The 72,089-nt window shown below is 38.2% G+C and overlaps 3 protein-coding genes across 5 annotated transcripts; 1 reads left to right on the forward strand and 2 right to left on the reverse strand.

Annotated features, from left to right (window-relative positions):
• The first annotated feature begins 18,397 nt into the window (after positions 1-18,397).
• Positions 18,398-24,517, forward strand: LOC121897911 (immunoglobulin superfamily containing leucine-rich repeat protein 2-like). The gene is made up of 2 exons (XM_042412713.1): positions 18,398-18,771; positions 20,239-24,517. Exon 2 carries the CDS (start codon positions 20,248-20,250, stop codon positions 22,399-22,401), a length of 2,154 nt encoding a protein of 717 aa, XP_042268647.1. The 5' UTR covers positions 18,398-18,771; positions 20,239-20,247; the 3' UTR covers positions 22,402-24,517.
• Positions 24,518-25,178: 661 nt separating this feature from the next.
• Positions 25,179-42,000, reverse strand: LOC121896506 (receptor for retinol uptake stra6-like). 2 transcript variants are annotated; one of them, XM_042410443.1, is made up of 18 exons: positions 41,752-42,000; positions 41,374-41,634; positions 40,757-40,823; positions 37,629-37,714; positions 37,398-37,537; positions 36,043-36,209; positions 34,471-34,578; positions 33,665-33,732; positions 32,326-32,405; positions 32,067-32,128; positions 31,771-31,933; positions 31,604-31,679; positions 30,843-30,976; positions 29,764-29,881; positions 29,558-29,659; positions 28,986-29,149; positions 28,577-28,714; positions 25,179-26,909 (listed from the first exon to the last, which is right to left on the reverse strand). In XM_042410443.1, exons 2-18 carry the CDS (start codon positions 41,469-41,471, stop codon positions 26,641-26,643), a joined length of 2,040 nt encoding a protein of 679 aa, XP_042266377.1. In that variant the 5' UTR covers positions 41,472-41,634; positions 41,752-42,000; the 3' UTR covers positions 25,179-26,640. The 2 variants fall into 2 exon arrangements, with proteins under 2 accessions (XP_042266377.1, XP_042266386.1); XM_042410452.1 differs by having other exon boundaries at positions 25,179-26,888; positions 41,374-42,000.
• A 5,458-nt stretch (positions 42,001-47,458) lies between these two features.
• LOC121896518 (photoreceptor-specific nuclear receptor-like) lies at positions 47,459-55,974 on the reverse strand. 2 transcript variants are annotated; one of them, XM_042410463.1, is made up of 8 exons: positions 55,188-55,974; positions 54,341-54,491; positions 52,968-53,071; positions 52,527-52,829; positions 51,276-51,454; positions 50,181-50,421; positions 49,023-49,128; positions 47,459-48,020 (listed from the first exon to the last, which is right to left on the reverse strand). In XM_042410463.1, exons 1-8 carry the CDS (start codon positions 55,276-55,278, stop codon positions 47,888-47,890), a joined length of 1,308 nt encoding a protein of 435 aa, XP_042266397.1. In that variant the 5' UTR covers positions 55,279-55,974; the 3' UTR covers positions 47,459-47,887. The 2 variants fall into 2 exon arrangements, with proteins under 2 accessions (XP_042266397.1, XP_042266406.1); XM_042410472.1 differs by lacking the exons at positions 54,341-54,491; positions 55,188-55,974 and adding an exon at positions 55,062-55,102.
• Between the last annotated feature and the right edge of the window lie 16,115 nt (positions 55,975-72,089).

The following is a 72,089-nucleotide window of genomic DNA, read 5'->3' on the forward strand; positions in this document are numbered from 1 at the left end:
GTGCTTCTCTGTGTCTCTCTCTCCCCTCTCCCCTCTCCCTTTTCTCTCTAAACTCAACCAGTCAAGGCAGATGGCCGCCAAACCTAGACCCCAGTTCTGCTTTGGGTTTCTTGCTGTTAAAGGGCAAGTTTTTTCTTGCCGCTGTTGCCAAGTGCTTGCTCATGGGGTAATATTGGGTCTCTAAAATAAAAAGTACAGTCTAGACCTGCTCTATGGGGTTAGGGTGCCCTGAGATAACTTCTGTTGTGATTTGGCACTATATAAATAAAAATGAATTGAAATGAACTGAAATTGAAATTATGTTGATCGATGCAAACTTACCAAGAGCTGTAACGTTACACAAGCCTGAATGCTGCCAGAGCTGCTGGTGGACAGTCAAAAGCCTCTGAGTCTGCTGTCTCCATCTCAGCTTCTTTTTGGGAAACAATCGTGGATGAAGGGATGAAAAACTGCAACCAAATACTGTTTCTTTTACTGTTTAGGATGATCAAAGCTGGATGCAGCTGCATAAGTTGCAGGTAACACACAGTCATTGTTGTTCTGTATTCAGAGTTAAAGTCTGATATAATATTCTGTCAGGTTCACCAAAGCACCGCAAAGTTTGTTGCAGCACAGAGTTTTCTGTTCTCTCTGCACCAGTTGATGGTGCAGCTGCCTGTCCAGCTGCAGGTGCTTCTCTTCTGGCTGCCGCTGTACCGTAACTCCGGTCCGGTGGTCACTTCCTCTGACTGTCTGATTGCACCCACAGTGTGATATTCGGCCTCATATCATGAAACTAGTTTTCTTCCAAATATACTGACATATTTAAAGTATGTAGTAGTATGATATTTTAGTGTCTGTTTTTCTCTATCACTAGCGTAACACGGTAGGTGGATTGTTTTGGGAGACCCACATTTGACCGTCCTTAAAGGCACCACTACTGATGCAGGCTGTTGTTCCTCTTTGCCCCCAACTATGTCACTGTACACGTCAAATGATGGCGCTGGTGCCGGAAGAACAACAGATTTTGCAGCGGCGCCCCAGAGACACAGAGAACATTAAAAACACTCTTCCCACTATATGCCTATTATGGATAGATAGAGATAAGAAAATCTGCAAAGTGGTCCTTTAAGTATTCATGCCTGAAAAGAGCTTTAGTTTGGTTCAGTGTTAATTTCCATTGCACGTAGCACCATGTGACCTGCCTCCTCTACCAGCCGTTGGCATTGTCTTCCTCCATGATAAACAGAGTTTCTGAGAGCGTCTGATGAGCGCGCGGACAATGTAGCGTTAATGGGTTTGTGAGTGCTGTTTTAATTTCCCATGTGGAGGCCGGGGGAGCCCGTCCTCCTGACCCTGGCGTGTGTCGGACAGCCCTTCCAGAGCTCAGCGGAGAAAAACGGCCTTATTAGCCCAGTTCATTAAAATCATTAATAGTCATGAAATGAGAGGCACCAGAGTCCAAAAGGCTTAATGCTCCATCCATATTAATTAGACGCCCACAAATCTGAAGTGAGGGAAACCTGGGCCGCTGCAGCTCCCGCCACACATACACACACATAAACATGCACACACATACACACATTTAAGCAACCTGCCTACTGTGGCGTAACCTCCACGCACCTCTCACCCTCCCCTCCCCCAACTGTCACTGCCGCTACCCTCCTGTTACCACTCCCGATTAAATTCCGTTTTAATTAAAACTGATCACATTAAGAAACTGATGTGGTTAATTAACTGGACTCTGGTGGAAGTGCCTTCCTCTACATCTGACGGCTGCATTGTAAAACACTTTCCGTCGAGGGAAGGAACGCATGGTGGGGGCGCCTGCTTGTAATCCCACCACCACCACCACCACCACCACCACCCCCCCTCGCTGCCTTCCACCCTCGCTACCCTCCTCTGCTTCACACAATCCTCATTTCTCTTTAAATTCACTGCAAAACTCATCTATCTTAACAAGTAATTTATCTAATTTTCAGGCTTCAAGTCTCCTTAATTCAAGAAAAAAAAAATCTGCCAACGTGGTGCTTCCATTTGTTCCCACTGAAACGTAGGCTCTGCAGTAACATCTAGTGTCATCTGTAGGAAACTACAGTTGTAAAAGGCGTGTTCCCTTCCACAAACCTTATTTTTTTGTATCAAATTTAAGAAATGTATGACTTTAGAGGGTTAATATAATCCCAATTCTGCATTGTGAGAAACTAAACCAAGTACAAAGTGCAGTCCTGTGTTGTTGGCTGTTAAGAGAGCACATGACAACTTTTCCAGTCACAGCAGACAGCTGTTTTTAGCAAAAAAAACAACCTTTAAGTCAACACTACCTGCTCAGCATCAAACACAAAGACACAGTTAACGACTAGCTGGTGAACATAGCGGAGCATTTAGCAGTGAAAAGAGCCAGATATTTCCCTCGGGAGTCGGTGGAGACTAAAAACAGAGCTAAAAGAGAGTGAATATTGGACTTACATTGACCAGATGGACAGAAACACGACTCCAAATGAATGATAGTGTTGCTCTGTAACTGCTGGATGAGGAAATAAGCAACATCTTAACTTAAAATATGATATATCAATGTGTTGACAACTTGTTTCTACTGCCCCCAGGTGGCCATAAAATCAGTTATTGTCTGTTTAAGATTACTGTGAAGTGATCACCAACACTTGGGGAAATTGCCATTGATATACTATTGTTACATGAGCAAAGAGACAGTAAAATAATGCTGATTGCACCTTTAAAAGAGACTGAATGAGGCTGCACAATATCAAGAAAATGATAGTAGATTCTTTTAAGGGCTCAGTGATAAAGTAACTAGCCAGCTAAAATTGATTTTTTAAGCCTTCCCTCACTCTTTTCTTCTTTTTGCATGCTCTATCCTTTTTATTTCTGACACACCCTTTTCTTTCTCCCTCCCTCTCTCTCTCTTTGCTTTCCTCTTCGTTCCTCTTCTCCCCTTGTCACATGCCTCACCTGTCTTCCTCGCCGGCCTCTGACCACACGGCACTCTTGCTAGCAGTTAGAAGTTATGGTTTGTGGCTGGTGAGCTGACAGCGCTACAGCAGAGGGCGAGATAAGGCTGTGACCTCTCTGGCCGGAGAGGATGAGATGAATACATTTACTCCCTGTGTGATGGTAGGCTGGGGCTGGGGAGCGGAAGGAGAGAAGGGGAAGGGAGGGAAGGAGGGGGGGGGGTCAGTGAGTGCTGTCCCTGGGCGCCTGCCCCCCCTCCCCAACTAAATCTGCTGTATCTGTAACAAGGGCTTCAGACAGCATGGACGGGGAGAGGGAGGAGGAGGGATGAGGAAGGAGGAGGGAGGGAGGGAGGGAGGGGTTGGATAGGTGGGGTGTAGATATATATATATATATATGTGAGTGTGTTTCGTCTCTTCTTTTTCCCCAAGGCCTGATATTGGATGATGTCCCAAAATCAAGGCCTCCTGCCACAAGGCCATGATTCATCACCCTGAATAGATGTATGTGTGGTTCTGTGTGTGTGTGAGAATGAAAGAGAGAGTGGGAGTATCTGTGTGTGCAGTACAGTACATGTGTGGGTGTGTGTCAGTTTCTTTTAGTCTGTCTACATCTAGTTTGCATTTCTTTCTTTTTTTCAGTGCATACATACATACATAATTAGGTATTAAACATTTACAGGGTTTTGTCATTGTTTAGACATATACTTCACTGGAATTTAACTCCTGTAATGCAAACAAAGGCTAAATTTAAAGCATGTGATAAAGGATGATTGTGAAATCTTATTTTCAGCTATAAAACATTCAACTCATTTGAATCAACATTTGAGAAGCTTGTTTTGTTCTGTGGAATTTTTTAGAAACAATGAAATCGTGAAAAGCAGAAACGGCGTTCTGCTGAGGAGGAAAAAAAGGAGTTGAGAATCTGAACAGTCGGCACTGAGGGAAAAAGAGTCACTGGTATTGCACAGTTACAGCATCAGTTGCCCCTTAACTTCACATTGCATGTAATTTTAATGTTTACTGACCACTTTCAAAGGCGTAGCAGATGCACAAACCGCAAGTATCACTTCATTTCAGTACGAGAGATTTTAAACCTGCTTGTTTCAGACAGATAATCATCACATCCACAGAGTACACCGACCTCTGAAAAATGTTCCTCTGTTGTCAGAGCATTGAAAGTCAGCTGCAATGCATTGATGAACTATATTTGCTGAAAAATGTAACCAAGAAGACAAACACAAAGTAAAACAACTGACACTGTGAAAACTATAGTATGAATGTGTTTTGCTCACTATGCATGTTTTACTTTGAGCATTCAGTTCAGACTCATGCCATGTTGAAAGTGATACAGATATGTTACTACATTTGATCATAGACTGTATATAAAGATGGATGTAGCAAAGTGTAACGTCACCCGCTTGAAGCCAAGAGTTGCTGCTTATGGTCGGCGCCATCTCACCCACTTGGAGCCAGGACCTTCCAAAAAAGGAGTGCAATGTGTTGCCTTTCATGCCCTGGAAACACGCCCAGCTACCTCGGACCAAAGCGAATGCTAGCTTACTGGGCTAATGTTAGCTACTTTGGCTAAATTGTGCTAACAGGGCAGGTATCATTATCAAGTAACATTAAACTTAGTCTGACTCAGTGAGTACTGGTGCAGGGGAGAGAAGCAGGTGAGCCAACTGTCAATCAAAGCTACTATAAGTCTTCTGATCTTATTAACAGAGCGATAATTTCCAAAATGACCATCAGCTCACTTATTAGAGGGCCTGAATTTAGCGATTGAGGCCAGAATGACTGCTTGACTTAGTGTTTCTGGAGAGAAGTTGAGGCTCTTTGAATGGAAGTCGACTCTAGCAGCCATCGGTGGAATTGCACTTTAAGGTTCTTTCACACTGGCTTCAGCCTCAAGTCGTGATAGTTGCCGGTTGGGTTTGAGCTTGTAAGATTGCTATTGTGACTGTTTTATTAAAGTGACTAATTCAGACATGAGACCGACAGATTAAATTGCCATCAGATTAATGTAAAGGGGAGCATCCCTGAAAATGGTTTAAGAAAGGTTGCTGTTAATCTCAAACGATCTCAAATGTTGGAGCTTCCTTGAATGTACCAACATGGAAAGTTTTCCAGATAATCCCAGTTAACAACTTCATTACAATGCACAAAGAAGTTAACTTTGATTTTATTTTTGCTGTTATGGATTATCTATTTCATTCAAGGTACGGTAAAACTTTGTAAATTGATTGTCATGGACGGTGTTCTCCAATCAACTGAAACCAATAGCTGCCTTTTTTGATATTATTCAGCATCAATATTAAATATTGTATGCATGACTTATATTTGATGGGCTAAAACAAGTAAATTTGACAGTATGTTGCTTAACATGAACATTTCAGTTACACTGACACACCCTTGGTGTTTTCTTTACCCATAAAAGGTGTGTAAAATTTTATCCCTTAACTACAAATCCTATACATTTGCAATCAAATGCATCATCCTTCATTTTTGCTGAACATTATTGAATGCAGGTTGTGAAGTTTTAAATGTTCTGATCGTTCCCTCAAAGTTCCAGTCAGTCTTTGGTTTCCATTCATTTCTGAACTATGTGAAAATCAATTAGCGGACTCTTGAAACTTTCTTGAGTTGTGTAAATCATCACAGTGGACATTTCTTCCCCCTTAATTTCTGTCAAAGTTGAGTTATTGTGGTTACATTGGTAATGCAGCTCAAGTGTAGATTGATTTGAAAAGTCTGCAAATCATTACCTTGTAGAAATCATGTAACACTGACAAAAAACAGACTTGATGTTCACTGTGATGAATTACAAGCACGTTTCAAGAGCTTTAAGTTTTTTTTATACCCTGTGGAAATGAATGAAAATCAATGGCTGCCTGAAACGGTTGACAAAACGCAATAAAATTTCTAAAACACAGCAGCTAAATGTTTAATTGTGGTGAGAAATACAATAAATTTGTTGTAAATCGGCCAAAAAACCTGTAAAACCCCTGAACATTTTAAACGTTTGTCTTTGTATGAGTGCGTATGTGTAAGCGTGTGTGTGTAAGTGTGTGTGTTTGTGTTTCTTTTTTGAGTGTGTGTGTGTCCACCAAGGGCATCATTTATCCACCAGCCCAGAGGCAAAAACAACCTGCTGCCAGTATTGATGGTTCCTCTTGCAGTACCTGTGTGGATTGGGTTCAGAGGTCACCAGTCACAGGCAATCAGGAGTAAATGGAGCCTGTGTAACACTAGACAAACGGCTAAGAGCTTTAGAACAAAGCCAAGGCCGCCGTTCTGTGTGTGTTGCTGTATATATATATGTGTGTGTGTGTGTGTGTTTTTTGTGTATTACTGCAATACTCCGTTATTTCACTCAACCTTAGCCACTGTAACAGGATTAATTCTTGTTTATTTCCAAGCGTCTGACCTTCCTGACGATCCCTTTATCCTTATTTCTTCTCAAAATTGCAAACCTCACCCAAAAGGAGTCACATCCTTTTTTTTTTTTTTTCTTCCATTTTTAACGAAATTAAATGATTGCTGGGTGAGCCACTCAACAGGCAAACACATTTCCAATCCTTTTATCCCCTTAGTAAGGTTTAACACTCTCAGCTCCTCCGGGCGGCCTCGTCCCCTGCTCATCTGCAGGCTAATCCAGTGCTGTTTTATTGTCTTATTGACTCTGCCAGCCTGAACGCCAAGAATCATAACAGCTTGTGGGAAGCGTCACGAAGGCGAGCTGACGAATTCGGCGTCTCGGAGCGGGGACGAGCTGAGGCAGGGGCTCTAGAAGAGGACACATATCAAAGAGGTATTAAATGCACTGATCCGCCGTGCCTTAACTCTCTCTTACATCATCATAAAACATCATCCAATTTACCAGCACTGTCAGAGAGGAACCATAATACATTTGCATAATGCAGCGTCTTCACTATGTTAATTCTCTCTCAACTCAGCCATGTACAAGGACTCTTTTTTTTTTTTTTTGTGTTTAGACTTCTTCTATCTCTCTCGCTCGGTATATTGTGTGTGCATGAGTGCATTACACCATGCTAGCATGTCAATGACTGTGAAAGATTATGGAGGTAAATGAGGCTCTCCAAAGCCCTCCAAGCTCTCCATACAGCGGTGTGATAGTGATACCGCAGGGCATCGCAGGAGGAGCAATAGAAACACATTACTGCCGAAATCACATTGCTCTCCTCCACTGAGGGGTGTAAGTTACCGGGGAAATGGATGGAGCACACGGGGAGAGAGAGAGGAGGTGGGGGATGAGGTTGAGCCTCTCTACAAATTTGCATTGACACATGTGATCTCTTTTTAATTTTCTGGCTGTGTGAAATATGGGAGATGACTTGATTAAATTGTCTTGGCTGGATTCTGATGCAAAGCGGCGCACGCTGACTGTGTGCACCCACCTCTGGTGTCTTTGTACTGTAAGTTCAAGTGTGTTAAAGGTAGAAAACGCTCCTTCAGACCTTCTGACAGTGTCTTGCATCATCGATCTGTGCAGTGCAGTGCAGTGCAGAATTTACTGTCTGATGGGATGTTGTGATTGAACCCTGAGCCAGGGTCAAGTCTAGTTGGAGGCCGGCTTTTATCAAATCTAATGTCTCGGTCAGTGCTCTTTTCTGTTTGGCTTGCAGGCAATTTTCTGTATTTTTCTTATCGTCATCGGGTCTCATGTGCAGAGCCAAAGCAACAATGAATTGATCTACTTACAAGTATTGTATCCAAAGCCTGATATATCTTATTTCTCTGTGCCGTAGACGTCCGTTGTTGTCCAGAAACCATTAAAAACACATCAGTGAGCCACACCGCTGCACTGGGTGACATTTTCCTTCATCACAAAGAGTTTGGGCATGTTAGTTTGTTTAGAAACATCTCCAAAGACTAATGACTGTCAAGTTTTCAGTCTCTGGAGAGTAGTTCTGTAGGCTATAAGGCAGATGCCACTGCTGTCACAGCTTCGCTAGCTTCTTGTGCGACATATTGCAACGTCTTGACTTCATACCAAAGTTCTTTGAGAAATTTACAATGTACAATGTTGGTAGTTTTTTTTGTATGTGTGTATCCAAAGCCTGATAAACTGTATCTTATCCCTCTGAGCTGTAGACCTCTGTTATTGTCCTTGTTGTTGTGTAAAAGCCAGCTCATGGGCGTAACCATGCATTGGAAGGGGGGGGGTTGTCTCCCAGTACAGAAAAAATACCAATCTGTGCCCCCTAATATATAGTAGAAAATATATCAAATATGTCCTCCTGTTATAAACCCTGTCAACAGATCTGTCTCTTCTTATTTCCTATTTATATTAACCTCAGAATCAGATCTCTACTCCACATCATGTTGTTCTGTGTCGACAGGTTCTTTTGGTCAGTCAGTGGAGGTCAACAAATGGAGAAAGTAATGTTATCTAAAAAGCGGAGAAAGCAGGATTGGCAGCCGGAAAAGGTTTTTTTTATGGGTACGGGAAGTCAGACATCTCTGGCCCATTAATTGGGATCAGCATTCAGGCTGCAAGATCTTCCCCCTGCAGCCTGTTGCAGATGTCTGTCTTGACCTGCAAATACATCAACTGCTAAGCTTTAAACATGATGGCTGATATCTTAAAAATACCGATAGCTTAAAACAGGAAATACCATTATGTGAGAGGTATTTCTTACCCTATTCATGGTGGAGAAGTCCCTTTCGTAGTTTACACTCCTGATTGGGGCTGCCAGGCCAATGGCAGCCAGCTGGCTTATGGTTGGGTACATGATCCCAAACTCCTCATATTTCGAGGACAGCTCTGACAATACGGCCAGCTGAGTCTTGTTCTGAAAAGGTTCATATTATGATTAACACTGCTCATGATCATTTTATGTGAAAATATCACATTTTAAAGTTACCTTGAGTGGACCAGAGACCACTTGATCCCTGAAGGAGGCCCATTCTTCAAGGACTATGCCAAAATCAAGCGGAAAAAAAACTTCCCCAACAGTGTCCTCAGGTGTGCATGTGCAATTTCGTTCGTATCTGCCTGTGGACCCAGTATCCCAAAAGCAGCAACTCTCGAGATGGGCAGTCAGGCCATCCAGATACGGATCCATCACCTGATCAAACAAACAGTGAGAAAAAATGTCAGTGAACTATTAGTCTAAATAAAACTAAATTGAAGTTACATCAATTAAATTAACCAAAATCTACATACCAAATTGACTTAGATGAGAAAGATCGATTGCGGTTCCTTATGTTTGTGCAAAATAAACATGAAGTTAAAATATTGCAGCTGAACTGATTTGGGTTATTAAAGTTACCTGCTCTTTGATTGCCAGGAACATGACATCCTCCTTCTGGAAGAGCTTAAGACAGGCGTGCCAGGTGAGGGAGCACATCTGCTTGCAGGCAATGAAACGATATGTAGCGAGGAATGAGTACAATCCCTTTGCACCAGGACGATCGCAGGTCTCTACTTCCTCTGCCAAGGCTCCCAGTACAGCAGTGATGTTTTACTGAAGGTTTTTTTACAGCTTCATGTTGAGAGAGCCATCGTGTGTTCTTTACTTGCTAATCAATGACAGTTAAGACAGCTGTATTTATTAGGAGTGACTGTACTATGCAAGTAAATGGCCGTGAATATTCAAATATTTCAATTTATTTGGAATTTAACTTATTCACCTTCACTTTCAGCTCACACAACCCAAGTAGCAGAGTGGTTTGCACTACTCCTAAAGTACAGGTGAAGCTACTCTAGATGGTCTCTGAACATGGCTATGTGTATAACCAGCCTACACACATCACAATGACCACTGAGGAGCCATGGCCATTCATCCGTCAGTTGTTTCACGAACCCATTTTGTTTTCCTATTGAATACGTTTCATTTAAACACTCAATTAAGAGAAATAAAATATTCCAAATCCAGTTTAATTCCATACAAAGAAGAAAAACAAGTTAACCTACCTGCCATAACTGCAGCGCCGTCAGTTCCTAGTCCTAAGGTTAAGTGTGTGAGGATGTCCTTCATGCGAACAACGTTCTTCGCTGCCGCCACGACTGCATCTGCTTTCCCGACAGTCAGGTTATATGAGATCCAGGAATTGGCAGAAGAGATTCCCCTTTTTGTTTCCCCCAATATATATTGAACTATTATTAGTCAATGACTATGTTTACATGCACACTTATATTCCACTAATATCCCGAATATGACAATATTCTGAATTTGATGTAAACAGCATTTTCCATTTGGATATCCCGAATTAGGCCTTATTCCAAATGTAGCATTTTCCAATTAAGATGTGGGATATGCCGATGTTATTTGGGTTTTAGGAGCATTCTTTGGACACGTATACAGTGCATTCAGAATATGCATCTCAGTTGGGGTTTTTACTGCGGTTTACAACACAAAGACTCTTGCTTGTTTACTGTAAACTCTGTGCGTTGCAAACAAAACCAACTATCCACCAGTTTGCAAGGCTGGGATAGAGATGCATGACGGGCTGGTTGTGTAACGCACCCCTTCTCAGGCAAAATGACATATGATGGAGCTGGATGGCAGACAGAGGAGAGGAATGAGAGGAGAGGAGAGGCGTTGTGTGCCTTCACCACGACGGGGAACGGGGGAGGATTGGTTATTATCCTGACTGACGGTGACGACTCGGTGTGATGCACCAAAAAAACACTCAACAGTGTAGTAAACATCATACTACTACTGGATGTGCCTGTAGCTATAAATTTATAATAGCAGTCATTTCAATATCACTTATAAATATAAGGCAGCAGCTCACTAATGTTTTTCACCTCGCCGGTTTACTTCACTGCCTGCAGAGATCTTGTGATTCCCGTTCCCACCGGAGCAGAGGGAAACCTTGAAAACCCTCTGCATGTAAACAGTAATATTAGTGGAATATTCATTTTCATTAGCCATGTAAACAGCTTAGTAGGGATATTGTCTTTTTCTGAATAAGGGCAAAAAAAAAGGTCTATTTTGTGCATGTAAACACACACTTGCACACTTGAAGTGCCCCCATCTCCCACTTTACACGTAAAAAAGTGAGATTTACTATAGATATAAAGACCATAGATGGACATAAACGACATGCTAAATATCATTATTTCCATCATAAATGAGGACTACAGTCAAAACCATTACAGAGTGTGTCTAAAAAGAATCATCTAACCCATATACCAAATGAGGCAAACCCAATAACGACTGTTGCAAGCAATTCAACAGCTGAATGATCACAGAGCGCCAGGTGAGGTGATGTGAAGGTATAAAGGAATAGCACATTGCAACGCTTAAGCTATTAGAAATTATGGCTCTTTTGTTGTTATGTTGTTTTTCAGAAGGGAAAAAAAAGGGAATGAAAACAGAATATTGATTTGATTTTCATTTCAAAATCCACAAACAAAAAGGCCTTTTTTTTTTGGTTTTCCTGGTCAGAAACGGCACATGCAACATTTATAAAGGACTTGATTTTCCTTCACGCCTTTACAAAACAGAAAATAAAATAGTTAACTAATGCATGAGCCGTAGCACTCAGGAATATGAAGGTGTACTTATTCCACACAGGAGGGCGGATTAGTAAAACGGTCTTTGAACACATTTTCTACCAGCAATGAAGTGCAGTTACTACTATTATTACTGAAATAAACAGCGTCTCTCTCTCTCCTCGCCATTCTCAACGCCTCCGTGGTGCTGAAAGACACAGAGCAGCGGCTACTTTTCAACTGTTTTCTTATGCTTATTATCCATATTCTTATTAATAAGAATACAGTACTTTATAAGGGTTGTATCTGCCATTTCTGACCATGAAAACTGTTTATGTTTTTCATTTTTTTCACGTCGGTGCCCCCCAGCACGGCAAATTGGTCGGCGCCCCCGGGCACTCGCCTGATGTGATGTATGGATAATCTGGCCCAGGGCCTACCTCACATGACTCACAGGCTGTAAACGTAACTGCGTTCTCGTGCATGCACCACAGCGGCGGCGTCTGCCTCACACAGAACTACTCTCCGGAGACTGTACGGAGACATGATTATCGTTATTAGTCTTTGGAGTCTTTTCTAAACAAACTGTTGTGTCCGTAATCTGCGTGGTGAAGGAACATGTCGCCCAGTGCAGCTGTGCGGCTCAGTGTTGTGTTTTTAATCGTTTTTGGACAACAACAGAGGTCTACGGCACAGAGGAACAAGCTATATCAGGCTTTAATATACACACAGCACTTGTAATTAGTTCATTGTTGGTGTGACTCTGTACATGAGACTTATTGACAATAGGAAAAATATTGAAATTCACCAGCCTTAAATTTTAAAATAGTATTACAGGACATCTCAAACAATGTTAGTTTTATGTCAATCCAGCCGTGACTTCAGTTTGTTTATTTTGTCATTACTGCATGAAAGTTGAAAAGTCAAGAAGCCGACTGGTTGATTAAAGCTGCTGGTTGTTTCAGTCACAGTCAGAGAAGCCAGACGAGCTACCGGAGAGCTTACATGAGATGATGATGTGAAGACAAGTTTGCTCATATATGAAGCAGAAATTGTGCTTTAATGTAAGAATAAAGCCTGTTGTCTAAATGAGCTCAGAGTAGAGACAGAGGTGGTGCTTCTGATCTGAAACCTTCTTCATCAAAGGGTTGTAGTGCCATCTGCTGCAGAATCAGACTTGTTACACAAATGGCAGATGTGGAAGATGTTTCTCACACTTTGAAGCACCATAAAATTGATATTTCATGTTTTACCCTACAAATCTTGTTTGCATCACTGGCAATCATTTTCCAAAGCATGCTTCTGTTGGTTTACATGTTAAGATTGTGTTTTTGCTTTGGCTTTCCATTCATTTCAGCCGGATAACTTGCAGAGACTTGATCAGAGTGAACATCACGCCAGCTTTTATTTGTAATAATATGTAATATTGTTATGTTGCGGTGAAGTTTAGTCTTTTTAAATCTCTCTCTATATATATATGCTTGTATTACCATGCAATGAAAATATAACTAATAAAAAATAAATGCTGATATGATATTCACTGAAGATATTTCTATACGTCCCACCAGACAACTAAAAGATGAAGCTAAATTTACCTTAAAAAAACACACTTACTCTTTATGCACAAGGCCAGATTAACCTTCTATGGGGCCAAAGGGCAAAAGTTTATTGTTGGGCCTCTATTGACCCACTAAAATACTCTAGAGCTGCAAGGATCGGTTGATTAGTTGATTGGTGGATGGACACACAAACACAAAAATGCCAAAGATTCTCTGGTACCAGCTTCTCTGTTACACCCCCCCCCCCCCCCCCCCCCCCCACCCCCCCCCCCCGCCCCGCTGGATGGGATATGTATAACCTGTGATACTCTATTGACCCTGTGTTGTGCTCTGCTTTCTCCCAGGTGGCCCTGGTCTAGTGATTGAGGGAGGACCTATAAAGAGGGATTCTCCATTTTCCAGCCTTGGCAGCAGCTGTTTTGTGTGTAGTCTTCTTTTCGCGGCTTTATTTCTGTTAGGTTTGGTTCTTATGTGGGGTTAGGTTAGAGGGGAGAGCCCAGATCCTATGGCCCTTCGTGGGTTGGTCTGGGTGTCTCCTCTTCTTTTTGTTCTTTTTGGCCGCCTCACCAGCTTCTGTTAGTATTTATTGTTGTTTGTGTTAATAAATTGATTTAACTGTGGTGAAATCTCCTGACTTTTAATTATGTTTGAGAGGGTTTTTAGAAGGTCGTAACATTCTCAAATGTGAATATTTTTCCATGATAGTAAAACAACTGATCGGTTATTTCTGCGTGCAAAGTGATAAAACATAACTGTACAACAAATGAGCACAATATAAACAATAATGTCTTAAAACCAGATTTTGACACAGTCCATCCTCAAGACCAGGACCAGAAGATGGAGGATCGAGGACCTGTTAGGAGTGAATATTAGTACTTCCAGATTATGTAGATTCAAATGATATGGAGTCAACATGGGGCTTCTGTGGCCCCTGAGCAGTTGCCCATTTTACCCAGTAAAAGTCTCTAGTCCAGACTTGTTTATGCAATGATGGATGTGATGGGTTTTTTTTTTTGGATTTGTACAAACTGGATTGATACAGTGAATGTGGATGTGGGAAAACATTAAATTAGTTAATGAAATGCTCTTAAAAGACAGACAGAACATCACAGACTGATGAAATCAAACAATAAAAGTGAATGAAAGGTTTGTTATTTTAACCTTCACTCATAGTATTCTTTATGTTTTACAAAATTTCAGCTGCTTTATCAAACAACAACATGGTAAATTGTTCATAATGTGAAGCAAATATGCCTTACAAGCACCTGCTGTTACTTTTATATGTTTTTCTTACAGATGAAAACAAAATATTGGCCCTGCAATAAAATTATTTTGAGCAGATTATAGAGCAGTTATTTGCAGGCAGCTGCTGCTACTTACTTGCATCGGGTCCCAGATCCACATAAAGAAACTACAAGTGAATCTTTTAGAGGTCCACAGTTTAAATCTGTTCATGACTTTGAATGTTGTCCTTTTCGGTTATGACACTATTGTGTTTCACTTCACTGCAGTATGTTGATGCAGAGACGTTCCAGGTTTTTCTGGTAATTTGCTGCCACCTACAGGACACAGAGCTGCTGTGTTTGGTGCTAACAGGAAGTGAGAGATAACAGTAAATACTGTTGTGCTCTTCTCTGTAGACAGATCTGAAAAATTGAGTGTAAAATATTCAGTTTGTATAAGAATATAATAACGTAAAGTATACATAAAGTAGGAAAAATAACGCAATATCCCTACATGAGACTATTATACCCTTGTGATATATGTATATTAGTTTATTTGTTATTTTTCACTATTTAATTTACTTTCCTTGCTGATCATGACCTGCTACACTGAAGTTGTCACGAGTGTGTGTGTACGAGGCGAACAGGAGGATCCAAACGCAGGCATCCAATGAACAGGTCTACAGCTGGCAATAAGAAGGAAATCTAAACAGTCCAAACAGTCTAAATAAGTAAACAAATCCAGCAGGGCGAGGCAGGCAGGCAGGTCAAAAACACAGGTAGTAACTGCAGATATCAGACAGGCAGAGTAACAGGGTGGCTGGAATGCAAAGGAATTAAACATCATTGCTGAACTGGCAGGGCTTGAATTAATCTGGGCCAGTATATATACCACTGCGGCTGATGGGATGATGAGAGGAAGGTGATGACTGGAGAAATGGAAAGTTCATTAACAATGCAAAGATCTGGGGAAGTAAGAAGGTGGCTGCAGGCAGGGACGGAGGCAGAATGGGCTAAATGAACAGGACTGAGGCTGTAGTCGTGACAGAAGTATTGTCTTTGTACGGACTTGCTGCTCGATTTTTTCATGTCTTCATGAATTGGCAAAGACAATAAAAAGGGGAAGCAAGCAGTCTGGAATATGTCAATGATTATTTTTTGTGCAGCGTCAGGTTTAAAAAAATCACACTTGTTACCTCAGAGGACAAAATGTCCCCTTCCTAAAACTGCTATAAAAATACTATATATTAATATTATCCACTTTCACTGAGTTAAATTTTTTGACCAACATCAGTCCTGATCATAACAGGAATTTTAACCCTTTAAATGCCAGTTATTGACATGGTGCCACTATGTTTTTAAATGAAAAACACACAAAAAGTGAATTATTTTCCATACAGGTCTAATAAATGATAGTGGACATTCTTTTTTTTGGATTATCACAGTCTGGGATATGTCAGTGATTGGCAACAATATTGATTTTGATGCATTATTATTATTTTTATGCAGCGTCGGATTTAAAAATAAAAATCACATTGTGGAAAAACATGTTACCTTCCTTTAAATGTCAGAGAGTTGGCAGGGGAATTATGACCACACACATACCACTCTCCTACATCCATATCAACACACACACACCATTTTTGTTGCATACATTTGCTACATGTGCTCCATAATGCAGCAGTAATGCCCCTAGTGGAAACCAGGACAACAGCATGTATTTTCCCCAGAGGGCAAACACGAAAAAATGTCTCAGTCTGGTGGAAAATAGTCAAAACTATAATTTTGAAGCCAGGGATCTAGATTGATGCATGATGTTATGTTTTAATAGCTGTGGGATTAAAAATGACAGTTTTAATGGGTTTCAAGGGGGACATTTTTGTCGTTAAGGAGCTGAGTGTCATTATTTTGATTACATAGTTTATTATAGACTTATTATAAGGAAATGAGGTTGAACTTCCACAATTGGACAAAAAAAAAAATCTTACAACCTTATCAAATTTTATGCCGTATGCATTAACACAGCCAGAATTATCACAAATTAAAAAGCCAAACATGTCCCCAGTGAGGCATAAAGGTTAAGCAATTAGAGGAGGATGTCAGAAACCCAGTTGTTTTAATGATACTGAGAGGTTTCAGGCAGGATGACGAACGGTGAGATTAGATTACAACTAAATGAATCAAGATGTCTTCAGGAAATTCACCCGGCCATTTGCTTTCTGCTCCTGGTGCTCCAATATCTATTGTCCGTGTATTCATTTCAACATTGACAGATAACATCTGCAAGTACTACATACATGCTTAATTTAACCAGATATGTGCATATTTACCTGCTACAGTACTTTACATGATGGATTCACAGCACCATGCTAATCTCCAGGTCGTCTGCAAGAAAACAGAGAGACAGTCCATCTGAAAATCTCTCCTAGGAGTTGTGCTGAAAGTTAATTTAGCTAAAAATACTTAGACCTCAGAGTCAGACTTATTTATGAAGCATCCAACTCTTACTTTCAGTAATGAGGACTACTCCTAGGAGAGAGTGTGACTTTGCTGTTTTACAACCATGAAGTATGACGTGTTCTCCTACACAGACATCACTTAGCCTTCATAGAGTGTAAACAAAGCTGATAACAAATAAATGTAGCCTTCTAAGTAAATTAAAATAATAGGTAGACCTAATGTGACTCGGCTGTGGGGAATCGGCCCCATTCAACCACATTATTTTACAATTCCCATAATATTGCAGCATCTTGCATATAACACAAGCACAATGTTGCACCACTGCATGTCTAATTCCCATTTAACCACACCTTCTGTTAATTTATGTTTGTCACGTGAGGGGGGAAATTATTAGTTTTGTAATCTCACACTGTTTGACATTACAGAACTAATAATTTCTAATAGCTGGCACATTGCAATAAATCATCTCAATGTGCTGTTCATTATACCTTCACATCACCTCACCTGGCGCTCTGTGATCATTCAGCTGTTGTTTGCAACAGTCGTTATTGGGTTTCCCTTATTTGTTATATGTGTGTAATGATTTTTTTTAAACATACTCTGTAATGGTTTTGCATGTAGTCCTCATACAGGCCATTTATAATGGACATAATGATATTTAGCATGACGTATTGCATTGGGATGTGAGTTGCACTCAGACTGGAACATCAGTATAAGGGCTGATATGGTATTTGTGGGCCAGTGTTTATCTATAGTGGTTTTTTGGTTGTGTCTTACATTTTTTGTAGTATGTGTGTTGAGTCTATACTTCAGCAGTAAGCTTTTATAAATCTATGGTCTTCACGCTTTAGTAAATTTCACTTTTTTACATGTAAATTGGAAGGACTGGGGCACTTCAAGTGTGGTCACCCTGGGGCACCACATCGTGTTAATCCAGGCCTGGTCACACAGCTTTAGCAAATGCACTCTAGCCTGATTAAATAATAAGATTTAAGACCAGAGAAAAAAATATTTTAGCTGTTGTAATAAAGTTGAGATTTATTGGTCTATCCAGCCAGACAGACATGACATATACATTTAAGTCTGCCCTCAATATGTGTACAAGCCCTATCAAACTTTGATTGCTGTTGCAAAGCTGCATGTCCCCCATTACAACATTTTTGGGGGTAAAAACGATCAATACATTTATTCTCTTATCTGTCTGAACACCTTCTCCTGGAAACCCCGAATGTGTCAGACCTCATCTGGAGCTCAAATATCGGCAGAGATAGGAGTGATTTCCCATGTTAAGAAAGTAGATAAGATGCTTCTACTCCTCGTCCTAAAAGTAGGGCCAAAAATGCATCACTCTGACGATATTTGCCCAGTTAGAAGAGATTAATTACTCTGAGTGGCTTGATCAATACTGGATGCACCTGGCGGAGTAACGTCATTTTACCCAACACTGTCGCCCTGTGACCAAAAGTAGTAACAGCACCGGAAACTCTGAATGTACTACATTAGTTTTAACAACAAAAAAGTGTAACACTTATAAATAAACAACAATGAACATATGTAGTGACATTTAAACAACTTTGAGAGCTCAGTTACGCCCAAGGAGAAAAGTATAGGCCTATTTTAATAAATTTACCATACGGCTACATTATAATTATACATTATACATTATAATTATTACTATTATTATTATTCATTTTGACTATAAAGCGACAATCAGCCCCCATATCAGACTTCATCTCTTCCTAAACCCCCTTAACAGTGATGGTCATGTTGAAGGTCGCTTCCCCTTTAAAACATTTTTTTTTGGAAACGTCGATACTGTAGTGCTGTCCATGCAGAGCTGAGAGGAGGGGTGAGACTAGGGTGAGGAGTGGGGAAGAGATAACTCAGACTGACAAGCATCCACAGGGATGAGAAACCCCGGAGAGGACACACGTGTTTTCACCATGTAGAAGCCGAAAAGACGTACGTGCGGACTCTGAATTTCTCCACAAACTTCCAGACAGCATGTAGCCTGAGCTGCTGCGACTGCAAAAAAAAAAACAAAAACCCAGCGACTGACGCATGCGGATTCCTCCCTAGAGATTAAAAACGAAAAGGAAAAAAAAACGCAGGTAAGCTTGTCACCCAGCTTCTCTACGCAGATGCAGAGGTGAGGAGAGGGATCTTCTTTCCTCCCCGGATCAATTTTTCATGTGCGACCCTCGAGGCTTTTTTTTAACAGGGATGAACTTTGGTCCTGTTGTGTCAGATTACAGTGACAGTCATGGAGGTGTGTTTCTTATCTAGGGATGAATTCCAGCGGTTTGCATGCAGCAGACCTGACCGCTGTAAACAAACAGCGCGGCTGCCTTTCAGCACCAAGGACAGAGCTCCGGAGGCTGCTGCGCAGTTTGAAACCAAAAGCGTCTCCCGATGACACAACATGCAGAAATACTGTGTCCCTATTTGAATAAAACATGGATCAGCTTATCAATGAAGCGCACAGTCAGAGATTTAAACCAAAAAAATCTGATGTCTGAGCTGTGAAATTGCGTTTGCACCATTTTTTTTTTCTGTTTTCCCAGACACCACAGGGCCTTCTGTATTCTCCTTTCAGGCAGAAATTCATCTGACAGGATATAAAGCTGTCTTAATGCTAGTCAGAGAATAAGAATGGCTGGATAAAAAAATGGACACCTTTATTAACAGAGTGACTGGGTGTGACGCTGAGCTATGAAAGGTGAAAGTTGAGCTACTGTGTGAAAATGCTCTAAATTTGACTCCTCATTAGGCTTCTGAATGTTTTGGATTGACAAAATTAGCTCCTCCAAACTTCCAGTAATTAGGACAGTCTTGTTAAAAGTGGGTTCAGACAAAAAAAAGAAAGACATACAGTATTTTCTCACTTATCATGTCAGATAAGATACCTGACATAGATACATATCTAACCATGCTGATGGTTTTAGTTTTATGTGTCCTGTTTTTGAATTTATGTTGCACAATTCATGAATTGAATGCACCTCAGAGTCGACTGTTTTTATAGGAAATATTTGCAGTGAAAGCAGAAATGACGAGGACAGAACCTGGACAAAATAAAATAAAAACTGTTTCTGCATGGCTGAATACTACAGTACTACAGGAAAGTGAGAAAATATGTTTTCTGTCATTTGTCTGGACCAATATTTTAAATGTCAGATTGCCAGTAAAATCCTTAAAAAAAAAAAGGAATTAGCTGTTAGACTGCATAGTGACACACTTACAAAAGGGATATTTATTGACACAGTCTGCACTCTACCAGCTGTCAGTCTGGCTGACAGAACTGATTTGCCTCTGATCATAAAAAGTCAGGCTGGATTTCTTGAGTTCTGATATCTTGGCGATCCATTAAATATACAAACCCCAGACTCTCAACAGACTCCATTTTCTGCTGCGTCAGCTGCAAATAAAGGCTGAATTTGAACTATTGTATGTCTTTATTTTGCTTTGATGCAGTTTTCTTTAATATGCCTATTATTTTGATCTTCTAATCTTAATCATTTTGTATAAAACATGCAAATTAATCTACTGACTGATAGATGGACTGTGACTCTGTTTTACAGGAGCAGAAAATGGCAGCCGCAGACATCCTGTACTTCACTTTGTGGATCGCCACGTTCTTCACCTCCGGACTCGGATGCCCTGAGCTCTGTTCCTGCTCAGATAAATACAACCGTCATTTTGCAGAATGCTCCTACAAAAGCTTGGCTGAAATCCCAGATGGTTTGCCTCCCAATGTTACAACTTTGAGTCTCTCAGGTAACAGGATCAGTTTGATACCGTTAGGAAGTTTCGACAATGTCACCCGGGTGACGTCTCTGTGGTTGGCCCGCAATGAGCTCTTCTCCATCGAACCAGGGGCTCTCTCACCCCTGGTTTATCTGTGTAACTTTGACATCAGCTACAATAAAATCGTACACTTCCCATGGGAGGATCTGCAGAATCTCACAAGCTTGCAGCTGTTGAAGATGAACCACAACGAGATGGTCAACCTGCCGAGGGACGCCTTGTCCAACCTCAAAGACCTGAGGTCCCTCCGTCTCAACAATAACAAGTTCATAACCTTAGCTGAGGGGACGTTTGATGGCTTAATCTTTTTGTCACATTTGCAGATCCATCACAATCCTTTTGCATGCACCTGCTCCCTCGACTGGCTCAGAAACTGGATTTCAACATCCACCATCTCAGTCGCAGAGCAGAATTTGATCACTTGTGCAACTCCAGAGAAACTTAAAGGACAAGTGATTGGGAAGTTGCCTGAGTCAAAGTGCACAAGCCCAAATGTCACAATACGAATGGAGTCAAATATCCATGTCACAACTTTCTACGAGGACAGCGCTTTGGTCTTGACTTGTGAATTCAAAGGAAACCCAAAACCACTGGTCATGTGGAGTATTCACAGCCAAAGCCAGAGGCAAGACCTGGCTTTGTCGTTTACTGAGGATGACTCAGCAGAATCAAACAAAGACTCCTTACTGTCCCATAATCCCATCAAAGTGTTTAATAATGGGACTCTAATCATTTCATGCCTCAGGAAGGAAGACGGCGGCAGCTACAGCTGCTCTGCCACTAATGAATTTGGTAGAGCTGAAGATTCTCTGTCAGTGGAGGTGGTGGCTAAACCAACACCAGCACCAACACCTGTAAAGGAAATGACCACAACTCCCATTTATACTAAAACACACCCATCTGTACACCAAACAACAGACAAACCAACTGTTTTTGATTTTGTGCATCTGCCTGATTTAAAGAGAAAAGACTTCATGAACAACAAGCCCACTTTCTCGCCTAGTGTAGAGATCAATTCTAAGTCTTCTGACGTGGTCACGAGTAAGCCATTACGTGCTAGTAAATGTGGCGTGACGGCTAATACAAGATATATTTCAAGTAATGTCTTTAACGGGAGCCTGGATGATATCAAGCAGTACACATTTGACTTTGGTGTCATTGCCTTGGGCGTGTCAGAAACAGAGGCTACAGTACGGCTCAATCCTCTTCTCATACCCAGAGATAAGAGCGCCAACCGCGCCGCTGCAACATCTGAGAGCTTTGAAAGTGACAGCGAAGAGTCTCATGACCCTTCAGACACCTCCGAAGAAGCCCCTTCAAATGGCTTGTACCTGTGCGTCACTGCTGACCGCAAACACTCGGCTGTGCAGTGGTCGCGGATCAAGGAGGGCGTCAACACGTACCTGTTCGGCGGTTTACGCCCCGGCACCAACTACTCCCTGTGTCTGACCTACAGAAGGGAGGACTGTGAGGTGCAGGTGATGTTCACCACCAGGAGGAGGGTTCCCAATCTGCTCATCATCATCTCGGTCAGCATCTGCCTTCTGACCGTGTCCACCGTGCCTCTTCTCGGTGCGACATGCTTCCACTTGGTGTACAAATACCGCAGCAAGACGTACAAGCTGATCCTGAAGGCTAAAGACCAGTATCACATAGAGAGGAACCTCACCACCAACTTTAACATCCACGCACCCCACACTGAGTCTCAGAGGAAGATCAACGGCAGCCAGCTGGACGAGGAGGAAGGGGAGACGGAGAGCATAGACGGAGACAAAGAGGCGGATACAGAAGAAAGTGTGGTGACTGAATCTTTTGCTTTGTCTCAGTACAAAGGGAATTTAGATGACTGTGAGGCAGGATCCGAGTATAGTGACAGGTTGCCTCTGGGGGCTGAAGCAGTCAATATTACATGCAACTACAAATATCCAAATCAGTAAGTCTTGACTGTTTCTGGCATAAAAGATTGTTATAAAATTATTTTACATTTGGTTAAGGGGTAAAACAGGTATTTTTCAGTTAGTGCCAATGGTGTAGGTTCTCATAAATGTCGATGTTTTTCACTCTGGTCTGACAAGACTCAAAATGCATACACTCGTTTTAAACCACACCCCAGGCTGTACTGTAACATTCAGTGTCTACCAGCTGCCAGGCTCATTTGATTGTCGTTTTCCAGTCAAAACTGAACTAGGTCTGGTTTTAACCCTGTTCTTTCCATTCCTCTTGCTGCTGCTCTTTGAATATTTTTTTGTAGCTGGAAATATTTTCCAACTTCCACAAGCAACACTAAAAAGCAAATGACACAGCAAAGTGTTCCGCAGAGAGAGAGAAGCTGGTTGCACCAGTTTCACCATGTTATTAACATTTAATAGCTGATGCCTTTCAGCTAGAGGCCTTCCAGGCAGGAGTCACATTTAAAGGAATAGTTTGAAATTCTGGGAAACACCCACCGTGTTTCTTCCTGCTTCCACTTTAATGCTAAGCTGAGCTAACCGAACGCTGGCTCTATATTTAGAACGGACATGAGAGCGGTATCGATCTTATCATTTAACTCTACGCAAGAAAGCTTGTTTCCCTCGCTAGTCCTTTAACAACAACTCACTAACAAGCACTCGGAAAGTGTGTATCTTCACCACAGCTGCACACTTTTCCAAATTTATCATCATAATAGTAGAAATATTTTAAACATTTTTAATGTGAATCTGAATCAAAATACACATAATGATAGACAATCATGGGATGCATGTATGAGATACTGTACGATGTAATTCATTCAAGTATGTACAGTAGTTCATGGAGGATGTCACAGTCATGGCCATGTTCCTCGTCTATGGACCAACTTTCAATGTAATTTCAGTGAAATCTACTAACACATTTTAATGATATTCCACTAGCTAACAAACAGACAACATGACCTCCTTGGTGAATCTGTTCTAACACAGTAAACATGAAGGCTTATTGTTGATTTGTGCTTCTTGAACAATCTGAAACTGTGAAATGTCTGATGTACAGCTGCAAATATTTGTAGCAACATTTTGAGAGTGCATATAACGATGTGCTGGCACTCCTTGGACACTTGCAACCAAATAAATTTAATTAATTTTTTTCTTTTTAAGTCTCTGTATTAGCGTTTTTTCATCGTGTTAATTGTTTTGATCAGCAAAAGGACACTTAGTGGTAGAAATAAGAGTCTCTGCCAGGAAATAATCCATTTTACAAACTTTAAACTTAAATTATCACCTCCATTTCTATTTGTTCAGAGCATCTTTGTTAGACTTTGTTACTAATAAACAGATAGATAAAATAAGGTGGGAACACAACACATCAAGCTATTAAGCTTGGTTTGACAACAAAAAAAAGGTGTTAAAAGAAATATTGTAATAAATATACAGCAAAATAAATGTAAACTAGACGCAGACAGCAGTAAATGGTTTAACTGTAACAGCAAAAGATAGCAATATTCTGCTTTTAAACTACTACATTTGTGCTGTCACAGTTAGGAGTAAAGTAAGCTTAAACATACAGAGATGCAATCCTCTCATACCTCCAAAGTACTGGAGTATAAATGTTTAGTGTAGTTTCTAAGAGAAAACTATTGTATCCTGAACTACTGTGAGCTAAAATTACTGTTTTCCTGTTGTATTAAACTAAATGGGTGTTTTAAATACGCTCTCTGTCACTTAGGTAAAATGTGGACAATTTAATTCAGTATTATCCACTAAGTTTACTGCCGTGTGTAACAGTAAAAGCACTTCTGAGCATGTATGTGAAGTAATTGCTCTGTTGTATCTGGGTCATGTGTCCATCCTGTTGTGTTTCCCAGAGTACTGTGTTTGGAGACCTGCATGCTGCTTGTTACTGTGAGTCACACTATGCTGTCTGTGTACATATCCTTGACTCAAATGCTGTACTAACTTTGGGTCGTTATTGGCTGCTGTCGTTTTTCTTTTCTGTTTTATACCCTTGTAATACAGGAAATAATATGTTTTTACTAAAGTGTTAATGTTAAATATCCTCACTAACTCTCCTAATCCTATGTGCCTCAATAAAGTTTTGACAAAGGAACAATGAATGATTGCTTATCTCTCTCTATTTCTCAACAGCTTAATGACCAATATTTAAAATAACTATCTAATTAATTTATTAGTTAGGTAGTATCTTACTTTTCATTTACATGTCATGCCAAACATTTGACCCATCTCACATGAGATCACAAGACATTACTATATGTCAAACATCAACATGTTTTCAATGTGACCCTCTAGCATTTAATTGGTACAAAAATAAATTATCACAACATTCATATCAAATGTGTTGATGTTTAAAAAAAAATAGTTACATGTTAATTTTATCCTATGGTCATTACACAACAACTACCACTATATGGAGGATCAATAAAGCCTTGCAGGTAGTTAAATAACTGAATTATTTGATTTGTTTGGATAATAAAATGGGTGGTTAATAAAAGTTTTTATGAATGAATAAATTAATGTTAAACAGAAAATTGGTAGGATATTAAGAAGAGTGACTGGGAAAATACTTAACAATTCAATAAGCCATTAATAAAAAGATCATGTAGTAATTAAGTAAATTGAAATTGAAAAGTGCAATGAATCAGTAAGGATTGCTCAATATGCAAATAGTAGATTGTGTAAAACAAAATTAAAATCTGTATTTAAAACAGGATATAAGTGAAGTCACAAATTTGACAGCATGCTTTCTATTTGAGTGCTTTATTTTTCTTCAGCAGTCACTTGTTGCATGTGAGGAAAACTGTTTATTTGCAAAAACAGTATATAAGAATTGAAAGGCATCATGTAACATAAAACTGAAAATATGCAATAACTTCAATATCTCATTATATGATTTATCCCACAATTATAGAAAACTTTTAACAAAAGATATTAAGATATTATATTGTAATTAGTAGTATATTAACCAAGGTTTACATTGGAGTACATTGATGTTCAAATATGAAAACATTTTATGTTTTTTGCTTTAAAAGAGGGATTACCTTTGATAAAATTCTGCCATCCATTATCTTACAAAACCCTCTTGAACAACATTAGATAGGCCTTTATCAGTGAACACAATTTGACATGTCACAGTAGGAAAAGCATGGAGAACATACTGAGAACCAGCTGGATTAACCCGGGGCAAAAATGAGCTCTTATCGACCCGCTCCTCCCACTCTGACAACGCCATTGATCACCACTGGCCTGTATATCGTGCATGTCAATATGAAATTACTAAAAGGTCTCTAGACTGTTGCACAAATGATAGTTAATTTTCTCATACAGTAAGATGGGAGGCACTATATCTTATTGTCAGAGCCTCAGAGACATTTTGTTTAGTAGGTTTCTTTGATTTTCTTTTATATTTTTTATTTTAGCAACATGAGCATATGCTCTTTTATTTACAAGTGAAACCTTGGCTTTTGTGGCCATTAAGGGTCCAGGGCTGAGGGGTATTAAGCTCACAGCTCCCTCTGGGCATGCAGGTTTTATCCAAGAAACCTGTAATTAAGGCCAAGTCAGTGACAGATGGGTCGGTTGGAGACAAACGCTAAAACACAAGACGTGATGTGAAAGTGAATGATTGATGGTCTGGAACTTGGCCTTCAACAAAAATTGTGCCTCTGTTTTTGAGCTTGTCCCCATGTACCTGACCTCCATAAAAGACTCTTTGAATAATCCCCTGCACAATGCTTCTGTTGATTCAAAATCCTTCAACCATATAAGATCAAGCATCATGTCATTATGAGTGGCAGGTTACTCCGAACACAAGCACATAAAACATTTCACCACGAGGAAATGCAGGTTTACAATCAAAACTCAGCTCGGCATTTGGTATTTTTTATATTTGGTCACCAAACTGTGCAATGTGGATTAGTCGAAGTTCTCAGATTTTGACTCATTTGATTCATTCATCACCCAAATTATACAATTTCCTGCAACTGTCCAACCATGTTGTGACTGGTTAACAAAGTTTTTTGGTTAGTTCAAGTACATCTAAGTTTATTTCGTGCTCCGAACTGGCACATAAGTTCCTCCAGCTAGCATAGATTCCATTTAATGAACAGACTAGAAGTCACAAAGTGCACACTGTGATTTGCTCACAGCAGCATAAGCAATGTTGTTTGGAGTATACTGCCAACCTTACTGCATAGCTTAGGGATCTTAATCAGTTTTATCTTGGTTAGTCTGGATCTCAGTAGACTGGACTGGCTCAGCAGCTTCCTTCTTGCTGCCTTTCTTAGAGCTACGTTTCGGGGTCCCATTCAAAACGCTCTCCATGGTCTGCAGTGTCTGGAAGTGCTTCCTGGAGCCCAGCAGGGACGGGTTGTTGACCAGCGTGTACAGCAGCTGCCAGCGAGAGCGAATCCTCCGACTGCTGGTTGTCTTGTTCTGCCGATTCTCCTGGATGCCTGAAAGCATTGAGGAGCAGGCTGTCAGGGCAGAACGAGATACCAAACTAAGGGGTCAAAAGTCCGTGAATGCATACTGTGTGTTACTGGTGTTATTAGGAAATGACCTTAAAATTAATTCTTTTGGTAATTTTTAAGGAAAAATTCCAAACATTTGTTGGTTGCAGCTTCGCAAATGTGATTATTTGAAGCTTTTCTGTGACATACATAATAATAAACTAAATATCATTGGATTTTTGACTGTTGTTCAGACAAAGCAAGACATTGGAAGACATCACCTTGGATTAAGGAATTATAACTATTCTCTGACATCTTATAGATAGAACAAATAATCAATTAATCAAGAAAAAAACTGCAGATTAATTGATAATGAAAATAATTGTTAGTTGCAGCCCTATAAAAACCTTCTATCCAGTAATAGTGATTTTCATGTTTTACAATCAGTTGAAGGATATCAAGGATGGTTTTCTTCCTTGAAAAGGAACTGCAACTGTATTTTAGCCATGCGAGAGGCATGGCTTTAGGCATGGCAGGTTGGTTGGTTAAAACCGAGATAGCTTGTTAGCTATCACACGAAATTTCATGAAATTTTGTACAGACATTCATGATCCCCGCAGGATGATTCCCAATGATTCCCTTTATCCCCCGACTTTTCATCTTGCACCATCACCAACACGTTAAAATTACCACTGTAAAACATGTTGTAATTGGAGATTAAAGCTAACATAGCATACTACTATACTAGCATTAGCAAGTTACTATAGCATGCTAAATGTTACTTATTATGTTAGCATGCTAACTGTATGCATGATAATAGGTAACATAATAAACATTACATCCTTGCTACCAACATAGGTTGTGATAAATGTTAAATATAACATGCTAACTGTGAGTATGTTCAAGCTAACATTAGCGATCAGCTCAAAGTACAGCTGATTGACAAAGTCCGCTTGAAGTTGATTCAAGTCTGACATTTTAGAGCTGAGCCTGACGAACTGAGTTTGAGGTGTTTTAATGCCGGGTTCATGTCATATCTGAGTTATCGTAATTACAAGACTTGTAAATTGCATTCACATCAACTTCAAAGTTGTAATCACCACTGAGAAGCCCAGACTTTTCTGATGTATCCAACTTGACGTCTAAAAATACTGAAGTACTTGAAAATGTAGCAAATAGGGACACCTTACATCAGCCAAAGTCCGTCATTTATGGTGATTAAACACAAAATTATAGTGTTATGTTGTCAGTGCACAGAATTTTTAATCCTCACTCAGCCAACTCTGTAACCATACAACCAACTTGAGTTGTCTGACGTGAACGCTTGCAAGTTGTAAACATGGGAATGTTTCCTATCTTTCCCATCAATCCCATATGACATGAACACGGTATAAATCCTTTTGATGCTTCCTCTGGCGTCACCTTCAGGCTGAGTTTTATACATTTTTTTCCCATTTGGACCAAAGAATAATAAGGCGTCTCTCCATTTTCATTTATCACATTCTCTAGAATGTAAATGAGGATTACAGTTTGTCTTGTTAATATTCAGTATTGGAATTTTCCACATTTTATATAAAATTTATGAAGCACAGGCCAGATGTAGAACTTGGCTGCATGTGTCTCCGTGATGCATAAGTATTTTGTTTATTTGTACGTATATTTGTTTGTGCAGTTTAGGGTTAGGTCTCTACCTTCCTCTGCGTCTCTTATTTTCTGTCCCACCCTGCCACCTTCAACCATCATGTCCAGCAGCAGCCCACAGAAAGCCTTCATCACTGGGTGCGACTGGCTGACCTCCACCTTCAGGAAGTTGGTGTAGTAGCTGTAGGCTGGATGGGGTCAAAGGTCACAGAACATGACTAAAGTCACACAAAGACCATGGTCAAGAAACATCTTTAACTAACACATTTTCTTTGACTATGGAACTTGTACTTGTTTTTTTTCATTATTATCAACAAAGCACTTAAGAAGACTGGTAGTAGTATATATTTTTATATTTGTTTGTATTTTTTTGTGTAGTTAAACTCAATATAGCTTATTCCTCTGTGTCATATGATTCAACTGTTGCCCAAAAACAGTTAAAAACTATTAAAATCATACCTGGGTCAAAGGACTCAGCGGTGCGGTGCAGCAGACTGATGTCAATACGACCAAGATGGATGATGTTGAACAAAGCAGTAATCACCATTCTCCATATGCCGACTATCAATCCCACCACAATGTTGATCAAGAACAGCAGATACGTCAGAAGAAACAGACTCTCTCTGGAAATCAAACAAATATATATCAGTCTAAATTAGGATTGTTGTTTTAGGAGAACACAGCAACATCTATAATCAATCACCAACTATTTTGGTAATCGATTAATTAATTAAGTGTTTAAGAAATGCTTCTGAAATGTGAATATTTTCTGGTTTCTTTATTCTTCTGTGACAGTAAACTAAATATCTTTGGGTTGTGGACTGTTGGTATGAACAAAACGTTGGTGTTTGGGAAACAGTGATCAACATCTCTCATCATTTTCTGACATTTTATAGACCAAACAACTAATCGATTATACCTAAACACATAAAACTAGAGTCCCACTAATCATTAATTGCCTCATCAATACACACTATACATACTACACTAAATTCTTCACCAATAAATAAGTTGCAATCAGGTTCACATACCTGTTGTTCAAGTCTCTCGTACCGGCTTCCTTTTTGATGAAAGCAAACTTAGCAGTCACGTGTTGAAGTACAGTTACCAGTATCAGCGTGACCCAGCCTGGCCTGTAATGATGGAATATGAAGAAAATAAATGTTATCTTTGTTCTGATCAGTAATTATAAAATAAAATAAAAAAAGCTACAGTACATGAAAGGTTGCTGACTCACCATGCCTTTCCCAGGATTTCAAAGACGATGATGTTACGACCGTAAAAAACAGGGATGATGATCAAAAACACGAAGAACAAGAAGCAGATGAAAAACACAACCGTCTGGATCGCCATTCCTGCCAAGACGACACAGAAACAGACCATCTTTAATCTCAAACTCAAACACATTTCCAAATTAAATTAAAATTTTTCTTCAATGCATTTTTTTTTTTTTTTTTTTAGCAAAGCAGTTAATTAAAAATACTTTGTGATGTGAGAACCTGAAGAACCGATTCATCTATTTCACCAATCACTCTTAATATTAATAAAAGATTAAGGCTGGAATTATTCTATATTTTTATTGCTGTCAACAAATCCCATTAAAAGACCAAAACCAGCTTGAACTTGAACTTGTGTTGGTTCAAGTTCCCTATCCTGTCTGTAGCACTCAGCTCCCAAACCATTCAAGATTTAAATCTTTAAAAAACAACATCACAGATATACAGTTAACTTTTTTAAAGGCTAAATAATTTTCTAAAACAGCTAGCCTCTGTAGTTTTTAGCAAATGTTACTAAGACAGAAGTAAATTGTTTTGTGCATTTGTTGGGGACTATTTTCAGCTGTGGATTGATACACATTTGGTGCTCTAGTGAGTATTTCCTGCAGCAGGACAGTGTATGTTTGATTGAGTTAAAATAAACTAAAGTCTGTGCATTCATGGCTAATTGATATGTTTTTAAAATATTTTTGGACAATAATGGTGTTCCCCATAACAACAAACCATGTCTATCTGAACTACATGTGCTGTGACAGTAGGATCAATTTATTGTTGGTTTTGGTCTTTTCATGGGATTTACTGACAATATGAAAGGATATTAAAGGATATGGTTGGCAATTTTTAGAATAAAGAAGAATAAGATATGTCTTATAGAGTGTATATAAAGATATAGCTTTGGATAAACACAACATTTGTAAATAGGATCAATTCATTGTTGGTTTGGCTCTGCACATGAGATTTGTTGATAATAACAAAAATAAAGAAAATCGTCAGGCAAATCCTTTAATACTAATAATTTTTCTGCGTATTTGAGCTTCACCAAGACAGATGATTGCAGCCTGGTATCCCGTCAAGCCCATCCAACAGACGACGCCGGGGTTGGATGGACGGATGGTCTTCTGGCTGTTGTAAATGTTGTAAACGTCTCCCTTGTACAATCCTCTCAGGTTTGACCTGAAACACAAAGCATCAGAGAGAGGTGGGCAGGCTCATATTTGGCAGCAGGTGTTCCTTGCAGCAATAGTTTCATTCATTTTCCCCATAGAGAATGTCAGCTGACTGAGTATTTCCTGCAAGTGGATGGACCTCTCCACACAAAAATAAATAAATAAACAAACAAACTTGTATCACAACTTGAGCTAAGAACGTCCCAGGTATCCCAGCACTGCAGTTGGAAACATCAACTCTGAAAGCTTAAAGCTGCGATATATGATTTTTTTGGCCACTTTAGGGAAAAACGAGCTGTAACCGTAATTATAACCTTTCGTTGTATGTCCTTTTTGATTTTTAATACATTTTTTATCAAATCAGCAAATATGGTTCAGTTTTGCTCCTGATTGCGACAACAAAATGTTCTTACTTGCTACAACCCTGTTTTCAAAGATCTGCGTGGAGTCTGTTGTTTCGGCTAATAAATACTGCAATATCTAGTCTGACATATTGAAACATGTCATAAAATGATCGTATATAACTGAGAGGTTGTCAAGGAGAGCAGCTGAATGCTGAGGTTAGTATTAAAACTAAGCTTTCTTATTCTTCTGTAACTATTAACTTCTCTCTGTTTGGTTTTACTGCACTTACCTGTGAAGTATCATGGACTTCATGAGCATGACGAGACTGACCACACAAGAGAGGGTCATCGCACAGAGGTAGCAAACTAACAGACAACACGGGGCAAAAGAAAAACAAAATTAAGTCTCTTCTGTGCACAAATATTTTATAAATTTTGGCATCACATCGCCACAAACCTTCCAGCAACCATGTGTAGAAAGTCACGATTTGGACAACTTCCATCCTGTTGTCTGATAGGACGATCCCGAACCCCAGAAGCAGGAAGGCGATGTTTTCATCAATACCAGAACGAACAATATGGAGGGTGGGGACGACGAGGACGACTAACAACAACGCTGTCTGAAAGGTGAAACGCATTTAGTGCAGTTCCTGAGTCCACATAATGAATTTCTGCTCCACTAACATCGATAACAACATTTTGTCTGATTTAAGAGGTCAAAGGTCATAATGAGGGTTTATATTGTTGACTTACATGGTATATCGCCACAAGGGCAACAAACGCTGATACAGCGAGCTTTAGTGGAAATCGAAACACTGAAAGAGAAAAGGAGTTATTATCTAAGTGGACCTTATTTCAGCCCACAAACATTAGAGGCAACCATTACTGCTGAGATTTAAAGTTTTAGGGAGTAAAGTGTGTGATAAATAATGCCAGATGTCCAGGAACAGTGATGTATATTTGAAATGAGGACATGGTCATAAAGTGAAAAAATGTGTATGAGTGCATGCACCTTTTTCCGGGATATAAATATAACTCTTAGGCACTTCCAGTATCCTCTCTGCCAGCGTCGGTTTGTCTGTAGTTAAGGAGCTACAACATATAAACACAGAGACTCAATCAGCCAAACTTTCTTTTAAATTTACATACAATGACATATATTATCATTTAAATCTGATCTTTACTGAGGATCATACTCTTAGGAGGAGGTACTCTGCTCATTTCTTTAAATAAAAGTAACAATGCAAATGCTACTACAAGTAAAAGTCCTGCATTATTTCACAAAGCAAAAATAAACATTTATTTTGGCAGTAAAATGTACTCAAGTGTCAAAAGAGTAACACTTTAATTTAAGTTATTTAGCAGTTATAAGCAGGATGCAAACATTTATTAAATGGTTTAAAACACATCCTGTAGTTGTAAGAAGATATGAACACTTAGTCTTTATAAATGTACAGAACAGTCGGCAGTTATAACTTCCACTATGAAGACACATTTTATATTATTACAATTATGTTTTTTATTATATTGTCATTCATTTATATGTTTATACACCAGCCTCCACTTATAGATGCCTCCAAGAGGAGTTAAAGTTGTTGACAAATGCATTAATAAACACTTATATCTGATAACAACTACATTTTGAAGGATTACATGTTATAGGATGAATTGTGATAACTTTAGTGATTCCTTGACTTTTCATCTAGCGCCATCTTCAGGTCGTACTTTGTAGTGCTAGTTAGCAAATGTAAGTATGCTAACACACTTAACTAGAGGGAGAACATGGTAAACATTATACCTGCTAAACATCAGCATGTTAGCATTGCCATTGTGAGCATGTTAGCATGCTGATGTTAGCATTTAGCTAAATGTCTAAAAAGAAAGAGTCTTCAAATTGTGTCCTTGTGTCACTATCATTAAGCTAAAACAAGGCTATGGGATTTTTTTGAGCAAATTTACTAGTAACTACAGCTGTAAGATACATATAGTGGATAAAATGTGTATTTCTTACCGAAATGTAGCGGAGAAAAAGTAGAAAGTCTCAAAAATGGACATACTCAAGTCCTAGCTTCACATCTAATTGTTAGGATTCAGTGTTTTCTTTTTTGTTTTTGTGAGGACTGAAAATGTCTCTGAAACACCATTAAAAACTTAAATTATAAGATCATAAACTACATACGTCCATTAAAACACCAAATAAAGAAAACTGTCTGTTAGGCAGGTTTCATTGCTGGTTTTGTTGGAGTGGTAAAATAATACAATAACTTCCATCATATCGATCTTTGTCATAACCTGATGTAGGCTCCTGAATATACAGTAAATATGCGATTCAGTGTCTTATCTCCATTCACCTGGCAGTTGAGGACCTTTTCTTGAGAAGTGACTTCACATACTCGGTGTAGTAGCTGCTGTCGAGGTCCTGTGAGCAAAAATACAGACTTCATACAAGAATATCCATAATGATCAGTGTCTGTATGACAAAGTGGCTACAGGAGCTTAAATATAGAAGGTCACAAGATTAATTTCTTCAACTCTCTGAGTGCAAAATCTCATTAAATGTTGTATAATGTGGAATCATAACACACTAGTCTCAGAAAATGAAAACTGTGTGCTTTGAACTCTTCAGAAAAAGCATGAAAAAGCAAACCATCATTCTTTCTGGATGACCTTTAATGGTTAACTTTTTAAAAAGAATAAATAAAAATAAAAGAAAAAGCTGAAGTCCAATTAAAAGTTTGGAGATTAGTGACTGAAAGTGTTTGTTTATTCATTCACACCACAGAGGCTTCTCTATTAAATCATTTGCATAAACTGTAGACAGATTAAACCTGCTGTAGAAACAAAAAAACTGTTGTATTAGTATGTTTGGAGAGGAAAGAAATATCACCTCTCTCGTCATAATCTGTTGAAGGACGCCGAGTTAAACCCCAACTCTGTTCTACACAAGCTGCTTACTGTAATCATGGTTATGCTTTACATAGTTGAAATTCATGTTTTCCTACGTCAGCTGCACCAGAGACAGCCTGAGAATAGTTTTCATGTTGATATTTCAGGTCAATATTTCATTGAACAGAAAACTTTTTGAACCGCTGATCAGAGGACAAACAATATATTTGTATTTACTGACGTTTGATGTCTGTATTGTGACTTTTCTCACCTCGTCAGACTTCGGTCCTTTAATAAACAGCAAAGGAAACTGGACACAGAGATATGCGAGGCAGGCTAACTGAGGCAGACTTGCAAGCAGAGCATAGAATTTATAGATCTGTGGAGAGAAAATGGAGACACAGCAATAAAAACAACATTCGAAAAACTCATCAGCAAGCTGCTCATCAGGGACCCGTCTCACAAAAGAGATTTGTGAGCGCTGCTTACATGCAGGTCGCAAATTGAGCCAGCGCTCCGTTCCACAAATTACTTTTACTCGTAAAACTGCAGATTTGTGAGTCCCACAGTCCTCTCGCATGATCCTGCACACGTCGTGGGTACGGTGTCTCTTTTTATTAGTTAAACATGTAAAAATTTACATGAGAGGAAATTATCTCATGTCGCAAGTCGCAGCTTGGAAATTGCAAATTTGATGAAATGGGCCCCAGAAGTAACGTCTCGGTCACTCAGGGTAATCCACTGTCAACAGTTTTTATTATTTTGTACCAAAAAAAAATGAAAGCTGCACTGATGTTTTTTATATCAACAGTGGATCAAATGACTAAATGTAAAAGGACACTCTCACTGTATTCTGCAGCTCTCAGCCCTACGAAGCATCTTTCAGCTCATTGTTTTGGTTTTAAAGCAGCTTTTTTTTTAATGAAAAAGCTCAAACTCACTGAACACAACCTGCCCAGCACCAAACAGCAGACAAACAGACAAAGTTAATGAGTAGCTGGTGAAGAAAATTAAACATTTATCAGCTAAAGGGACAGATTTTTTTTCTCGGGAGTGGGCTGAGACCTAAAAAAAAACCTAAAAGATGAATGAATACTAGACTTATACTGTATATTAGTATATAAGGGCTATAAGTGCGTTCACACTGAGAAGTTGGGAAATACAGTGTACTGTGAGTACCCGGATGGTGCACTCAAAATGGTCAAAAAGTTGAGTGTGGAACTATGGACACTTCTCGCCCTCAATGGTCGCCATCTTGGCTACATAGTGGAAGGGGAGGGACCGCTTTTCAAACTGGAAATGGCGGCCGGGTACGTTGTAACTACGGTGAACATCGCTGCATAATACAAATGTAAGTTATACATGTGTTTTTTAGCACTAAGCACCACTATACTGTTGTCGGATATAAGCCATCAGTATGTTTTTTGGGTTAATTTAGCAGTCTGTAATGATTTGGTAGCACGAACGATAACGTGAATGCTAACGTTAGCTAATGCTAATTTGCGATCGTCATTTCCGGTAGGTGCACAACGGCTGTGTTTGATTTGAGACAACACTACCCTGTCAAAATTTGCACACTACGCCAGTAATATATAGTGTACACAGTGTACTACATGAAAGTGTACTAACAGAAGTATGTGATTTGAGGTAGGCAAAAACACAACTACAAATGAATGTTAATGTTGCTCCGTGTGTAAATAAGCAATTGATAATGTTGCTAGCAACTTTAAAGGTGGTGGCTCTGCTGCCTCCAAGAAAATTGATTCATGCAACTTTGGATGGCAGAAGTTTCCAGATGTGTTGAAGATCGATGTGGAACAGTAAAATGTTGTCGGCGTCTCACCTCTGGCGTCTTTGGACAGTCAAACTTCTGCCACACCAGAACCCCGAAGTGACTGAAGGAGAGGAGCGTCCCGAACACGTAACCTGCTATGTGCTGCAGAGTGCAACAAACCAACAGAGGATAGTACAGGACTGGATAGTAGAAGATAGCGATTATCTTCATGTACTCTGAAAAAAAAAGGGATGAAAGAGAGGAATGTATTATTTCCTGAAGTGTAATATCCTAAAATACTAAATGTTAACTGAACTGTTGCAAGCTAGTTTCTGTAACACGATGTATTTTCTCATAGAAGGTGTTTTTTTTGTCAAACTTTCCTTTATTTTATCTCCCTTAAATCACTTAATTGCATTTTTAGTTCACAAACTCAGGGGACAAAAATACAATGAATTTTAAATTAAAGCCACTATGTGTACAGTTTTTATGTTATTATATTGATGTGCCACAGTGTCTTTTTTGCAACCCTGTCTCCTAAAAATTACATTTATATATTATTAAATTGTTTTCCCAGTTATATTGTGTTGAACACCACATTTATGGTAGTTTCTCTTAAATGCTAATAAACATGTTGTGCTTTAAGTCATTGCAGACTTTTTTTCTGTATTAAATCAAGACCATCTATCCTTAATCTTAAACAAGTGCTGCCGGTGCCTAAACATAACCATAAAAAGTTTAATATTACTGTAGTATATTTATACTGCAAGATCAGCTACTGGTGGAGAAGAACCACATTTCACTCATATATTCGGTATCAGCATTTTTGCAACTTGCCAAAGATGTTAATTAACAACATTTTACAGTATGTTGAGAGAAAATTTAATTCAGCTAGCATTACATTTCCTGCAAAACGTATTTGCTGTTGCAATTTAGTCGTGTAGGAATGTAATTTCTTGGAGACATGGTTGCTTTTTTGATATTACAGCTGAGGACACCAATCAAATATGTTCAAAATCAATACGTAATGGTTTTCAATCATTATTGTACGGTTTGTATTTTTATTATATTGCTGTATTACACTGCATTAGTCTGTGATTAATCAAATTTAATATTTTACTGTCTAGAGTTACTGATTTCATTTAAATTTATCTTATAAGAAGTTTTACGTATGTAATACAATTTTAAAGGAATTGTGTTCCCTTAATTTTAATTTAAAAATCAAATCATTCTGAGTGATTGTATATTCCTACATTGTACAAAATTTGACTCTTTATTTATGATAATTTAAAAGATCTAATGTTTGAGTGAATATATGCTCACATCAGAACCAATAGTTTAATCAAACCTTCAATCAGTTTCATCAGAAAATCGACCTAAACATCATGCATCATTTTCTTATGACAAAAATGACAAATCTCCACCTTTGATTTCTGCCGGAGTCTCTTTGGAGAACGGCAGCGGGTCCGGGGCGATCACCAGCATCGCCAGCTTGCTGAACATCAGTCCAAAAACAGCCATGACCAGACCTTTTTTCTGTGTCTGATCCAGGAAGTTTGCTGGACTGTGGGATCAGACAGGAACATTTATGCAACAGGAAACAAACCTGAAGTCTGAAGTCCTGCTTAACTCTACGATTAGGCGCCTAAACTCACCTAAAGATGCTGGAGGATCCTCGTGTGAATCCTTGGCAGAGTTTGTTTTTCCTGGTTAGAACTGCCAGGATTAACATGACCACCAGCTAGAGGGAAAGATCACAATCGTCAGGACTTCTGTTACACCTCAGACCTCACAGCACTTCATTTTACACTGATAAGATAAATATACACTATATGGATAACAAATATTCCACCTTTGTGTCAACAGTTTGGGGAACGTCCTGTTTTAACATGATGCCTACTTTTGGGTAGACTTCTGTGTGTCCCTATAGGCCTTACAATAGAGACCCACTGAACAAGGGCAAGGCGAGGAGTTTCCATGGGAAGTGAGATTTGCAAGGCATTGTGGGATTCCAGGTGACACTGGATTGTCCAGCAACATCAAAAACTTAATTTGCATAAAGTTGAAACATTTTAACTTCATGAAAATGAGGGTATTTGCCGGGAAACTCTGTAGTGATTTGTGTCGTAGAAGTGGGACAGAAAGTTTATTCTTTACTTGCTGTTGATAAATGTCTTTGGAGGAGACGATCGCTGCTACGGCCTTTCGAAGTGCTGCACAAAGTCACATAAATTGCTGGAAAATGTCACAGTTTAGTTTTTACACAAGTTTTGCAAACATGATAGCTACTCACTAGCTCGACAAAAAGCGGCAGCAGCAATGATGTATGATTTGTTCACTTCCAAAAGAGTCTGGTCTTCATCATACCTACCGACTCACTGACTGACATATACAGCCAAAACAAACCACAAACCACAAGTCAAAGCGTTCAGAGTGTCAGTAGATGGGGTTCGACCTTCCAGCTGCCAGCAGCAACATACAGAAAGTCAAAGTGATCTTAACAAGACAAAGTGGATCACTTTCAAATTTCAAGAATTTCAAATGGGAGTCAATGACAGTTGAATGGTATATAGTGTGTTTAAGCAGCACATTTCTGCACGTAGGGTAAAGGTTATAACAATATATCACAATACATATACATACCTACATGAAATGGATTGAATTTCCTCCTTTTTGTGTTCACACACATTAAACTTCAAGGATATTACATTCATAGTGTAAACTGTAGGAGGTCTTAACTGCAGCCTGAAAATGTTCACATGTTCAGACATTTGTTGTTTTTTTGTCAGTTTGTTTCTGTTTATTGTCTTTTAAGTTAAAATATTTGAGGGAATTTGTACATTTAATGCTTAAGAAAAAAGCAAATAAGGATGTTTTGTGAGTTCTGTGGTTTAAATTGTTTGATAACTTGACCTCATTTGGTGTTGCTATTTTTTATCTGGCGTTAAAACTTCCCATATATGTCAATCTCCTATATACTATACTCTCCTTTACCTCCTTATATCACAAAAGACTGAACCCCGCCAGCGAAATGGACACACAAAGAAGCTCAGAACTGTTTATTGATTTTTAGATTTTATCCTCAGTAATCTCATGTAATTCTTGTTCATTCTATCGTGGTATTTATGATAGAGAGCTGTATGATCTGTAGTAATGCTTAATTATTTGGTACTGTACAGCAAATTTCCCTCTGGGACAATAAAGTCTTATCTTATTCTTTCTGGTCAAAGCTACAGTTGATTTAATTTATTTTCAGTTAATGCTATTTGTAGTGCGTGCCAGCTATAGCTCATTAAAACTATCCAACTTCATGAAAGAACAAAACAAAGCAGCTTTGTAGATGCAAAGCTTTGAGTGCCTCGTATAAAAAGCCCAATTTGGCAAAGAACATGGTTCAGACTACAGAGTCTTGTTATCTGTGACTTGCTGCAGTGATTCAGTCACTGACCCGGCTGTCACGGTTTATTACACATCATTTAAAATTGGTCCGTGTCCGTTCTGTGAGTGGTCGAGGTAAAGTGGCCTTCACTTGAAAATGAGTGAGGACAAAATGATGGAAGATATCATTAAACTTTAAGTTTGCATCAAGCAAAGACATCTGAAAAACTTCAGCAGGAGAAGGAGATCTACACTTATTCCACTCATGCCTTACGTACTGTAGGAAGAGGACGATGTAGTGAAAATACTTTTGATTTTCTAGTGCACTGTTTGTGGTATACTTATAGAGTTGCAAAGTGTTTTTCAACATTCTGTATTTCCATTTCATGTATTTCTTTAAACAATATCCTTAATAGAAACTCAGGACTCTCTTGGATAACGTAACGATCCTATAGGTTTGTATTATGACCATCAGTTTCAATTATTGCAGCTTCGTTTCTGAGAAATCACATTTTGTCCATGATTTTGGCAGACAGCTAAGAATACCACAATACCCATGAGTCTCAGCTGCCGTCGCTATGGAGAAGAAGCCATAGGCGTGAATAATTTGTTCCTGAAGTTGTAAACAATAACTGTAGTTGCTGAATTCACTCAAAAGTGGTCCAGAAACTAAAAGAAAACTGATTCAAATCTTTAGTTTCTGCCCACCGTTAGTGTCGCAACTGACCAAATTTGAAGCTTGGTGATCGGCTGTTTCTTGCTGAAATGCACCTTGGGAGTCGTAGTTAACTTCTACCCTGAAATTTTGATGTACAGTCTTTTACCTTCGACTGAATACTAAAGAACAAGATATTTTCTAACACAGTTGTTCATCTTTTGTACTGACGATTTAACCAGAGGAGTTTCATACCAATCCAAACCATGGAAGAGTTCAAACTGTGAGTAACTTAATGTTGTCTTTGGGAAAAATTATCAGTATTTTGAATTGCGGAAACGGGGACGCCCAAAATATCTCCTCCAGCAGTGGTTAGTTCAGTTCTGTTGTTAGCAGTAGTTATACTTTAACTGACGTTGTTATGGTGTGATCGGACCAAACGTCGTGCAATTACATTACAAGTCAATGCAAAGATGCAAGAAGTAGTAAATTAGCTTTACGTTTTCTGACTTTCTACAAATCTTTGCTTTTTTCTTGTAAAATACCAGATATATCAGACCTTTAAGTGCTATTTTAATGAAGTTATGTGAGATGAGAGCGCCACCTTTTGGTTGAACTGCAAACAGCTCGTAGATATTGCATTGAACGGGCATTGCTTGGCTTTAAAGGGTCAGAAGCTTTAGGAGATTTAATCTACCCCAATACTTAATAAGATGTATGATTATATTTTTTTTAAATGTGTGTACTTACAGATATTGACAGTATGCATATGTTGAAGAGCTGGTCGTCCGCTGTGGGGTCACACGGCAAAATAACTCTGTGGCAAAAAATGCAATTACATTGGAATAAGCAAAACTGAATTCAGAATAACAGACAGATAAATGTGCACACAAATCAGTTAAAATATCAGAATCCAGGAACAGCTACTGCAAACATTTATCCACAGTTTCCTGATTTGCACTGATCGATTGATATTGGAGAAGGAAATAATATGATTTGATAAGTATTTTATCGGATGAATCCTGGTTTCAGGGTTTAAGAAGACATCCAATTAAATTTTATACATCAATCAAGCAAGTACAAGAACTGGTTTTATCTTTGAAACTGTGCAAATAAACCACAATAACAAGTCAAATGTCCATTAATCAGCAATTAGCTAATTAATAGCCAGGCTGCACTTTTACATAGAATCAATACACAAAGAAGTCATCAAAATAGGGATGGAAATCATTCAAAACTGCACCATAACAGATTATTAACAAATGTATTAAAGGAGTATTGATCATAACAGGCTAACTGATAGTTGCACCTCTGTAATTTAATCAGATTTAAACTTGAATTAATCTTCAGATTGGTTTTATACTCACTCTTTGGGAGCTAGTGTAGGGTCTGCATTGTTGGAGTACCAGTCTGAATAATCATAGGAATATTCAAAAGGCTCAAACTCGACCTTGCTTTGATTCATTGCGCCTGTTTAGTCAAGACGAACAGGTGAAGAAATAAAGATCCAGAGGACTCCGGATCCAGATCCTCCTCCTCCGGTCAGGTAACCTCGCTCAGGGATCTGCTGGTGCTGTAACGCGTCGGGACAGTTTGGCCCAAAAAACCCCTGACGCATTCCAGTCCGACTAAGAACCAAACACAGCAGATTAACAGCTGCACAGAGGGGAGCGAGAGAGAGAGAGAGAGAGAGAGAAACGTTCAACAATACAGTGAATAAGAGAAGAAGTGGAGAGGAAACTGACCTAAAGTGACCTCTGGTGCTCATGGAAGAACTGTTTGTCCTTGATGATGATTTGGTTTTCTGGTAAATTAACAATAAACCTAAATATTCTCACTTAATCAATATTCAAATATCTCTTATTAGAAACATGTATTGTCAAGTCATATATTGTTGGTCAATATTGTGAGTTTTCCTGATTCTCTTATTATATTAAATCAGCACCATTTGAGGGTTTAATTAATCAGATAAGTGTAATTTTTCATGTAACAATGTATTGTATGTTTGTTGTTTTTTGCACATTGGTATCAAATTATTAATATTATAATGGTTATTGATATTTTTATATTTCCTTACTGTCGTCTGTGTGTATAAGTGTGTGACTGTGAACAGTTGGATGTTTTTTGGAGGTGCTGATATTCAAACCGTTATTGATAACTGAACCCATACAGTGAATGATATCATCTATTTTACAAAGTGCTGTTTTCATCTGTGTAGATTTTAATAGATATTTGAATAGTTTGACTTGTTTCATGTTTGTCCAAAGCTAATTTTGTGGTCAATTCTTTAAAGAAAGTGTTTCTTGTGCAACTGTGTCAATCAGAATTTAATCTTTTCTTACTGACGATTAGCCCTCATGTGCATTTTCCCTTTGTCTTTAAGACGTTGCTGATGAAGTGAGATACCATCTTTCCCAAACGAAAATTAGATTGCAAGATTGTCTTTGTATCTACTATTATGTAGCCTGAAGTAGGGGTGTTTTAAATCTCATAAAGCATTTTAGTGATGCTTCCTGCCTCCTGATTTGTTTCTCTTTGTTTTTATTCTTTCAGTAATTTTTGCTTGTTTTTGAGTGAAGTGTGTATAACACGCTGTTATCATTGTGTGCTTGCATTTGCACTTTTTCTTCTATATTATAATGTCTTGTGTTTGGTGCACTCACGTTGAAATAAAAGCACTCTGTGATTTCTCGTTGAGATTAGGTAATGTTATTTTTGCGCTGCAACGTGGCTTTAACCTGTTTGCCTCCCGCTGCCTGTTACTTATGAGACTAATCTTATAATAAGATGAAAATCTCTCTTTTAAACAGGGGCAACCTTTGTGTGAAAAGAGCTTAGGAAAGGCCAAAATGAGAATGTTGATCGTTTGACACGTGAGGTAAGACCTCAGTGTAGTGTAGTGTTTTATTTTACACTATGAAAAGAAGAAAGGAAGGTAAGAACAGATTCATTAGAGCACAGACCTTCAAATTTACCAAATTGTAGCATAAAGATGGATTCAGTGATCCAGTTAGATCTTCTGCTGTCCCTTTTTGTGCATCATAAATAATTTTTAAAGCCACGTTTTAAGCCACTGGACTCATAACTTACGGCTAAAAGTGACAAACTTTGCTGTGAAATCAGATGAAAGTTTCTTAATCTGGATCTGTGAGCTCACTCATATGACAGAGGCCGCAGAGGGCCAGCTGATCTGATCCCAGGATTTTCTGACCGTGTGGGCGTTGCACGGGACCCACAACACTCAGCTGCTGGTATTTCACCATTAAGAAAACACAGCTGATGAAGGAACAAACATTCTGGATGCTTCTCTTGACTTCTTTCACTGTCAAATTACACGACACAACCTACAATATCAAATGTCTGGAAGCGCTGGAGGCAAAACTGTGAATTTCCTCTTCTTGCTGTACTTACTTGCTGGCACTCATTTTACATTTTCTGTTGCAGCACTGGATTACGGAGCTAAAAGAAGTGTTTGATGAGTCGACCAGGTGTCCAGTTCTGGTCCTCTGATGTTTTTCATGTGTTTGAATCAGAAGGTAAAGTAATACTGAGTGACATCGCTTATCTAACTGACATTTAGGATGAGTTACACCAAAGCAGCTCAACTACAACCATCTGCTTCCACATCTCATTTCAACGTGGGGGAACAGTTTATTTCAATCACACTGTCACTATACAGGTGCAGGCTTAAAGATATAAGGTACAGAGCCTAAAAGTCGAACTGCATACTTCCTGATTATAGCTTCTGTGTGCAACTTCAAACTGTCAAATTAACGGTAATATTTGGTGCATTTGATCACCATAAACAAATAAGATGTTGTCTTTGGATTGTCAAATAAACAATCAAAAGTATACATTTACAACTTTGTCAGCAGAAGGTTTAGTTTTATTTGGTCTGGAAGAACAGCATCTACTTCCTGTTTTGTGATTTCAACTCAGTCGAACACAAAGACGAGGCAGCTAGTCATGCTAACAGTGATGTTTTGTTTTTTTTTAACTTGCAGTGTTTATTTTCTTGCAGCAGCACACAACTGCCACCCTTAAATATGCCTTTACATTTCTTATATAATGAGAAAATATAAAATTTTAACCAGAAAATGTTCTCATTATAATGAGAGAGTATCTTGTTATAATAAGTAAAGGAACTTTAAACCTTAAACTAGAAAAAACTTAAGGTTTTTCATTTTATTTCTAAATATATTTCTGATTAAAATGATGAAGTTTTCTCATAAAAGTAGGTGCTACTACTGTGACAAACACATCCCATGGCCTTGGTTTTGTCTCCAGTAGACATGCAGAGTCCACATGCTGATAAAAACCCCGTCATGGTCGGTTAGTAAGAGCAGAATTTCATTATGTCTGAAACGAAAGTAAGATTTGATCCTTTCATTCAAACGTTCTCACATCCATTTCACACTGCAGTTTTTATAAGAAACAGATAAATATTTAAAACACCTTTCTAGTAATAACGAGTATTTATTTTCATTATGATGAGAAAATGTGCTAATTTCAGCAAAAATAAGCATCTTGTTATAACAAGTTGCTTTTCTTGTTATAATCAGAAAAAGGAACTTGTTGAGCAATTTTTTTTTGTAATGGTGGCGGCATTATGATGTACACCGTCTTTTCTTCCACAGCATCATGTTTTCACCTGTTTATGGGAAGTGACTGGTTGTTACTCCCACTTTACTCTGCAAACAAATCTTATTAAATTACAAAATTATATGGCAAAATAGGTAGATAGTCATTGAGACGATATTCCCTATTTGCAGGACGACATCGTTTTTCTCAGCCATCTGAAATGTGTTTAAATTTAGGCACAAATCTACATGGTTTAGAGAAAGATGACAGTTATGGTTAAAGGAAACCAATGATGGTAAGAAAAGAGATACTCTCATGATGAAGTCACACATTTTGTTGACATGATCACAGAATCACAATCCTATAACTACATCATGTTACTTCCATCTGTACTCCTGACAGACAACAGTGACAAGAGGCTCTTGGCAGGTAAACATACTGTAAATAAATGATGTAATTTCCTTCGTATACTGACCTGTTTTTCTTGTGAGAACAACCTCCTCATCATCGTTTTACACATTCTTAGTTAAATCCAAAACAAATGCAGTTTCTACCTTAATTTTGTTTTCACATTTTCAGATCTTACAACCATGAATTCTATGATTTATTTCTGAATTTTGAAATAACAGCATGTCTGTAAAAAACAAAACAAAAAAAAAAAACAACACCAGTGTTGCTTCTTACTGTATTTAAACCCTGATCTTCCACTGTATCATCCATCTCTTAACAAGAACTACATAGACTCTCTGGGCGAGTTTATTACCCAAAGTCAGTACTCCAGTTATTATCCAAGAGAAACTCTTTAACTGGCCCTTAACTCCACATTTCTGCTTCATAACAAAAGTAATTGGAGGATTCAACATATTCAAAACTGGGCTCATTGTTCGTAACAAGAAACAATCTGAACAGTCAAGAAACTCTGGAACTCACATTGAAGAGACTCAACGCTAATTTACATTAAAGACTTTGTTTTAGATCATGTTTAGGGTGTGTGTGTGTATGTGTGTGTGTGTGCGTGCATGTGTGTGTGTGTACCAGGTATTCCTCATGTTGTGGGGACTTCAGTCTGTTTACACAGTCACATGTGGGGACTCGACTCCCTCTTGGGGTCAAAAGGCAAGTCTGAAATGACGAAACACCTCAACTCAAGATCAATGCTGGTAGCTGGTGGAACTCTTAACTGCTTGAAGGAGGACGACACACAGACACTTCATCCTTATTTAAACAGTATTGTGCTCAATCAAATCCCAACGCTGCAGCTTACAACTTTGAAGGGGCCAAACAGGAATAATGAGTCCAAAACCACTTTTCAAACATCACACAAGGCATCCTGTAGGATAATTATAACATTCAGTAATTAAGCCAACATCTGTGTCACCTGTATTTTCACCAGTGTTTGCTTTATACATTATAGCACCATCTTGTGGTTAAATCAAAACAAATCAATCCAATCTAAACCGATCAAACGTCAAATTCCAGTGTAATTTCCAATAAATTGTAAGTTAAATAATAACAGTTAAACTTAGCTTGTAAGGAAACATTCAGTCCATGTGGAGTTTGTTTAATAATGTGAACTCACACTGAACAGACTCAACTCTAATTCATATTTTATGCTAAGACTTTGTTTTGGGATTGTGTGTGTGTATGTGTGTGTACCAGGTATTCATGATGTTGTGGGGACTCGCCTCTCTTGTGGGGACAAAAAGCAAGTCCCCATAATGCAAATCATTAAATTTTAAGGTGAAGATTTGATTTAAGGTTAAGGTAAGGTTAGGATAAGGTTAAAGCTCCAGGAAATGAATGTAAGTCAGTGTAATGTCCTCTGAAGTGATGGAAACATGACTGTGTGTGTGTGTGTGTGTGTGTGTGTGTGTGTGTGTGCGTGTGTGCGTGTGTACCAGGTATTCATCATGTTATGGGGACTCGCCTCTCTTTTGGGGACAAAAAGCAAGTCCCCATAATGTAAATCACTAAGTTTGAGGGTGAAGATTTGAAGTCTCCAGGAAATGAATGTAAGTCAGTGTAATGTCCTCTGAAGTGATGGAAACATGACTGTGTGTGTGTGTGTACCACGTATTCATCATGTTATGGGGACTCGCCTCTCTTTTGGGGACAAAAAGCAAGTCCCCATAATGTAAATCACTAAGTTTGAGGGTGAAGATTTGATTTAAGGTTAAGGTGAGATTAGGATAAGGTTAAGTCTCCAGGAAATGAATGTAAGTCAATGTAATGTCCTCTGAAGTGATGGAAACATGACTCTGTGTGTGTGTGTGTGTGTGTGTGTGTGCGTGTGTGTGCGTGCTCCCTCTCCCTGGAGCTGTGACCACACAGTTTTCTGCCCTCTTGTGACTCACCTTTTACAACATTTTAGTAATGTCATCCTCCTTCTCAAAGCACATTTTAAACACCCAAGTGTGTGTGTGTGTGTGTGTGTGTACCAAGTATTACTGACGTTATGGGGACTCGCCTCCCTCTTGGGGACAAAAAGCAAGTCATAAATTATAAAAGTTTTTGGGGAAAGTAAGGAGTAGGGTAAGTCTCCATGAAATTAATGTAAGTCAATGTAATGTTTAATTTGAAGTTTGTGTGTGTTGAGAGTTTTGTGTTGTTAACCAGACAGAAGAGGGCGCTGTTTGATTGATACTTGGCAGTAATGAAGGTCCAGCTCTCAGTAATACTCGTCTGCCTGCACTGTGTAACTGACACACTGATAAAATATTTATATCCTCATACTTTACCAATTAAATTTCTCAATTTATTCCCTTGAAATCATGCACAACGCAGTCGTTTCCCTTCATTAATGAAAGCCTACAGGCTGCATCATGTCTTGTGAAGTGTTACAATCTCATAAAAATAGAATAAAAAAAAACGTTTTGAAGCAACTTTCACTTTATCAAGGCATGACAACATGAATACAACAGTCCCGTTAATGACAGCAGGGAATATACAGTCCATCTATCACCAAACAAATAAAGATCTGCATTGTAATTTTCACAAAAAGACAAAAACAGAGAAACACTAGAGGACAAAATGTGATCGTGGGTCACTTCAGACACAAATCAAAGTCTAAATATGATACAAATAGACAGCAAGCATCATGACAAGAACTGAATTGCATTGTCATTTTTCAGAATGACCCGACGTGGAAACAACAAACAAATAATAAAGTGGCCTTTTTAAAAAAATAACAGCATGCAGAATCTCTGATATGTATACAGAATACAAAGCAAATATCTGTCGATTATCATTCCTCCAAACCGGGAGGTCGTGGATGACTGCATGGGTTTCTGGGTAACGGTTTTAGTTTTTGAACATGTCACACAGCAGCTTCTCCATGGGAGTGTTTCCGATGGTCCGGTGGAAGAACAGCAGCTCTATCCGCTCCGAGTTCACGAAACGCAAGGAGGGAAGAAGAAGAAGCAGCTTTCCAAACCTAAAACACAAACAAGAAATTGTAACGTCGTGAAATTGAGGATATAAATTGTTGCTGTTTAATCTGTTATAATCAATTTTAGTGTTAAATTTAAAGAAAAAAATCCACCTTAAAATACTATTATGCAACTATCAATGCCCATCTGGACTAATTTTGTTGCTTGTGTGTATTTTTATTGAGTCTCTGAGTAATTATTAAGAAAACAACAGAATATCAAGTCAAACGTTTGGTAGCAGAAAGTTTCAATAATGTTTCAGCAGTGCGACACAAACATTTCTGAGGCCTAAGCAGAATTTATTTTAGGTCGAATCCTCCCGTTTTCTATGAGTTCGGTTTTTTAAATTCAGTTCACAATGTGCAAACATACAGAACAGAAATCAACTGCAATTCAAATCACAGAAGAAAGAAAATAAATTAAAGGCAGAGTTTATGATTTAGTTTTAGTTCCCCTCCATCGCAAACCATGAGCTCCAAAAATAAGGGAGTTTATATTTACTTCACCTAGTTGACTTTAAACAACTTTTTACTACAAAACAAGACCATTTGCTGTAAAAAATAATTCAGTTCTGCTAAGTTTTAGTACAGTAAATAATTTTGGCATTTGTCCTTTAATATAAAACAACAATATTATACAAAAGAGGAATAAATTGCAGAAAAGGAAGCACAGAAATTGATCTTTACTGTTAGATTTGAAGGAAAAAAGACTACAACACTGTCAATAATGGGGTAACTCTCACTTCTACAGTAATTATATCTCACAGCTGAGTCAAACAATGATGTAGCTCTTCATTTCAATAACAGGAAAACAGGAAAACACCAATTTAAATAGAAAGTAGAGGAGGCAGGTGGACAGGAAGTTGATTTCTCATTACAAAATGGCTCATGGAGCACAGTGAACACCACCAGTTAATGAGATTTAACAGATGTATTTAAAGGTGGATTTTTTTTGGGGGGGGGGGGGGGGGGGGGGTGCAGTGGTGATGTTATGAGGCAGGATGTTACCTGGCTGGTTGACTGGGATAGTGCGAGCGTATGTGTTGTCCCAGCATCACGTGAGACTGATCCTGCAGGTTCTCCACCTGTTCTGGATCTTTCAGACCGCGAGTCTCTGCGGACGAGAAGAAAAACCGACGTGAGTCAAACAAATTCATACAAAAAAGTTATTTATTTGTAATCTATAAACCAATATCACTCTCACATAATTACATTTCAGTTCATAGATGAGAGATGAAGAGCTGAATTATCTAAATCGAAAATGTTCTATAGATAGGATGAGTTTAAATTGGTAATCAATATATTAAATTCCTGAAATATTAGCTGTTTAAGGATCATTATTAGAATTATCCATTTGCACAAATTATTTATCAGGGTTTGTATTAAACTTAAATCTTCTAAAAATAATCTGCTAGAGGTGTGAGGAACGTCTCACCTTCAAATCAAACAAGCTAATTTGGAGTTTTTCTCTTTTTTATTGCTTATTTTTTTATCACCTGATTTGAAATGTTTTTTTTCTTCTTTCCTGAATCTTATGTCTTTTTCTGTAGCAGCCAAAGTTTTTTTAGTATTTAAAAGTGTTCAAAAGATCAAAAAGTTCAAAACTATGTGATACAAAAGTGTAATTTGGGCAAAAAAAAACATTTTAGATTATTTATTACCTCGGGAGCAAAAATATCCTCAGCAAATACCCTGACAACCTGCTACAGTAGATTTTAGCATTATGTTTTATATGTTCATATCAGAATTTGTGATTATGTGATAGGTTTAATGCATTCTTTGTTAAAGTTTGTTTGTATTATATGCTTCACCTGACTTTTGGGAAAAACAAATTAAATTTGAAAGTCTATGCTAAGCTAACATTTTGGCCTCAAGATGGCACTAGAGGAAAGCTCACAGAGTGTCAGAAATGTAAAAGGTTCGTCCTCTGTAGAGAATGAATGTGCTCAGTAAAAGTCACGACAAGCTGACTGATAGAGTTTGATATTTTTGATAAAATTCTGATGTAACAGTGACAATAGAGGAAATATCCACATTGTGTTTAATGGTAATCTGTCTGTTAGTAGTTCTTTATAATCTTATTTTTGTCAGATTATATGAAATTCACTAAACACAGGACTGATTGACTTGTTTTTTGGGGGGTGTTTGCCAGTGCCAGCTCCTCACCTGGCTTGAAGAGCACGATGGCCTTGAGGCAGGCGAACTCGGTGGGGTCGACGGCGAGGGCCTTGAAGCGGCTGAAGACTTCCTGCAGGAGGCGCAGGTCCAGGCTGGTGTAGCTGGTTTTTCCCTGCATGCCGGGGCAGAGGTCCGGCAGAGAGAGCAGCGGGCAGCTGTCCAGCGGCAGAGACCACTGGATGGCGCAGAGCAGGAAGAGCTCGCTCCACGCCTCCTCCAGCAGGATCACCTGGTGGGACACGAAGAAGAAGAAGCAGAAGATGAAAAACACTGAAATGATTAAGGAGTTGAGAAGTTGAGTTTTTTAGCTTCACTGTTCAGGCAAAGGAGTTACAAACAAATCTATGGGAGTGCATTCCTGCCAGAAAAATATATATCTGTGATAACTGATGAACTATAATATATATATAATATATATATAAAATAAGGTCCAATCAAATGTTATTGGTAGAAGGAGGGAAATTTAGCAACACAGAATTTAGCAGTAACACAGAATTATGACTTAGCCTTATATAATTATGAATTACTATGTAATTTTGCCACATTGTAGTAGATAAAATAATACTTTAATCCATGAACATGACATACTAAGTCACACTTTTTCACCTACAAATTAAAACTTATGACGAGTCAAAATTATGAGATGGGTACAAGACCTACAATTTTTTTCATTTTTCTTTTATTAAATTGATGTATAACTTTTTTATTTTCCTAGTGGGAACAGATTTGAAGCCGAAAAATGATTATTATTGAATTATTTTAAAACCAGAAAAGTTTACAATATTTCAGTTAATTCATTCAAAACTGATGAACAGTGATAAAAATAGAGCCCTGAATTATAATTTTAGCAGATAGGCACAATAGATGATGTTTGAATTTCTATAAATCATTATCACAATTACAGTATGTTAAATCCTTAAACAAAATAAAAACAAGTGGAAAGATTATAAGCCTCAATCAGCCTTAAATATATGAATAATATCTTCCAAGTAAAAGTGAAAATATAATGCTTATAAAAAAATATAATACCTGCTTCAGTGAAATAATTCAGATTTCTAAAGACTGAGGCGAGGTGAGTCTCACCTGGTCTCTGAAGGGCAGGTTTGAAAACACTGGCAGGTTCTTGGCCCACTTCACCGACATGAAGAGGAGCCTCGCCGAGGTCTCGTACACGTTTTCGGAGCTGGACGGATACAGAGCCATGTGGTACTCCGAGGACGCTCGCTCTGGTTCGTTGCTGGTCACGTCGATGTTCTCGTCAACTGAAATACAAAAGACGAGTTTATAGTCACGCATAGATGAACCCACTTCTGTTTAGTTCAGTTTATGTTCTTCAATCTGTGGCTGTGTTGTCTTGGGTTTGGGTTGAGTTCAGGTTTGGTTATTTTCAAATTTAATTTTCTCTCTTTTTCTCTTTGACTGTCTGCATCCATTTGTCTTGCAGATGATACAGAATGCTCATTGAGAAGAGATAAAGTGTTTCATTAGCCTGACAAGCTAACGGTCAGTAACAGATGAAATAGAGCAAAAATAAAACTTCAGGTCTATATGCCAGGTTTAGTCGGGTACAGGCTTGGTTCAGGTCAGTTTTAACACAGTGCAGAACTCTAGTTAGTGCATGTTAGCATGCCATCAGTGAATATGTTAACATGCTAATTCTGGCATGTTACATGCTAAATGGATGCAAGTTGCTGTTAGCATGCTAAAATGTAAATGTTAGCATGTAAGCATGCTTATACAAGAATAGTTGTGGACTTTTTGTCTCTTAAATTAAAACGTTATTCCAGTTCCTTCCTGAAAACAGCGTATGTTTCACAGTGACCTCACTCTGTACCAGTAGGTGGAGATAAAATCATCACAGATTTCGGATCAACTCCTCCACCCTTCCTCCCTCTCTACTGAATAATCCCTTCTTGCATCATGTCCTGTCTTACCCCAGTGAAGTTCACAATGGTCCCATAACTGAAACATTTTGTCACTGTTTGCACCTGCAATAAATTGATTCTTTTTGCATGTGAAGAACTATTTTTTTTTCAGTGTGCAGCCATTTTTCTCCTAAAATATTGGACTGTTTATCGTGGCTACATGCTACACTGCTTTTTGTGCAAACTTTTTCATATTTCTTAGTATCTTCAAAATAGACAATTTCAACCACTGATATTTCCAGTTATGGGGAGATGTTCTCTAAATGCTGACAGGTTTGGATGCAAAATTTGGGGTGATGGACACTCATTAAAGTTGCACATTAAAATTAAAGCAAAACCTTTTGTCTGATCTAATCTGATTTATATTCCAGCCAGCAGCCTTCGCTCTCAGATATCAAACCCTCCTCACCGTCCTCGGGCTCCAGCTTGGCGCAGGTCTCGGCCGTCATGAGGCTGGCCATGAAGCGGTGGTTATTCTGCGGACTGACGCAACGCTGGGTGGCGACAGATGAGGTGATAGACATGGACGAGGTGATGTGAGGCCACGTGATGACAGAGCCGCCCGAGGAGGAGGAAGAAGAGGAGGAGGAAGAAGAAGAGGAGGAGGAGGTGGGCTCCCGTGTGGTGGCCAGGTGCTCCTTCTCTGGGTCCACGTCGATGGAGTCCAGACGGACCTGAGCTGTGCTGCGGGGCTGCCGCTCGTTCTGCACCGCTGCAGAGAGGAAAATGATGAGGAAGGGATGAAAGAAGGAAAAAAGAAGTAATGAGACAAATGATTTTATATTTGAATCTTTGACAGTGAGAGTGAAAGTGTTTTAGCATCATGTTAAATATGATTCCACACACTTACCATCTTTATTCATGCCCGCCTGCAGGCACTTCTTCAGCCGACATGCCTGGCACTGGTTACGATGAGCTTTGTCCACTGGACACATGCCTGTACCGGCCTGGCACCTGTAAACCCACAACCAAGCTTTTAAAGGGAGAGTCCACTCAAAACTAACAGAAATACTGTACAGTATATATGTATATATAATTTGTTTTCTTGTTGCCTGAAGGGAATTGAAAATGAGTATAAAACTTAAAGTAAAGTAGTAGTTATGAGAATATAAATCTCTGGTGAAATGTATCTGACATTCATGCTCATTTGTATGAAAATAAAAAGCCATCTGTCACTATCTGCATGGAAAATTTTGGAGCATATGGACTGAGCGGTAAAACCCGACCAAATCCTTAATCTTAACTAGAATTTATAATAAATTATAGCCTAACCTTTTAAAAAAATGACTTACACTGAATTTAAACACAGAATCTGTGATCCAAATGTAAAGAAATATCATAATGATTGGAGACAAAGTGACTGACAGGTCTTTTCATTGTACATTAGACACACTGAACAACAACAATATCTTTATTCAAGTTATTAATGTTTTGTGATGCTTTTAAAGGTTCGTTTACATCATTACGTGTATTAATATTTGAATAAAACAAGCATATTTTTTCAGTTTTGATTACTTGACAAATCCAATTATTCAAATATTTATTTATGTGACTTTACAGGTGTTTTGACAAAATTACAGTAGGAAATGAACAAAAGTTATAAATCACGCTTTTAAAGGCTCAATCCGTAATTTTTGGACCATAATCTGTTACGGGTTTATTCACAAGCCATTGTAAAGCTGGACCTGTAGATGTAAAATCAGCTTTTTTTTGGTTTTTCATCTGGTCATTATTGAAAAAAAATCAGTTTACAAGAAATTCTTTTTTATCAGAATCATAAAACAATAATAATTTAGATTTTGTTGTTAGTCTTTGTCTTATGAGACCTGTCAATCAATTTGAGAGTGACAACAGTTTCCAATTGTCTATATTTTGGTTTGTGGCACTACACTTGCCTTGACATTTGGATCATGAATTATGCCTTTAAGTGAATATGCATTGCATTTGTTGTGTTTTTATGTGACAAAAACATACATTTGTACTATTTTATGTTTTTTGTCTGATATTGTACAAAAATTTACAGGTGTTGGTGCATATAACTGAAGTTAATGGCTTTGAAGATGTGTTGGATAAAATACACTTTGAATTTGCCTCCGTTACCCATAATGCACTTCATCTACACATGGGGAACATCGTGTATCTTGAGTATCTGCAGATATTAAACGATAAACCCAGAAGCTCAGATACAATTATCTGACAGGGGAAGTTGTAGTTTTGTCTTGCCTGTAAATGAGCCTCCTCCTCACGCTGCGTTTGAAGAAGCCGCTGCAGCCGTTGCAGGCGTAGATGCCGTAGTGTTTCCCGCTGCTGGTGTCCCCGCACACTTTGCAGACCAGAGCCGGGCTCAGAGCTTTGCCCGGGGCCGGACTCTTGGCTGTGAGACAAACACGGTCACACAGGGCAGGTCGGTTAGTGCCATTCATTTAACGTGGTATTGTTTCATACATGTGCCTGCCATCTGTGGTGTGAGCTCAGTCTGCATGAAGCTCAGCAGTCTGACAAAACACACGAGCCAATATTGCAACAGACGTTTAAGTCTGAAAATCTCATTTAGTGGATGATTATAAAATTTAAACAATAAATGGCTGGAGGCAGATTAACAACTAACACAAATGATGCAGGGATACTGAAATTAATCTAAATAAACCCATTAATTATAAATAAATTCAGATAGCTTTGCTTACAGTTGCATAATAAATATTTATTTTGACCTTGTGCTGCTTTAATCAAGTATATTTATATTCAGAAAACGTGAACTCGGAGCTGCCAGCTCTTTGTTTTTATTGTAATCAAAACAGATTCATGCACATATTCATGATCTTTTAATTTTACGTCACGCTTGTGTGGTGTTTTGCAATTTAATTAAATTAAAGACATGGTTTTTTGGAGTTTTATATTAAACAGATAGAAAGCACAAAACAGAGTATTTCAAATAGAAGCATACACTTTAAAGATCAAGTTGATGAACATCAGAAAAAGTATATTTTTCCAGACTCCTACAGGCCCTGGTTTGCCTCCCAACTCTCAGGCACCTGTTGCTCCTGAAGATCGTGCACCGTAGAGCTCTTACCTCTGCTGTCGTCTGTCCCGCCGCTCCCGGACGATTCAGTGGGCGAAGAGGACGGCATCATGGAGATCTTCGATAGGTGATCTTCCATCATTTCTCGCTAAAAAAAAATATCTCCTTGACTGATACTGAGACAAGAAGCTTTGCTGTAAAGTGTTTGTCCTCCTCTCTGGCGCTTCAGAAAATTTCAAGATAACAACGTCCAAAAAAACACAAAAAGTTCAAGTTCCTTTTCAGTTTGTTGCAGGAAAACACTCGTAAAGTGAACAAATGTGGGCCTCTAGTTGCTCTCAGTGTGCAGATGGCAGGTTGAGTCCCCTGCGGAGCCTCTACTGTGTGGTGATGCAGATGGGCTGGGGTCCTGCCATGAAGCTCGCACTTGTTGCACGTCAACAGGTTGTGTGTCCTCCCACCGGCCGTCGGGGTCCGTCACTACTGTCTGTGGGTGCTCCTCGGTGGCAGCTCCTCAAAAGGGAGCCCAGAGGGGGGGTTGGGGGAGGATTAGCCCCAAGCGCTGTGTAAGCAGCATGCTTATTTGTCATCCTCTTAATCTTTACTGTTCATCTACTGGATCAATCAGTCACATTGCCAGAACATTGGTGCTGTTCAGACGCGGGTCCTCGTTTGAGCCCGCAAACAAAAACAGAAGAGGAACAACAAGGAAAACAGCGACAGCGATGACTGCTAAAACTCAAGCAGAGGAGTTGTAACTTTAGACCCATCCAGCTCCGTCTCCTCTGTCCACGAGGGCATCCGTCAGTCAACACTCCTCTTCGGTATCTGCGTTTAAAGGGATGATTACATGAGGCGCACATTATTATATTTACCAGCCTCTTCAATTTGTATTTCCCCTCCTTTCCCTACTTTTTTTTTGCCTCTGAAATTGCAGCTCCATTTCCCCCTGCTGTATATTTGATCTGTGTGATTGCCTCCCATTCATAATGACTCCCAGTGTTTGCTCAGGAGCTGCCTATTAACTCCCATTTCGTTCTTTTTTGACAAACTAGAGATCATCCGCTTCCCTCCGGCTGCCAGGAGAATAGGTCACAGAGGGAATAATAGAATTTTGAATGGCTGATGTTTTGGCCGACACTAATTTAGCTCATTCATGAGGGTCTCCCCTGTATTATTAAGGAGGTAGAATCATCATACATGTGCCATTTACATAGGTAGAAATATTCAGCTGCAGCAAACAGGAGACTGAACCACTGAATATGAAATGTGCAGCCTTGTAATCATATTTGAAGGGAATAGACTTGCTGTTTACCAAAACGTCAGACAATTTGAGGCTAAATTAAAAACACTGTACTTTATTGCTATGATTAAGACCAGAAAGGCACCAAAATAAAAGCAAAGCAGCCATTAAAACACTATTTCCTTGTATCTTTGCAAAAAAAAAACAACCAAACAGTAGTTACAGGAGAACCGTCGTGGAAGATCCATTTGTTCAATTCAAAGCAGGTGTTGAACAGGCTTTCTGTTGTTAATGACAGTATGATCACAGTTTAACGTTCACGCAACTTTCTGCTCATTTTTCATCATTTGTTTCTTCGCACAGTTGAGCGGTTCGAGTGAATGATCTTAATCTGAAGAGGAGCCAAGTTTCTGACATCTGTGCTGTGCTGGTATCTGCACTGACTCTTTGTTGTTTGTTTTTCTGTTTGCTGTTTGTTCTGCACTTGTAACGTTAATAATTGCACTGATCTTAGATTGGACATATGACCACTTGATTGTTTTTCTTCCTCTTGCGGGTCAGAAAACCAAAACAATGAGCTTAAAGACTCTAAAAAGCTCAGTAGAGCCGAGGCAGTTTGCAGAGTCGGTGATAATCATCTGTTTGTCACTATTGTATAGACGACAGCTTTCACATTATGCATAGTCAATTATTATAATATAAAAAATATTGATCGGTGCAGCTTTAATTCAATTAATCTGTATATTGTGGGGGAAAAAATGTAAACAACTGTCCTCCAACTGTTTCATTACCGTTAAACTCTAAGTAGGAAATTTGCTTGAGGAGCAAATTTAATGTTGATGTCAGCGAGTTCTAGCTCCACAACAACAAGGCTTGACCATAATTGTTAAAACAAAGTGGAAAGCAGTTAAGTAGATTAGAGATTGACCACATTTTGTCTGCCTGTGCACCAGCCGCAGTCAACACAAGACAAGGGGGGGGGAGAAACACAATTAGCTCAAAAGATTAAAAGAGCAGTGAAGACACACTTCTTGTGGGCATCTTTAGCCATATGGTGGCTACTCTCTTCATCCTTGGCCACCACACTGTTGACCTTTGTAAGATTTACCAGTTAATTAGTCTTCTGGGGTCAATGCAGTACAGGCTTTCTGCATGGATTCATTCAATCACACACCGAATACTGACATGGATATCTAGTCATTTATCTTTCAAAAAGGGCCAGAAAACATATCAACTATGTTTCCCACCATTGTTTTTGTGCACTTTTTCAATTTATGCATAAAAACTTCTTGAAATTCAAAAATTATAGTTCCAAAAACAGCTATAATGTTGTTTTATTGTGTTGTTTTGCAGTCGGCTGAGGCTGAAAAGTTGGCATATCGAAAAACAGAAGATGAGATAAAGGCATATTGATTTTTTCAAATACACTTCAAGTCAATGCAGTACCTGCCTCTGCTTCCTCCACTGTAGACTAAGAATTTATATCATGCTGCCACTTCCTGTTTTGGGCCTCCACTCCATCAGAAACACCAAAAAAATATAGAATAAAAAGAGTGGTGGTTTCATCTGCGTTTCAAGCCCTAACATCTGAGAAAAACACCACAGGATAAACATAAGTCAGAAGAGACAATATACCTGCTGCTCTTTGAGGCGGTTCAGAGGACGGTAGACCAAGAAGACTTCAACATAGATGGAGATGTCATGCTCATCACTGCAGCTGTTGGTGTGGCTGTCAACCTTATGTAAGTGGAACTGAAATATGTAAATGTCCTTCAAGAGAGAACTGTGAGGCGATAGTATTTATATACATGGTGTGAGCTTATCCTGCGTTACTGTTTTCGTTGAATTATTTGTAACTTTGCACAAGACCTTTAATCATATTTTTATGACCTTTCATATCAGTGTTTTTATTTCTCTTATGATGGGGGTGTCTTGACATGTGAGTATGATTAGATGACTGATATCAATGGTCATTTTACTACATATATGCCTGATTTCCCTCTTTTGGGTATTTGCCTGGTCCTAACAATTCAGTCCAAAGTACTGTCTAAATGACATATATATATATATATATATATATATATATATATATATATATATGTATGTATGTATGTATGTATGTATGTGTGTGTATATATATATATATATATATATATATATATATATATATATATATATATATATATATAGGCAAATGGATTTTTCAAATACACTTCATGTCAATGCAGTACCTGCCTCTGCTTCCTCCCCTGTTGACCTAGAATTTATGTCATGCTGCCACTTCCTCTTGTGGGCCTCCACTCCACCAGAAAACCGCCAAAAAATATAGAATAAAAAGAGTGGTGGTTTCATCTCCAGTTCAAGTCCTAACATCTAAGAAAAACACCACAGGATAAACATAAGTCAGAAGAGACAAGTTAATTAAGAAAAAACACACAAATCCATCTTGGGCGGGAAGGTTATGATGTGTCAGAGCTGTTGGTGCACAATTAATTATGTAATCGTGTCATATCCTCTTGAGTATCTTCATATAAAGTTAGCTGATGGAAACAAGTTCCTCATTTATATAAATATATACAGAACTTGTATTGCACCCAGGTTTGTATGCACCCATACACTTTCTGTTATGTTTTTTATGTTTATTGAATGCTTGTCAGCATTCACATTAAATTGGTGTTTTTTCCTACTTTTTGACATTTTATAGACTAAACAATTAATTGATGAATCAAGAGAATAATCGTTAGTCAAGCCCTAGTTTAAAGTTGTGAGCAATTTAATTTATTTGTCTTCAAAATAGATATGAAACTCAAAATGTTTGCCTACAACAACTGAAGAACTGAAATCCCTCCCTATGAAAAACTTTCAAGTTCAAGGCCAGTATCCACTTGAGATGAGGCAACCAGTTACTGGACTGGTAGCACTGGGGGAACCGTCGGGTACACGGCTAATAAAATTAAACATTCAAGCACCAACAGTATTTCAGCAAACATCATACTGAGATTTCTTTGAAGCTCAAGGAACCTCAGCGCTCATGTTCCACTTGAGCCAAAGAGGAAAGATAAATGACAACAGATGTTAATTTAAAATATATGAAGGACTTAGTTTACAAATATACAGTATGTTTAATAGTAATACAGTTCAATATTTACTCATTCAGTCAAGCTATTTATAACCAAAACCAAACTATTTAGCTTAATTTTTCCTGGTTTAAAAAAAACTCACTTTTTTGACTATTTAAGTATCAAATATATCAAATCTTCTAGTTCTAGGTGTCAAAAAATTTCTTCTTAAGGACCATTAAACAATAGAGACCGGAGCCGAAGTATCAAATTTAACAGAATTTATTTTCTTGTACAAGAAGGAGCGTTTCACAATGCAACACGCAGGATTAGGTTTCAAAGAAAAAGGCTCCTCAAGGAGCGCCTACAACAGGGTTTTATACACCTTAAGTGGGCGTTACAGTTCTTTTCTTAATCTATCAAATACAGACTTATACATAACGTCATGTTTGTTTTCAGTTCTCCTGTCCAGGAGCCATCCTGCCCAACTGACCCCCAGATAACATGTCACACCCTTTCTCCAACGAATTTTAATTTCTACATCTTCCTCTTTATAAATATAATTCTAAACTTCCTTTAACCTCAGCTGATGAGTCTGCTAATGTTGCAGAGTTGCAGTACAAGACAGGAACAATTTATCATGATCTAAGTAAAATAGTAACACTCATACACAGTGTAATCATAATTTTTATAACACTAGGATTGTTTTATTTGAATAGTTTTTAGAGGCTGTGAAAAAGTGGGTGAGACCATCATTTTGTATTTCCTGCCATACTTGTCAATTGTTTGTTTAGCCAGTCACATTGCTGTCACATACTACCCTGGGTTTTGTTTGTGTATACTACCCTGGGTTTTGTTTGTGTTTAGCATTGTTTTGTTACATTTACATCTGCATTTGTGGTTTAATTGAGACGGGAAAGCATTTAAGGTCATTATTTATTGTTTGTTGACAAAACTTGTAGCAGCAGCGCTCTACAACAGTAGAGTTGGCACATGTGTGCCTGGACAGTGGAGTATGATTTTTTACTGATTTTCTTCATCCTGCAAATTCCTTTTTGCTTTGCTTGGTAGCATCAAAATACATTACATTTCCAATCAATTTGAATTATGTTATATGCCCTTACTTTTGTCATGATAATGATTTGGTACCATGCCATCCGATCACAACATCAATCAAAAAAGCATCGGCACACCCATTTGTGCCTGGAAATATAAAATAAATAATCACCATTTAGGATTTTTTTTGCTTGTGTTGGCACATATTTCATCTAATCTTCACAAAATTTGGTAAATATCATATTAGGATGACCCTGGACAAAACCTATGAGTTCATTTCTGGGTATAACTTACCATTTGTCTGGCATTGGTTGCCAAACTTTTGAAAGTGTGGATGACGCCTTTAACGGTCCAGAACTATTCAATGCTAAATTGGATTGCGACCAAATTTGGGAATGTTGTACATAACACCACACTGCACAAGTGTGTAACATTTGATATAATTCTACCTCCAGTAAAGTAACATTATAACATGATATTTCTGCAATTCTGTTGTAATAAAATGAAGTATACAAGTTCCAACTCAATCACCTGAAGAAAACGTTGGCATTGAACGTTTCTGCAAACATTTCTGAATATATACGTTTCAACACGTGAAATAGATATCATATCAACATTTCTACAAACGTAGCATATTAACATTTCTACCCGTTGAATAATGATGTTTTATGGTGTGACAACGCTGTGGTTTAGGTCTGGTTAGGTTTAGGCACAAAGACCATTTGGTTAGGGTTAACCCAAACGGCCGATGTCTCACTAAAAACACCCGGTTTTCTCGCCAGAAAAACAGCTGCAAATGTCCTGACATCTCGCTAAAAACAGCCACTTTTGTCGGTTGAAACAGGAAGCGGGTACTAGTTTCAAGGTGCTCTCAAGCTCTCTGCTGACTTCCAACTTGCTACCAAGAAACTTACTAACCATCCACCAACCCCTCCTCCTCCTAATAGGAAAGTCAGCTCATATAGATCACATGTGAACTACGTCACTTTAGAAATGTTGATATGATACGTTTTGTTGAAATGTTGATATGCTACGCAGATATTCAATGATTCTGTGGTTTGCAGAAACGTAAACTGTCAGTGTTTTATTCTGGCGACCAGGTTGCAAGTTCTTTATGAGGATCTGCACGACATGCTGAATCATGGCACCAGTAGCCGCACCCTGTGGTCATGAGTAAAACACCACCATACTACTTATCAACTGCCAAATCTCTTCAATGTAATGTACTATGGTAACCAAATTCTGCAAAGTTGTACAGATGGGGATGCTGAACAAGTGTGTTGTATTTGCTTTGCAAAGTATTTCAGCTGTCAGCATTCACACGCATTTTCCGCAGGAAATGCATTTCTAATTTATCTGAAGTTGTGTCAGTTTTTACACCCTGGTAATGAGGAATATTTCATTTCAGCTGTATTTTTTGTCATTTGAAAGCAATTCAAACTTTTTGAATTTTTAACTTGAACATTTAATGAATATTTTACTCTATAGTTTATTTCTCTCTATAATTATTATGATAATATATTACATTTACTTATTACTTAAACTTAGCATTCAGACAGGCTGCAGTGCCACCAGACTGTCTATAACTGATACGTTGGGAGTATTCTTCCTGTCAAGAGTTAAATGCCTCAGAAACAGCATTTAGACGAAAACCAACTAACTGACCAGTGTCCGTCAATTCTCTTCTTCATGTATTATGCAACTTTAATTTACTTATAATGTGCTGATGGCGCCTTTTAATATCTTATGAGCAAAAGGACCTCATGAACGTTAGCATTATTGCTTTATTATTTATTGAAATCACCTGCATTATCCATTCAAATAATGTGAGCTTTGCAAAAAAGTGTCAAGGTTAAAGTTGGCAAGTCCTCAGTTATTAACCTCAGTTATGATTACTGAAATTAATTAAATAATAGTTTTCCTGCAGCTTTTCCACTTACAAGTCTTAAAAAGCTGAGCGTTTTTCAACCTTCAGTCTTGATGATCAGTCTTCATCTCACTGGGAATACTAACACAGGTAATTAACATGTTTAAGAGCGCCTTGCATACAGTAGTTTACATACTTAAAGAGCACTGCTAAGGCTGCAAAATCGAATAAACTTTCTTTTATTTAAGAGAAGAGAAAATGTTTCAGGTGATTAAGGGGTCTGCTGACCATGTAATTGCAATCTGTGCAGTTTGAGTCTAGTTGGGGCTGTTTGTTGTCATCTCTGCTCTTATTTTGTATCATCTGTTTGCTGTAAAAATGTCAGAAAAATGTTTTAGAAAGAAAATGGTTTGGGAAATTAGAAAATGTAATCAGCATCTGGGTCTTGATCTCCATCGAAATACACATTGATTAACAATCACTGAGATACTGCTTTTAGTAAGTGTAGTAGATCATTAGAGAATAGCAATAATATTTAAAAATGCTTATAAATCCTTAATAATGTTCCAGAATCCACACAAAAAACCATGACTTATTCCTTTGTTTATGTGTTAACACGTTTTCCTAACAAACAAGGAGAAGAACAAACAAATGGGACTGAAAATTGTTTTTTTTTTCTGTAAGATAAAGGAATAAAAGTGGTCAAATAAAATTGAAATGCATACATGCACATAATCGGATTACACAATAGATCTTTAAAGGCCACAAATGAACTTTTTTTTTTAAATCACTGCATTGGTTTCCTTCATTAGGGAGGCTTATTTCTTTTGTAGACACCTGCTGTAGAGGTGTGAAGTTGTTGAGCTGCAGATCAGATCTGCTCTCTATGTTTAGACGATGACTCTGCGGCTGAGATGAGCGGCTGCAGCCGGCTGGCCGGGCCAATCGCAGCATTATAACAGTTTACATAATAATATTAAGCTGCGGTACACGGTGTCAAAATGAGTTTTAGGTGAAGACTTGCTTACATGAGCAGGCCATAGATTATGCCATGACAAATAGATTAGAGTGGGAGCAGCCTAATATTGGCATTCAAAGAATGAGCCATGTTATGTAATGACTTTAATGACTGTATGTACATCGTATGAGACTTTGAAAACAACTCTAATGAGACGGCACAAACCGTCATCAACTGTCTCGTCTGACAAAGCTGCAGCCTCCTTATGGCTGTTTATTGTCTGAGGTCATGTGCAGAAAATCAAACCTGAGAGACAAAGTCTCAGATTTTTACCACTAATAGATTCTTCAGTATAAAGCATATTAACGTTAGCATATTAATGTTAGCATATTAGTGACAGTATAAACCAGTCTCACCAAAATCTGCTAAACTGATCCTTAGGCCAAATTTGATCTGTCCTCCAAATGTCATTTTCTGTTTGTTTGGGTTTTTTTTTTTAACTTTTTAATATATATGGCCAACAAACATGATGGGTGTGTTACTGAAAGAGTTAATTGTTTGACAAAAAATAAATAAATTCCAAAAAAATTTAAAAAAAATTCAAACTTGATAAATTGATTGATTGTTTTTGTTAATTAAACTAAAATATTTGCTTCAAAAATGATAATAGTTGTTTGCTTTTTCTATTTTCACATTAGTTTTGGAATTATTACTTTGGGGCTTTGTACAAAAGAAACCTGACAATTTGTCATTTGTCAGTAAATTTGAGATTAAAAAAAAAAAACAAAAAAACTATTTGTAACCCTGTAGGGATGACATAATGCCAGCTGTACAAACATGACTCGTGTTGCATTTAGTGAACAATGGGTTTGAAATTGATGTAAAATGTATCCTGTCCTTTCTTGACTTTATTACAGTAGACAGTGATGGTAGAGAGATGACAGGAAATGAGGGAGAAAGAGATGAATCAAAGGATTTAAACTGGAGTTGATGGTTGGCATGGTAACCCTGTAAAGATATATCATATATATCTACACATTTACAGAATTCCTTATTTGAACATTACTCACATGTCAATAAAATTAAAAACAATTATTGTTATTTTTAGCCTCATTTACGATATTGTAATGACATTATACATAACTGAATTTATGGGAGAAGTAGCAAAAAGAAAAGTGCAGAAACTTTGTTTTACTTTAGTTACTAGTGGAGCAACTTTCTGTAATCTCAGACTTGACTAAATAGTTTTTATTATGAATTGAGAAATAAAATGTTGGATATGATCAATTTGTTGTTCTTTTGCCAATTTCTTTCTATTTTATTCAATACATTAATACATTTTTAATCAAATTATGTTATTCTTGTTCTATGTATTTATTTATCAAACTGCATATTTCATCATCGATCAGTTATTATTCCAATAATTAGTACTGATTTGTCAATTGATTTACCAACTGTGCAACTGATTATACTAACTGGACTTCCATTTGTTTGTCATAAATCTTTGTTTCTTATCATAAACACATCAAACATGTTTGAGAACAGTTCTCTATTATCACATTTGCTGTTCACACATTACAACACCTGATTACATCACCGCCCTAACCTGGCCGGCCTGAGCAGACCACACATATGAAAGAGGATAAAAGAACACGCACACACACACACACACACACACACACACACACACACACACACACACACACGGGAGGAGAGTGTTACCATGGATCATGAAGGAAACTCAAGGAGGAGTGTGGAGATGAAGGAGGAGGAGGGAGGGGGGGGGGTTAAATCTGATCTGGCCAGTGCTGACGACGGCAGTGTGGCTGCGTCCTCACATCAGCCCCGCATCACTGTGTGTGTGTGTGTGTGTGTGTGTTATATAACAGGGTGATAAATCTGCCTTTGGGATCTGACTGTGGTAGCTGAGCCTCTTACCTATGTGTCAGGTGTGTCAGGTGGAAAGCTCTGGCAGCAGATCTTCATCTTCCACATCACCCAGCTCAGTGGATGTTGAGCTGAACTGACACGTTAGTCTGTCACAACAAACTTTTTTTTTTAAGGGACAGTCGGTGATGAATTATGTCTCTTGCGCTGCTGCTGGTTGTCCTTTCTGTTTTAATAAATAGTTTTATTATAGTCAAACACTTTTGGTTCATGATGATGAAACTATTGGCCAGATTTCCATAAAAAGTTCTGTTTGTATTCATCATTCACTGAGGATGAATATAAATGTTTTTGGTGACTGTCCCGACCTTCCACCTGTACAAAAGAAATATCATAATGTGATGGTAAGATTGACATTACTGGACACATTCATGCTTCTCATTAAGATAATTAGGTTTTATAAGTTCTTCGGAGACTTGCTGTAAAGGGGAAAAAAGGGCATCTAGATTTTTGATCTTAATTTAATGTGTTAACACGCTAACATTTACTGATTAGCACAAAGTGCAGCTGGGACTGATGGGAATGTCACTAGTTTTGCAGGTATTTTGTTACAAACAAAATTGGACAAATTAAATATTTGGCCTGATGGTGATCCTTGTGATAACAATTTATTCTGAGGGGGGACATGAATGTGCTTAGCAATTTCATGGTGATCCATTTAATAGTTGTTGAGATATTTTCACTTTTTGTGTTGCTATTAATTTAAATTGAAATCATTTTAGAGGCCTGAAGACCTAAAATGTAACAGTAAGTAGTAAATAGTAAAGTAGAGTAAAGTAAAGATTAGTCTGAGAAAAAAGAACATCATTTTATGCAGCAGAATCATGTTTTCTGCTTTCTTATCATCTTAATAATAATCCTTAGGAACCACTGCAGTGGAGAAAAAGTCAACCTTGAATGTCTTTAAGAGGTTTTGTGTTGATCCATCAAGTGGATGTTGAGATCTTTCACTTGATAAATGAAAACTTTGACATGCTGGTGGCACTAAACAAAAGTCAGGTGGATATCTGTATAAGAACTGATGGCAATCCTTCTGATAGGTGTTAAGATATTTCAGTCTGGACCAAAGTGGCCACGTTGCTCCTGAAGCTAAAAACGGTTTAAAACTACAAGGACATCCAGGTCCTGTAAGGCTGTTTGCCTCCTTAACCGCTAAATACTAATGATGTTGAGGTTCTTTCTTGATCTTAGAAACTGCATATCTTTTTTTTTTTTAACTTATTTTATTTCCTTTTCTCAAGTGCAGTTGTACAGTACAATCAGCTTTTCAAATATTTACATTAATACAGGTGTAAATGAAGCAATGTTAAGGGTCCGTTCATGATATTTGACCTTTCATCATGTGTCCATGTGTCCATCATCCATACAGCCATTATTAGTACATAAGTAAATAAAATGAATGATAATAATAATAATAATAATAATAATAATAATAATAAAGGTCAATAAAAAAGTAAATAAATAAATTAAATAAATAAATAAACAAATTTTAGAAAACAAAGCAAAACAAAAAAAAGTTACAAATATACATACGTATATATACACCAACAAAAAAAAGGAAGAAAAAAAAGAGGAAAACTTCAAGTAAAACTTGTTCGGAAACTGCGTATCTTTTGATGAAGATCATATTATGTAATCAAAAGGCACAGAGTGGTACAAATCACAGTTGTTGTACGGTTTTGATAGAGTCCCTGTGGGAATGCTAGTTTTATTTATTTATTTATTTCCCTCCTTTTTTTAAATTGTTTGACAGTTTTCATTTTATGTTTTTTACCATTTGTTCTGTTTTCAGTGTGGTCATGTTCTGTTCAGACTCTCCTGGATCTTTGTCAAACGCTTTTATTTTTGGCAGGTCAAAGTCATTAACACACAACATGTCAGGCAAAGGCTTATTGAGGTTTGTGTGATGTCTATTTAAACTATTATACTGTTGGTCTAAATACACAGCATCTGCCTCATTTATTTCACACATTTTGCTGCTGACAATGATAGACAATAACAACAGTTCTAATTGTAGCATCCAGGTTCTTCTGTCAAAACACTGCAGTGCAACCAAAGTGTCCCCAGTGAGGTAAATATAGGATATAGTGAGGTTAATATTGAAACTTTGGACCCATAGTGCAGTTTTATTGTTTTGTTTTGTTTTGTTTTTGTGTGTCCCCATCACTTACATTGTAAGTGCATTATAAAGGGATCTCTTACCAGTATCTTCCTCCTTTTTAACACATAATGTTCTTACTGTTTGACTGTGGTCATTTATTTCATGTCTTCCGTCTGGTCATTTTCTGTCATGAGGTTTCTCGTTTTCCTATCCTAAACATATCCCACTTTAAAATGGCAATTAAGTATTTTAGAATCTTAGATATCTAAAATTCCTGGCATGTCCCCGGGCCTGAATCATCCAAGAGTCTTTACAGATCCACTGGAAGCTGCTCTGTCTGTCTGTCTGTCTGTGCGTGTTGGCAGGAGCCTGGCCCTGCCGTGTGCATCCAGCTCTCTCTGTCCTGACCTAGATCTCTGACAGTAAACAGCTGCTTCCTAAAGCGACGTCGTGCTGCCATCAGCAGAACGGCCCGGAGAGATAAATGTCAGATTGGACCTCGGCTGAGCCTCTTGATGCAGCTCAGGGCCTCGCGGTTTGTTTAGGAGATCCACAGACACTTAGCAGCCAACTGCTGCTGCTGCTGCTGGCGGCATTGTTGTGGGGTTTTTTGTTTTGTTTTAATTAACACTGTTCGCATTCAAGGCACACAATAGACAAAAAAAATACAACGAGAACGCCGTCCAAAGCGGAGGCCTCGTGTCCGCTTCAGCGAGTAACAAGTGTATTTGACTGACGGAGAACAAAAGCTTCACAAAAAGAAAAAAAAAATCCCTTCAGCTATGTGTTTGAAGGTGACATCTTTGACTGTGTCATCATGAAGCTGGTTTACATGAAACAGGAGGTAAAATCCTGAACTTTTTCTGACATTGTACAAACTCAAACATCTATTTCCTGTTTTGGCTTATTTTATCAAGAAAACTACCAAGGAAAAACTTCTTACTGTATAGAGTCTATGCTTCTGACTCATCAAGATATGTGCTTGAGTTTTATATGAATAAGTAAATTAATTAACAAATCAAGTTTTTATTATTGTATCATGCAAACATCTATGCCCAGCCTACATGGGCTTACAAGATGCCACAGAAGTCATATAAGCCAGATCCAGAATTTTTCAATTTCATACTTTTATGTCTACAACAAAATTCACAAACAGAATGAATAGTAGTTAAATAATCCGTTAGCAAGTTATCATCAAAACTGAACAAAGATTCCTATTTTTGATCGTCCATATATCAGAATATTTTAGGGGTTTGGTGGAAAACTGATACTCTTAAATCATCACACTGTGTACAGTTTAAAAACAACGAGACTCATTTTCCAAACAAATTTCCCAACATCAATCACCAAGAGGAATTCAGGGCCATAATTCAGTTTATTATGCAAAAACATGTCTTTATATTTAACTTATAAACTAATGGAGGCTGTTAAATTACCAAATAAATCAGTAAAAATCAACTCTCAGTGGGTTTATCATGAAGTACAATTTATGAATGAATATTTTTGATAACGCAGACATAAAGTCCACAGTACAGTTCAACGATGAATCAATTTAAGAAGATCTGAATAATCCTTTTGAATGTCAACAGTTGTCAAAGAGGATAAAAAATTCCAGGTATTCTCTTATTTACCGCATGTTACTGCATTACTACAACTTTTTAAAGGTATTATTTAATCCATTAGGGAAAAAGAATTCAGAAAACACTGAAATTTAATTTAGCTCAAGTTTCCTCTTCATGTCAGAAATTTACTCAATAATATTTCAATATTTAAAGATTTCTCCATTTTTATCCTGCACAACACTACTATAACTGCTGTTTTACTACCTTAAAAATGATTTAATAAATGATTTTTCTGTGGTTTTAAAAAGCTTGGATAGCAGCAGGAAGCAGCCAACAGATTTGTTTAATTATATGTTAACTCCACGTCTATTTCTCACATCATCTACATTTCATTTTTCCATTAGATTAATAAAACAAACTAATTAGACACACGTCTGGCAGATGGCTATCAGTCAAAGACCTAATTTACCTCAACCACCACCACTGCTGCTGCTGCTGCTGCTGCTGCTGCTGCTGCCGCTGCTGCGACGGCGGCGGATTAGTTCAGATGACTTTAGATTAGATTAAGGCCCCTGTGGAAACGTAGAGGAAGCAAGAAGATTATAGCAAATGAGGTAACTGAAATGACCATTGTTACATTTCTGTAAGCTACAGCACAGTGTCACTGCTTTGTTTTACAAGATGGAGGGATTTACTTTCTAACTGGCGCGTCATTTGACAACCTTATCCAAACTCTAAATTATCCTTAATAGTTACTAACATGTGAGAAGCAGCGAGGTCGTTTGCACACTTGTGTTTATTTCATTACAAAGACAAATAAATACAATTAAAACCTGTGTTGGGAGGGTGTAAGGAGTATACAGTAACAGTAGCTGCAGTGTTTACAATACAGTTTCTTATTAACAATGGAGCCCACTTAGCTTCAATGGGGCTCTAATACCCCCTCACCCTCTGGCTCATCTACTGACTGCTGACACAGCCATTACTCACCAGTTTAAAGCAGCTCTTTGGCCGCGCAGCTCAGCCAGTTCGTTAAGGTTTTTGGGGGGGGGTTAGAGGGGGTGTCGTGTGTTGGTTTGGGAGGAGGATGGGTGGAGTGCAAGGGGTCAGGCCAGTGGGCAGCTGGGATTACCACCGGCCCACCATCTGCCATCTAAATAATAATCAGAGTGAGGAAATCAATCGCCTCAGTAAATATCAAAGGCATGTAAGCTCATTTAATCCAGTAAATTAAACTTTTAGGCCAATTTTCAGACTGTTTCACTGCTGAGCAGAGAAAACATGACGGTAGAGTGAGTGAATCACTGAGACTTGGCTTATCTTTGGGCTCTGTACCGTCTAAATATCATCCTAGAGACTCTCTACTTGACATTTCTGCCTGACTTAGTTGTGTCAAGGATCAACTAATTATGAATTCCTGGACACTAATGTGTTTTTAACAACGCAGAAACCAACAGAGCTGAATAGACATTTTGACTCGTCATAGCAGGAAAAGCAAAGGTGGAACTGATAATATTATCGATGGCTCAGTTCAGTTCAAGTCTCCAAGGAAGCCATACTAGTGAACCATCATGCACTATACCAGGGTTATAAATTTGGAAAAACCAAATAGGATTCAGCCATCTTTTATGTTATTAATTGCACAAAAGCTTTTCCTGTTTTATGTCGAAGATGGGAATGCAATGCAGGGTCTTAAAGCTGCACTAATCAATGTTCAAATTATTATGTGATGTGAAAGGAGAAGCTTGTAGTGGTAAAGGAACAGAGAGTTATCACCTGTCTGAGAAAGTGGACCATATAGCGGCTGAAGAGGCAGATATTTTTCTGCTGGTTTCTGTGTCTGCTGGATGTATAACACTCTGGCAGATGCTTCAGTTCAGTTCAGTTCACCAGCTCTGGTCCACCACAGCACAGAGACCGGACAGTTAGCTTAGCATCAGTGACTGAATGTACCTGGTCACACTGTGAAGCTGGCACCCCTGCAACCTTTCATAATTTTGAACAAACTGCAGGTGATTCTGTGACATATTGGTTGCTAGCGAGGCTAACAAGATAAAACAGTACAAAAAAACAATTTAGGAGCTTTTGGAAGGTAGAATCCTCTTCCTGTGGAGGTTAGCTCTTTCCCTCTGTTAACAGTTTTTGTGCTTTGTACACTAAAGAAGCTGACCTCCGAGAAACTTCTGACTGACTTGAAGTCAATCTACAAACTCTAAACTTCTCTTTTGAAATTCCAACATGTACTCAGGTGTTTTTCTTATTCTGCCTGATTAGATCTTTTCTCAGGATAAGAGACTGTAGCTAGGTTTCCATACAAATTTAGAACAAATTTTAACTGAATTTCCAAAAATTCAGTTAAATTTGAAATTCTTTTGCACAGATCTTGTGTTTAATTGACATCTCCCTCATTCTCCTGTTAGTTCTGTTGCACCAGGTCAGGCTGTTATTTTATATATCATTCACAGATAACCTGAGATGAGGTCTAATCACCCAGAATAACTGAAAACATGTGTGTAAGTGCAGGGTATTTAATATGTTGAGTTAATAACATCCTATTTATTTATTTAATAGTTAAAGTCTCTTTATGTAGAATTAAATGTGATTTTAGCATCTCTCTACATTACTTTGATGAATCTTATTATGTTGATTTTGTTTGTGGAAAAAAGGAAATATAAAGGTGAGAGTATTTTACATGTTTTCCGTACAAATTTGTTTTCAAGCTTTTCCTAGAATATGTTTTTTCAGGATAGTGACTCATTTCTAGAAAATTCCTCAATCTACACTGTGAACAAGTATAAAGTTTATATAGTTTTCTCAGGAACATTTTGCAGTAGTTTTATACATTTAGAAATGTATCATATTTAGAGTTAAAATTGTAATAAATTCAACATTTACAGCAACATTTAGCAGATCACAGCTCTGCCACGTGAAAACTTTGATGTTCAACATCTCAAACTGAACTCTGCAGACGCTGTAGATCCCAGATTAAATAATCCCGCGCTAACCAAACTTTGATCGTATTAAACTCAGACTGGACCACAAGAAATCTGGTTGCGTCACTCATGGCAGCCCTTAATATGACCAATAATGGTCAGATTTGTCTTTGAAGCACACAGATGCTGCTCCATATGAGTCATGCAAACAACATGTAGAGCTTACA

Source organism: Thunnus maccoyii, chromosome 1, assembly GCF_910596095.1.
Source record: "Thunnus maccoyii chromosome 1, fThuMac1.1, whole genome shotgun sequence".
Taxonomy (NCBI): domain Eukaryota; kingdom Metazoa; phylum Chordata; class Actinopteri; order Scombriformes; family Scombridae; genus Thunnus; species Thunnus maccoyii.

Coding starts and splice junctions, on each gene's coding strand:
- LOC121897911 (XM_042412713.1), top strand. CDS start 20,248: ATGGCAGCCGCAGACATCCTGTACTTCACTTTGTGGATCGCCACGTTC.
- LOC121896506 (XM_042410443.1), bottom strand. CDS start 41,471: ATGAATCAAAGCAAGGTCGAGTTTGAGCCTTTTGAATATTCCTATGAT. Junction 40,824..41,373: donor CCTACACTAGCTCCCAAAGA/GTGAGTATAAAA, acceptor TTTTTGCCACAG/AGTTATTTTGCCGTGTGACC. Junction 36,210..37,397: donor GACTCCGGCAGAAATCAAAG/GTGGAGATTTGT, acceptor TTTTTTTTTCAG/AGTACATGAAGATAATCGCT.
- LOC121896518 (XM_042410463.1), bottom strand. CDS start 55,278: ATGATGGAAGATCACCTATCGAAGATCTCCATGATGCCGTCCTCTTCG. Junction 53,072..54,340: donor AGGAGGAGGCTCATTTACAG/GCAAGACAAAAC, acceptor GTGGGTTTACAG/GTGCCAGGCCGGTACAGGCA. Junction 48,021..49,022: donor TATCCCAGTCAACCAGCCAG/GTAACATCCTGC, acceptor TTTGTGTTTTAG/GTTTGGAAAGCTGCTTCTTC.